The 60,948-nt window shown below is 38.5% G+C and overlaps 8 protein-coding genes and 1 long non-coding RNA gene across 27 annotated transcripts; 4 read left to right on the forward strand and 5 right to left on the reverse strand.

Moving 5' to 3' along the window:
- Nucleotides 1-269: 269 nt before the first annotated feature.
- Nucleotides 270-7,332, reverse strand: LOC135580969 (uncharacterized). Of its 4 annotated transcripts, XR_010488034.1 has the most exons (10): nt 7,074-7,332; nt 6,852-6,936; nt 6,586-6,627; nt 6,146-6,314; nt 4,428-4,480; nt 4,037-4,267; nt 3,429-3,475; nt 1,843-1,982; nt 1,449-1,523; nt 270-860 (listed from the first exon to the last, which is right to left on the reverse strand). XR_010488034.1 is itself a non-coding variant. In XM_065114102.1 (8 exons), exons 1-8 carry the CDS (start codon nt 7,313-7,315, stop codon nt 1,928-1,930), a joined length of 924 nt encoding a protein of 307 aa, XP_064970174.1. In that variant the 5' UTR covers nt 7,316-7,332; the 3' UTR covers nt 1,728-1,927. The 4 variants fall into 4 exon arrangements, 3 of the variants coding, with proteins under 3 accessions (XP_064970174.1, XP_064970175.1, XP_064970176.1); XM_065114102.1 differs by lacking the exons at nt 270-860; nt 1,449-1,523 and having other exon boundaries at nt 1,728-1,982; XM_065114103.1 differs by lacking the exons at nt 270-860; nt 1,449-1,523 and having other exon boundaries at nt 1,728-1,982; nt 3,391-3,475.
- Nucleotides 7,333-9,296: 1,964 nt separating this feature from the next.
- LOC103989240 (beta-glucosidase 6) lies at nt 9,297-14,891 on the forward strand. Its single transcript, XM_018826806.2, has 13 exons — nt 9,297-9,863; nt 10,387-10,453; nt 10,552-10,610; nt 10,707-10,782; nt 11,077-11,148; nt 11,235-11,322; nt 11,517-11,772; nt 11,900-12,015; nt 12,270-12,493; nt 12,801-12,832; nt 13,592-13,694; nt 13,785-13,893; nt 14,573-14,891. The coding sequence occupies exons 1-13, from the start codon at nt 9,720-9,722 to the stop codon at nt 14,745-14,747; spliced, it is 1,521 nt and encodes a 506-aa protein (XP_018682351.2). The 5' UTR covers nt 9,297-9,719; the 3' UTR covers nt 14,748-14,891.
- A 2,022-nt stretch (nt 14,892-16,913) lies between these two features.
- LOC135613654 (beta-glucosidase 6-like) lies at nt 16,914-20,599 on the forward strand. The gene is made up of 13 exons (XM_065110684.1): nt 16,914-17,054; nt 17,199-17,265; nt 17,339-17,397; nt 17,465-17,540; nt 17,618-17,689; nt 17,773-17,860; nt 17,954-18,209; nt 18,285-18,400; nt 18,480-18,703; nt 19,144-19,175; nt 19,767-19,869; nt 19,940-20,048; nt 20,373-20,599. The coding sequence occupies exons 1-13, from the start codon at nt 16,914-16,916 to the stop codon at nt 20,545-20,547; spliced, it is 1,518 nt and encodes a 505-aa protein (XP_064966756.1). The 3' UTR covers nt 20,548-20,599.
- A 441-nt stretch (nt 20,600-21,040) lies between these two features.
- On the reverse strand, nt 21,041-25,635 carry LOC135580973 (uncharacterized). 3 transcript variants are annotated; one of them, XM_065110686.1, is made up of 3 exons: nt 25,282-25,635; nt 22,716-22,874; nt 21,041-21,531 (listed from the first exon to the last, which is right to left on the reverse strand). In XM_065110686.1, exon 3 carries the CDS (start codon nt 21,460-21,462, stop codon nt 21,250-21,252), a length of 213 nt encoding a protein of 70 aa, XP_064966758.1. In that variant the 5' UTR covers nt 21,463-21,531; nt 22,716-22,874; nt 25,282-25,635; the 3' UTR covers nt 21,041-21,249. The 3 variants fall into 3 exon arrangements, with proteins under 3 accessions (XP_064966758.1, XP_064966759.1, XP_064966760.1); XM_065110687.1 differs by having other exon boundaries at nt 22,716-22,909; XM_065110688.1 differs by lacking the exon at nt 22,716-22,874.
- A 170-nt stretch (nt 25,636-25,805) lies between these two features.
- On the forward strand, nt 25,806-30,527 carry LOC103989243 (gamma carbonic anhydrase-like 2, mitochondrial). The gene is made up of 2 exons (XM_009408046.2): nt 25,806-26,272; nt 30,018-30,527. Exons 1-2 carry the CDS (start codon nt 25,888-25,890, stop codon nt 30,392-30,394), a joined length of 762 nt encoding a protein of 253 aa, XP_009406321.2. The 5' UTR covers nt 25,806-25,887; the 3' UTR covers nt 30,395-30,527.
- A 3,556-nt stretch (nt 30,528-34,083) lies between these two features.
- LOC135615502 (probable DNA primase large subunit) lies at nt 34,084-40,059 on the reverse strand. Its single transcript, XM_065114105.1, has 19 exons — nt 39,915-40,059; nt 39,728-39,789; nt 39,546-39,649; nt 39,377-39,458; nt 39,230-39,289; nt 38,995-39,049; nt 38,702-38,721; nt 38,531-38,614; nt 38,381-38,445; nt 37,707-37,755; nt 37,547-37,594; nt 37,378-37,467; nt 37,228-37,287; nt 36,546-36,605; nt 35,879-35,953; nt 35,715-35,800; nt 34,866-34,959; nt 34,658-34,765; nt 34,084-34,482 (listed from the first exon to the last, which is right to left on the reverse strand). The coding sequence occupies exons 1-19, from the start codon at nt 40,045-40,047 to the stop codon at nt 34,465-34,467; spliced, it is 1,353 nt and encodes a 450-aa protein (XP_064970177.1). The 5' UTR covers nt 40,048-40,059; the 3' UTR covers nt 34,084-34,464.
- A 1,318-nt stretch (nt 40,060-41,377) lies between these two features.
- Nucleotides 41,378-44,666, reverse strand: LOC135615503 (PLASMODESMATA CALLOSE-BINDING PROTEIN 3-like). The gene is made up of 3 exons (XM_065114112.1): nt 44,088-44,666; nt 43,703-43,736; nt 41,378-42,050 (listed from the first exon to the last, which is right to left on the reverse strand). The coding sequence occupies exons 1-3, from the start codon at nt 44,392-44,394 to the stop codon at nt 41,816-41,818; spliced, it is 576 nt and encodes a 191-aa protein (XP_064970184.1). The 5' UTR covers nt 44,395-44,666; the 3' UTR covers nt 41,378-41,815.
- Nucleotides 44,667-44,818: 152 nt separating this feature from the next.
- Nucleotides 44,819-52,942, reverse strand: LOC135580977 (zinc finger CCCH domain-containing protein ZFN-like). Of its 5 annotated transcripts, none has more exons than XM_065114107.1 (7): nt 52,626-52,942; nt 51,623-51,780; nt 50,634-50,696; nt 49,111-49,230; nt 48,637-48,933; nt 47,523-47,834; nt 44,819-45,383 (listed from the first exon to the last, which is right to left on the reverse strand). In XM_065114107.1, exons 2-7 carry the CDS (start codon nt 51,773-51,775, stop codon nt 45,099-45,101), a joined length of 1,230 nt encoding a protein of 409 aa, XP_064970179.1. In that variant the 5' UTR covers nt 51,776-51,780; nt 52,626-52,942; the 3' UTR covers nt 44,819-45,098. The 5 variants fall into 5 exon arrangements, with proteins under 5 accessions (XP_064970179.1, XP_064970178.1, XP_064970180.1 ...); XM_065114106.1 differs by having other exon boundaries at nt 47,523-47,840; nt 52,626-52,941; XM_065114108.1 differs by lacking the exon at nt 52,626-52,942 and having other exon boundaries at nt 47,523-47,840; nt 49,111-49,214; nt 50,634-50,713; nt 51,623-51,761.
- Nucleotides 52,943-54,843: 1,901 nt separating this feature from the next.
- Nucleotides 54,844-60,059, forward strand: LOC135615504 (uncharacterized). 10 transcript variants are annotated; one of them, XR_010488040.1, is made up of 4 exons: nt 54,846-55,295; nt 55,403-56,306; nt 59,248-59,585; nt 59,727-60,059. It is a non-coding gene; the product is annotated as an uncharacterized LOC135615504 (long non-coding RNA). The 10 variants fall into 10 exon arrangements; XR_010488041.1 differs by having other exon boundaries at nt 59,248-59,416; nt 59,487-60,059; XR_010488042.1 differs by having other exon boundaries at nt 59,248-59,392; nt 59,487-60,059.
- The last annotated feature ends 889 nt before the right edge of the window (nt 60,060-60,948 follow it).

A 60,948-nucleotide genomic window follows, 5' to 3' on the forward strand; every position in this document is an offset into this window, starting at 1 on the left:
TAATCAGGAGATTGGCGGGAAGGGATCCTTTCTCTCTTTTTTCGTATTTTGGTGCCGGCGGGAACGTAACGGACGTTACGGTAACTACCGCGCACGTTGGTTAGGGCCGGTAGGTATACTACAGACAAAAAAGTGTGTTCTTTTTTACGCAACAAGACGACAAAAGCATTTCCTTTTTTTCGGCTCTTGTTTAACTTTGAGGAAGATAGTGAAAGAGTAAAAGTAAAACTCAAATTTTCAGGTGAATTCCTACGATTAAGTTCGTGAGGTGCAGTTCTCTAGCATTATCTTTTGATCCAATATTTGAGTATAAGATTTTCTTACACAAACTATAATATAAGATCTATGCATTGACAGAAAAAAAAAAAGCCAAAATAATATTAAATTAAAAAAAGAGATCGAGAGAGAGTAAGTTTTTGAATCTTCTTGGAAATTATAGTAGCTAACAAGAGCTTGAAGTTGTCTTGATACTAAAGTGCTGCAACAACACAAAACATCAATCAAAACTTGCTCGTTGATTGGTGAGCTTCTGCAGCAGCAGAGAGGGCACAGTGTTCTATATATATATATATATATATATATATATATATATGCGTTTCCAGTTGCAGCTTCATGTGCCATGTTGCATTCCCCTGCTGACAAAGTTTGGCACATCAGTTATAAAGCTGCAACCTGACGAGGATTCGCAAGAAGACATGCCTCAAATACATGGCCACGGTGCCGGTGTTAAGGTTGCAGTGCTGCATGGGAACTGCTGCCAGATAGCAGACAAAAGGAAGCATTCGCCAAGAATCCTGCAGCCACGGCATGCATTGGCTCTGTTCGCATCACGTACCCTCCTGGGAATGTTCTTGGATTACCTTAAAAGAAGAGGACGGCGATTAGGAATGCTATGACCCTTGTATGGTGACAGTACGTTAAGAAAACCTTAGGGGGTACAGCAAAAATAACGTGGCATAGGATATCCGCTGACCCCATCTCCACTGTGTTGCAAGGGGAATGCCATGGACCACGAGTCACATGCCAAGAGATGATGAGGGGTGAGAGAAAGAGTAAGAGTACACTGCAAGAACACTGGAGACAGGAAAAATAGACCTTGAGACTTAAACAAATGATGACTGGACCATTTCCAACTCTACAATTCAAAGCTCTAAAAGTAAGTGAATCGACACAAATCAATTTCTTATAGAGTCGGCAGGCAATGATGAGGACTGAGAGGTTGACACAGTCACAAGAATGATGAGTGACGTTGATGGGGGCTGATAGAATTTTAATGAGGGCATAAAGTGAATCAAAGGGATTGGAAAGTGACTGACAAGTCCATGGAAAGGTAATGAAAGATACTATTCTGAGCTATTTTGTGGATGGGGCTTAAGTTGTGGAGCTCACAGAGTTTGATACCCTCATCTCCAAATTCCAACTATATAAAACTGAGATAAGAATATTACCTGTCATTGCCCCAAGTCTTTCTTGCTCTGGTTACTCTCTTTCCACTGCAAAGCTAAGAGCCACAATAAGTTCTCCTGCATAAATATGAATAATATAAATTTAATTAGAATATTAAGAATTAAAAAATGTTTATTAAAAATGTTTTGGTGCAGCAGCAGCCACCACACAGAAGCTGCAATACAAATTTTCTTTACCTTTGTTCATGCTGTCTGAGGATAGGCTTGTTTTACAACATAATGGGAAAAGCAATAATATTTTTCACAAGCAAACAGGTCTGGTTCGCTTTGGTATCAAGAACAGATAAGCAGTCAAAAGAATGTTGATACAAATTGTCTTAAACATATATCCAAATCTTGTGAATGTCGAAAATTTTCATGTTACAATCAGACTCACAGGTTTGCATACACTTCATATTTGCTTCCTCCCTGCAGTTCAAATGTTTCTTCATAACCTTTCATCACTCAGAACACTCAAAACATCACGACAGTTTGACCTGTGTTTCTTCTTCGACAATAGTAAATATGTCATTGATTCTGCAGGACACACAAAGGAAAAAACATAAGGCACTGTAGTATATGCAATTGTGACAAATTAAAAGATGCATGACATAGTCAAGCTGCAAAAGCCAAAACTATCCTGTATCTAAGTAAAAGAAGGGAGAGTCGCATGGGTTACATGTTTGTGAGCTTTATAGAAATATAGCAATGTCCATAGTGCAACAAAGTTCTTTTTCTTTGCAAATTCTTTAATTTATGCATGACAATTTTTAGTTTCTTTATATGACTTGTATTAAAGTGTCACCATATCGTGATAAAAAGATTTTGCTAAGAAAGATACTGCAGTTAAATAATATTTCACCTCATTCCGAATTCCCATCATAAGATAGCAATATACATTCAATAAACATTCAGGTTAGAGGATCACAACAAACGTGCAAGTCTTTAGACCTATAAGCAGAAATGGTGACCAAGAATTCTGAAGTCTCAGTTGTAATATGTGGCCCATGCTTAGCCATAAATGAATTCGAGAAATGGTCGGCCTTAGAGTTCAGACTAATCATCATCCAATTGCCATATAACTGATTTCTGTATCATAGTTAACTAGACATACATAGGATCTTAAAATTAATCCAGTCAGTAACAACTTATGATCACATCAAAACAATCAAGCTATTTTTTTATTGACTTTTAACTGTTTCATTTAACACAACAGAGATGACAAAAGTTATAAATATATACCTAAAAAATACCATATTCATGCCCATAATGTCTAATATTCAATATACATGTATGTCGTGAATAGTCAGATTCTTGAAATTATACCTTTCCAGGAACTTAAACCAAAAATTGTTGTATATATCACTGAAGAGAGAATTTTGCAGGTTACAACCTACTCTTTGACCTTTTCGTGCCGTTAATGTCACATGATACTGTAGCAATATCTGTTGCTTCCTATTCTTTTGAACCCTTTAAAAATATAGGAAAATTAAAGATTACTCCCTGGTTGCTTTAGCTTAATCAGCAATAAACTAACAGCCAACTAGTCTTAAGGCTTTATGATAATCTCTCACTAGCCAAAACTTATATTTGGAAAACTTGGTAGCATGACGGTCGTCATGGTTGGCAGTTTGTATTGAAGTTCTATTCAAACTTCCAATGAATATTTCTCATCCTTAAGTTGTACTCTATAGCTGAGTGGCTGAGACCATAATGATCACAAATGGTGATGATACTCAAAAGGAACACATGCACAAGAATCAAATATTTAACTAATAAGTAGACAGTTTTGACGCAGCCAACAATGAAGAGAGTGATATTGATTTTTGTCAAATTAAAAGATCCTGAAAACTCGCACCAATGGTCATCAAACAAGCTATTAAGGTCCAGTATGCATGACAATATTTTTGGGCTTAATTTAATTTCTAATAGAACAAACATTTACATATAACTGGGAAAGATATCAGCTTCAGTTTTCCAAACCTATTCGTGTCAATGTTTACATCAGCAAGCCATGTTGTTAGGTACACCTGCAATAAACCAAACTAACTGTGAGATAGAAAGAAAATTTTGTTGTCCATATACATAAAAATCACTTCCTGAAAGGGTCAAATTGTCAGTAAGATTCAACATAAACAACAGTAACTGAACTCTCCGAGTCACAATCTACTGTTTGAAACCTTAGTTCCTTTTTGTTACAATCATATATCCAGATACCAGATATTCAAACAAGTCATTCAGCTTCAAACAAAAATAGAGCAGAAAATAACATTTGACCCAATACAAATCAGTGAATCAAAAAATTGAGTATAATTGATGTAAATTTTACAAATCATAAAATCTAGTAAGTTACTGAATTTTAAAGAGAAACCTCAGAGCATCGTAAGCTGAAACAATCTGAAAATGCCACAATATGTTGTCATCAACTAAGATGAACTTAAGAAGGGCCAAAACACCACTCAGGCATCTAGTTTTTTTTTTTTCTTTCTTTTCACTTCCTATAGCAAGCAATGGACGGAAATGATACCAACTGTAAAAATATTAGGACAACTGGAAGAATGTTTAAGAGTAACTGTTATAAAACAACTGACCTGCAAAACATCACTGCTCAAAGGATGATCAACTTGTGTGGTCAGGGAAGCACAGGGTTGCTGACCTCTTAGCGATGGAAGTAAAGGCTCAACATTTTTCTCAGAGCACAGACCACTAATAGTTAGATCTTGAAATTCTCCAGAATATAGCTCATCTGACCATTTTAATCTATCAAATTGTCCTTTGCCTTCCTCATGTTTAATCGACAGTAACTCGACCACAAGGAACCTCTGTCCAAGTGAAATGAGAACTCAAGATACAGCCAGAGGGAATATCATGGAGGCACAAAGGAAAAGACAAGAGACATGCATCAGAAGTAAGTTACTACTAAAAGGAGATGCAAGCAACAGAAAAAGAACTGGCATGTAATTTAAGGAATATAATCAATACCTTCAAACTTAGCTCTGATAGAAACATCTTGACAAGCTCATGTGCAAGATTCTCTACAAGTATCCACATATGAGAAGATATCAAAAATATTGTTTAAGAGAAGCTTGAATCCAACAACATATACTGTGTTCATGTCTAAAAGATGAAGAAGATAATGATAAGCCATACTGATCATTAAGTAACTGTAAAGTAGCAAAATAAAGAGAGATTGAATACAAAAAACAAAATGATGTGTCACAAATACAAATCAACAATGAAAATTTCCTCTGAAGATGAGTCATCCAAAAGTTGAAAACACAAAAACGGGGATATTGTAACAATCCCAACAATCAAGGCATGATTCCTAAAAGATCAGTAGGGGCATTATTTGTTTGTTGACAAAATTTGAAAACTTTAAACATCGTGCCTAATTAGTGAACAACCAGGTGAATATATTTTCTTGATTTGCAATGAAAACATTGATAGAATTTCCAAAGAGGAGATTGAAATTTATTCCCACAACTAAAATATCCAAAAAAAAGGTAACAAACCTTTTATAGTTGGAAGAATTATGATTCACCAATCAAACAATTATAAATTCACAACATTAATCATTAGGAAATGTGAGAGGAATTAGTCTGACAAGGCTAACAAATAAGATTGGTTAGATACATCGGCAACAGGCACATAACTGAACTGCTTAAGTTTTTAAATTGTAACAATTTCCAGTTTATATAACAACCCCTAACTAATTTGGCACGCTCCTTGTGTGTTAATATCTCCCAGACAAGTTATATCGGAGGCCAAGGTATAAATTGGGCCTGACAGATATCAGAGGCCAAGGTACAAATTGGACCTGACAAAAAAGCAAACTCTGATGTATATTCTGGTTTAATATGGTTGAATCAAACATGCAATGGCTCCCTGACAAATGGGTGTTGCTATGCTGGATTCCCTGTAATGTAAAAGGCTAACTTAAGCTAATAAGGTATGTTCTTTATAATATGAACTCACATAAATGGCTAAACATGAGAATGGTTGTCTTCCAAGTTTGCATGAATGGTGTGCATGCATCAATAGCATGTAATCACATGGTTTTCTACTTGGAAAATGATTAAAGAGTACGACCAGATCTATTGTGTTGATCCACAACCTATAGTCGTAAGTTTTTTTGTTATAATGGTGTCCACTTACCAAATTGATACCTTGATCAGTTTGGCACACTCCCCATGTGACAATATATTCTCAACATAAGTATTTTTTGTCATCTATGTTAGTATTGCTAGATCATTGTCTCAGTTTTTCATTCTATGCAGTACAAAACTTGAATGCCAAATAAAGAAATTCAGTTAAATATGAACTGAGACGATCAATCTCTTCTCTCACCAAAATGTACACTTTTTAACAAAGAACTACACTAGGCATACCATAGAAGCATGTACTAGTTCTTTAGATTCTTTAGACTCCTTTATGGGCATTAAGTGATAAATTTAGGATGATTCTGCAATCTACCACAGCATAATTATATACAGGGGTTATAGATAAAAAAAAATTGGAACAAAATACACCAACTAACACCAGCCTCTAAAAAATGGAATTTTTCATCTGCTAACCGCAGCAATAATAGGAAACATAGAAGTAAATCATGGTCTTCAGTGACAAGCAACCTAAGATCCACCTCATAATAGCAATTTATTAGCCATTTAGCATTAAGATGTTGACAGGGACAAAAAACGTACCAAAGTATGTAATTGAAAAAGATGAAAAAACTGGAATTCCTCCACCATCTCCAGGATCATTCTCATGCTCTGGAATATCAGAAAATTGTGCCAGGGGGCTGGCAATAGGTCCTTTAAGGAAACAACGCATAGAGCGAGCTGACTTGACCAGTTCAGCAACAGCAAGTACCTAAAGTCATTTACACTACATTTAAGGTGAAGTAAATTTGATAATAAAAGGTTCTGTATTCTCTGTGTCTTAATATTGGTAGTAGGAAGAACAGGAGAGACAAACTGCATGCTAATTACAAATCAAAAGCAAAATGCACATGAAACCTATCAGACACAGTCTCTCCGTGAAGCTTGTTCCATAGCGTTCACAGAAAAAATCCAAACACCAACAAAGGTAATCTACTGATTGTCTTCTGCAGCAATGGTAAACAGTCTGCAAGCATACATACCATATCGTTGTAAGATGATAACAGCAATTTTCGATACGTTTCCTGTAACAATTGAAAAATACTAAAACTCTTCAACTTCAATTTTATGCAGTAATAACATCATCGGATATGAAAAAGAAATATCAGTAAAAAATGGAAATTTTGATTCTCATAACCTACTAGCTCATTCTAAAAAAAAAAATTTCGCAACTCGGAAAACAAAATCAAAATGTTGTCCTATCAACATCAATTCAGACAAAACGAAACAAATATTTTGGAAAGAGAACCTGCTTACGAGACAATTTGTCACAAGCCTTCTGCCGAATCCCAGGCATATCCTTCAGAACACCCAATTCCATCGCCGGCATGTACCTAACAATCATCCAATTGAAACAAAACCCTCAATAAACCCTACTATGAAAAGTCGATTCGTGCCCTAAAGCCAAATGCATAAGCAAATCCAACAGTAGCAAAACAATACAACAGCAGGACCACAATCTTCTCGTCACCTCTGATTAAGATAAGCATTGACGAGAGAGGTAGCCTGCGACCTCCCCTCCGACGCCGCGGAGGCCCACCGATCCTTGTTCGAGAGCAGCTTCGACCACTGGTTCCTTATATTCCTCTGCGCCGCCGGCCGCCATAGCCGCGTCGGCGACGCCGACGGGGACAGACCAGGATTATGGTTCCGAGAGCTCGAGACCTTCGAAAGGGGAAGAGGCGTGCCAGCGGCGTTGGCTTTGGCTTCCATGCCGCTTCGAGGGCAATACAAACGGGTCGGATCTTCAAACTCGCAAATAAATAGCTTCGACCCGCACGCACGAGGGAGGGAGAGTGGAAGGCGATTTAGACACGAAAAACACGTTACCCGCAAAACGGGGCTGGATGAATGGCCGGGTGTGCCCCACTTCACTGGCCAACCAGTACACGGGTAGAGTAAAGAGTAAACCTACAAAGAACAATGTTTAATATTATTATCATCTTCGTCTTCTTCATCTCGACCACCTCGAGGTCACCGCTACTTTTGCTTCTCATCGTCGAATCGTTTCACTTAATGCAGCTTCCTTAAGTTGGTGAGACGAATGAATCAATTCATGTTTTCACAAATATTGCTTGGTGTACCATTGCATAAAGCAATGGTAGCTTATTGGCTCTATCACATTGTTTATCCTTAGTCGATGAAGGTATATCCATGGATGGGCATGAATTCACCAAGATAAGAGAAGAATATATATATATATAATATCAACTATTATCTCATCTATGGTAAGAATGACAAAGTTTCCATTTCATTCGTTATAAAATGAAAAATAATTATAAACTTTCTTCTCTTTCTTTTATGATAAAATAATTAATCTTTATTTATGATAAGGAACACGATTTTAAATTTTATTCTCTTCATTTATTATATGAAAGGTTATCACAAACTTCCTTCTCTCATTTAATATATATAACACACTAAAAATGATAGAGTTTTTTTTTTCTTGAATTACTCAAACATAAATTTAGGAATTTCGGATTACTAACTTTAGTATCAGAGAGATCGAGAAACCTCCTCCGACCTTAGTCTTCATGCATGTGGCATCTCAAAAGCATAATACTTCCATCTCGGGAATATAATACCTCAATTTTAACGAAGCCACCTTGGATCTGAGGTAAGGAAGATAATCTTAAACTTCATTATTTCCTTTTATGACAAGAAACGTCATCATAAACTTTTTCTTCTCTTTCAAGGTATAAAAAATATATTCTAAATAGCGAAATGGAGCTCTTTTTTTTGTTTTTTGAACTACTCAAACTAATATTTAAAGATATCATATTACTAACTTGAGCATAAGAGGGATTGGATCGAAAAATCTCTTCCAACCTTAGTCTTCATGCAAATGACGTATATATCAAGAGCGTAATACTTTTATCTTAAGAGCATGATACTTTCATCTTGGATCTATCTCGGAGTCATTTCGAAGATATTTCAAACAATCCTATACAAACATATCTATATACACTCACATAACCATATAACCATAATGTCCGACAAAAAACGAGTTGTTAATAAGTTGCCTAATGATACATTAATCGAGTGATTATTTTATTGACATGATCTAAATGTATTATTGTTGAAGCGACTGTTTCCTGGACATGACTTTGCTTGACAGTAAAGATAAATATGCAAGTTGATTGCAGCTTGCACGATACAGACAAAAATTCTTGTGGCAACGACTTGAGGTCTTGTAGCAAGGAATAGTTTAGACATTGCGTTCAGCTGTTCACTGACGAAGGAAAACGATAACCGGTGGGTGAAGCTTCGAAGCACCGATGAGAAGATGTCACACGTCGATGTATATTTAAGTGTTATCCTGTGGGTTCATGAAACTTGCTTTCCTCCTCCAATGCCATGGCGTGCGGGCAAATGAGATCTGCGACTGAGAGGAGACCAGCTCCAGTCGCCCATCTACAGTGGTGGGGGCGTCGATAACGTTTAGTTCCCTCTTAAGGCTCGTATCGAGTATAAGAATAGATACGATAGAATCGATGTGACCAGAACACACAAACAATGGAGTCGAAGTGTTGACACCCATAGGAGGAGGTGGTAAGAGTTGACGATGGACATTATTATCCAGATCAACGTATCTTTTATTGCCAATCATGCAACGTCGACATTAATGCGTATTGTTTACAGCTTCATGAACATTAGCTACTGTCAACGTATGTCATCAAACTCTCTCATGCAGTTCGTACTGCGTGACTGCATCATCAGAATCGTGGTGTATCAAATGATAGGATGTCATTTCGAGGATTACAAGATCACAGATCCGTAGAAGCAGAAACGAGCATTGATTGCCAACTTAAATGCAGGCCAAATAGTACATACATACACAGGTGTTCCAGGCAAGAATGACGAGGAAGAGATGGCAAGGTAACAGTGTTGCATGGTGGGCTCCCGTACCATAGTCCGGTCCCGTGAACAATGGAGTTTTCCCATCCGATCCCCATTCCGCGCTTTAGTGCCTTTAACCACCATCCAACCATGGTGACAACCATCCCCCACCATTTCCTCTCAGTATATAAGCATATCCTGCCAGTTGCTCAGATTGCAATCTCATCCAAGATCTCGATCTCTCTCTCTCTCGCACTTTCTCTCTCTCTAGAGAACAATGGTGGTGCGGAAGAGGAGTCTTGTCTTTGTTGTTCTATTGGTGGTGTTTGGGGTAGGGAGGTGTTTGGCACAGAGTGGAGGACTCAGCAGGAGTAGTTTCCCCGAGGGGTTCGTCTTTGGAACAGCTTCATCATCCTACCAGGTGAATATTGTGGTATTATTTTCCTTAGATACGGTATCTAAACACTGCCTGATATATGGAAGATATCTATGTTCTTTTCCACCCATTTTTCTCTCTTCTTTTACTTGTGGGTACACAATCCTCATCTTTCTGTTCTTCTTTATCTTGATTCTAACAAGAACTATAGAGTCTAAGTATGAAGTAAACAACCAGAATTGAATTGACGGAGATCAGAAGCAATTCTGCTATACCATCAGATTGCATCTCCTCCTGCTATTTCTCCGCCAAGCAGAAGGGATCACCGGCCACGCGTGCGTCTCTCGAGGGGGAAAAGGACGCTTCCCGACCGACATGGTCGGGAACGAGACGCTGTTACCTGTGTCAGCGTTTGAACCATTCCATCCTTCTTCTTGGGTCCCACTGGGGGAACGGGCCCACCACCATGAGGCCCCACCTCCTGTTGTAGTTGTAGGCTTAGGTTCGGCATGTATCATCCCTTCTTCTTTTGCTTCGACGTAGTTAACTGCTCATACTCGCCTTTCAGTACGAAGGAGCGGTGGAGGAGGATGGAAAGGGGAGAACGGTGTGGGATGTCTTCGCTCATACCTTCGGTACGCCATTAGTTCTCAGTTTACTGTTTCGTAGAGCACATGAGATTTAGTGGGAGGGGAAAACTGCATGTTTGATTTGATCATCTTGAGTTCTGCAGGGAAGGTGATTGATTTCAGCAACGCTGATGTCGCCGTTGATCAGTACCATCGGTTTGATGTACTGTCTGTTGAATCCTCCTGCTAGTTCTGTAATGTTGATGAAGAACAAGGCTGAGGAACATGGCACTGAAATGCTTGTCGATTGCGATTGCAGGAAGACATACTCCTTATGAAAGACATGGGCATGGATGCTTACAGGTTCTCAATCGCATGGTCACGCATCTTCCCAAGTAACAAGTCACTCTCTTAATCATACCTTTAAAGATTTTACGCGTCATTTAGAAGCAGTAGTAGATTAAGATTCTACCATGAAGCTTTCGATAAGAGAATGAGGTGATATTGCTAATCTCATCTTAGAACCCTGGAAATCATCAAGCTCATACTTGTAGAGAGGCCTTTAAGAAAGTTCTAAATCCTTGTTCAGTTGTTCTTTGATCTCAATATGATGCAAAGATTCAGCATATAAGCATCTCAGAGACTGATTAATGCCACTAATGATTTGATGTATTGTTCCCAATTTGCAGATGGAACTGGTGAGGTCAATCAGGCAGGGATAGACCATTACAACAAGTTAATCAATGCTTTGCTAGCCAATGGTTAGATCCGCAGGACGAACTCTTTTATGAATCTGCAAGATGTTCTCGTTAGTATCATATCATCTCTAAGAATTGCCACTTTGCAGGGATCGAACCATACGTGACTCTTTATCACTGGGACCTTCCTCAAGCATTAGAAGACCGATACGACGGATGGATTGATCCACGAATTATGTAATGCCCATTCGACAACAGAACATATGCTCTGAGTTGTGGCAAACAGCTGAGAACTGCATGTTGACTACATTAATCTTTACATGCTTCTTCTTTCAGAATTCTATTTCAGTCCAGAGTAGAGACATCAAATACTTCTGATTTGTTTGGATGAATCATTCATATATGAATGTTGTCCTTCTTGTCATTCTCAGACAGGACTATGCGGACTATGCAGAGACATGCTTCAAGGCATTTGGGGACCGAGTCAAGCGCTGGATGACCTTCAATGAGCCCCACACCTTCGCGATCCAAGGCTATGACGTGGGACTCCAAGCCCCTGGGCGCTGCTCCGCTTTCCTTCGGCTGCTCTGCAGGGCAGGGAACTCAGCAACTGAGCCGTATATTGTTGCCCATAATGTTCTTCTATCGCATGCCACTGTCTCTGACATTTACAGGAGAAAGTATAAGGTATCAGAATCTCAGATATCACAATTCTTTTGCCTGCAATTTTAGGTGTCGGCTTGCCTTTAAGGTGTTAAGTGTGCTGTTTAAGTTTACATGTACGCTGAACAAAAACATCGGTGTCGATATGCAGCAAAAGCAACAAGGATCACTTGGCATAGCATTTGATGTTATGTGGTATGAGCCCATGACAAACTCCTCTGAAGACATCGATGCGACGCAACGAGCACAAGACTTCCAGTTCGGATGGTGAGGCCGCGCTTTCAACTAGTAATATGTTCCATTCCTGATCTTGTCTTTAAGTGACACAACAACTTCTGCAAAATGAATAAGCTTGGCAGTATCATCTGGATGTTAAAGCAGCTTCATAATGAATTAAACTAAGTTATGCATTCAGGGAGCTGAATGCTAAGTTGTATGACCAGAGATGATCCTAAACATGCTTTCCTTTCTGAACTATAAAGCTGCGTATGCATACTGAAGTTTATACAATGGAATCACAGGTTCATGGATCCACTGTTCTTTGGGGATTATCCAAGCTCAATGAGGAAGAGAGTTGGAAACAGGTTGCCAAGGTTTACAACAGCTGAGGCTGCTCTAGTTAAGGGGTCATTGGATTTTGTGGGAGTAAACCATTACACCACATATTATGCAAAGCACAACTCAACTAATATAATTGGAATACTCCTCAATGATACCCTTGCAGATTCTGGAGCTATGACTCTTCGTAAGCAGCTCACTCTTTGAAAGATTTGCTTCCAATGGTTATTTTAGCAATTGGAATTATGAATCAGTTCATGTCTCTTCCTCATGGTCAGATTTAACATGTAGATAATGCTCATAATATGATCAGATTTAATTGCCCATGGATAGCCAATTCCATGAATTTTAGAGCTGACTCCTCCTTGATGCTTGCTATACTTAAACAAAACAATTGAAAGATACAGAATCACTGTTGTATCTTTTGAAGTCTGAACCATATTTGATTCTATTGCACTTGTCTGACTGTCATCTTTTTTCTTCCCATTATGCAGCTTTCAAGAATGGAAAGGCAATTGGAGATCGGGTAAATTTTAATGAAGCTGAAATAGTCATTAGACCAATATATCATGTGGTTCTGATCTAGTAATTGTGATTCGCCGTAAACTTGTTTCATTCATGTGTTTTCTACTTATTTTTCATTTAATGATCAAACAACTATAATTATAAATTAGGGGAAGCTCTATAATTCGGAATAGTTTCTTGTAACTATGGATCATAACATTCTAAGATTAGCATCATAGATTTGTCAAAAATGAAAGAAAAGGGAAAGGCTAATGTCCTACATGCTTCAGGTTGAAGTGCAAGTGTTCTATCTACTTCCTACATATAATCCAGCAAATATCAGATGTATATCACAGTTAAATTTCTTGAAAAAAGAATTAGAAAAAAAATTTGACAAACTCTGTTTGCGAATTGAATTCCTAAATGATCCCTTGTTTTTTTCATATAAACACAGTTAGACCCATCACATTCTTTGTTATCTTTTAATAAACTTTCTATTGAAATGTCTGTTAATCTTGTTCTTCTTTGATCAGAAGCCCTGCTTCCATTTGTATAACCCAAACAACACTTCTAATCCATTTATCAAGCTATATGGAACCTAATTTGTTCCATTTTTGTGTCATGAAGGACTTTGCTGTATATATGTACATTGAATTGGAATGTGTAAAATATAATGTGAAAATAGCTTATAAGACTCCTTTTCTGTTCTGATGTATAATCCTTAAGGCTTGAACAGCATACTTATACTGTAGCTGAAACATATGATGCTTATGGAATGCAGGCTTCTTCAATATGGCTCTATATTGTACCTCAAGGGCTGAGAAGCCTGATGAATCACATCAAGCAGAAGTATGGGAATCCTGTGGTTATCATCACAGAGAATGGCAAGTAATCTTGCTTTTAAACGTGTTCAAGATTACATTTTACATGCAACTCTACCTTTAGAAGCTAATAATTCTATCGACCATATGAAGGGATGGATGATTTCAACAACCCATTTATCTCAATTAAGCATGCTCTGAACGACGATAAAAGAATCAGATACCACAATGACTATCTATTGAACTTGTTGGCCTCCATAAGGTAATTTTCTCACTGTAAATTTGTCGTTGAGTGCGCTTACAGATCTTAATGTGTCTCTTGCCTGATTGATAAAGTCACAGTGATATTAACTGTAGTATATGACGAGAAAAAAATATATATAAACAAAGGCAATTAAGAATTATGTACATTTAGTACGACATTTCTCCTTGATAATATGGAATAAGATCTACATACAGAATGATCTTCAAGGAATGGTGATAGAACTATACAAGTATCTCTTTGCAGATATTGGTCTTTTTCAGGTTAAACACTAAGAGACTTAGAATTAAAGATGACAATCATGTATTGATTAGCTAATTATGATGCTAATTATGTATTGATTTATCAATACATAATGATCTTCCAAAAATGGTGATAGAACTATACAAGCATCTCTTTGCAGATACTTGTCTTTTTCAGGTTAAACATTAAGAGACTTAGAATTAAAGATGCCAATTATGTATTGATTTATCAAACTCTAAGATGACTTAGAATTAAAGCTTAGCTTTTATAAACCTAAGAAGGTTTTATCATATAATGCTTTCTTGATGAGGCCAACAAGAATAATTCGGAATAAAATTATTTAGGATTTAGATGGAGCTTATGAGTGTATCAGGAATAACATCTGCTACACTGGAGCTAAACAATGTATTATTATTTATGGTCTTCTATCATGCAGGGAAGATGGATGTAATGTGCAGGGATACTTTGCTTGGTCTCTTCTCGACAACTGGGAGTGGGCTGCAGGGTATACTTCTAGATTTGGCCTGTACTTTGTTGATTACAAGGATAAACTCAAGAGATACCCAAAGAAATCAGTTACCTGGTTCAAGAACCTGTTGAAGTCTGCATAAACTGTTGCTAAGTCCCCCTAATAAACTATGGAAGAAGGAATGATGGAGATTAATTGTTGATGTGCTGTTTATTAGTAAGCTCTATTGTAGCTTCATATTCAACTGTGATTTCATTCTTGTGGTTCAATATAAAGGAATTGTTCATGCTTCAATGTCTTTACAATGTGAGAGTCCATGCATGGATTCTTACACATTCTATTCATTCAGTTAAAATAGCTGTGTTGTATATGTAAAAATCTTGGCAGAGTGCTATTAATTGTGTTGGACAGCTTTGGATGATCCAATTGTAGATCTGCACACATGGACTTGAACCAGCTTCAGTTTTCGGGTTTTTGGATTCCATTAACACAATGTTTTTTACACAAATTATCCCTGTTGCCACTTTGATTATGTATTATCTTTCTATTCATCTTTGCTTTCTCTCTTCACTCTTGAGCATCTCTGTCAAGCTGTCAGATTTGATGTCTGTCACCTCAGCAGTTTCATATATGGATAAGAACAATTATGCATTGTTGAACTGCTGCTGATGACTTCAGTGCAGACTTCTATGCTGTTCTTTGCTCTGTTACCTGAATTATTCTTCAAGCATGGCTACAATTTTTGGATCAGAATTGTGCAAATGATGAGAGTAAACCGAAGTATTGGAATAGGTGTAATTTTTCTGTAAGAACTGGTCTCTTATCTTAATGTTGGCTTCGACAAATCTCTTCAGATTTAGAGAACTGCAAAGTATTCATCTGTATCTTCATCTCTTCATCACCTTCCCCAAGTAACCAGACCCTAAACATGTCTTTCTAGGAAGCTAGCAATATCTACCAATCTATATTAATTGTGTTCTTTTTTCTGATCTTTTTCCATGTTTGTACTCATCCTGAAAATTAAAGCATGAAGATCTCTCAAACATAGTAACATCCAAATCTTTATAGTCTTTCTTAGATTGTACACAACATAATTCCTTACAGTCTTCCCCATGAAAATGATCACTTTCATGCCACCACCCTGTCTTCAAAATGTAGGAATTGGCACAGTATGCAGACTTGACTGATCAAAAACCTCTTCACAGCATGAGGAGGTTGTTCATTTGTGCTGGACAAGATATCATTTACAGCAAGAAGTTGATACTCATCTCCTTTTTTGCTTACAGGTAACCAATGGCATTACAGTTTTTACACATGAAGCCTCCTTTTTGGTGACAGAGTCTTATATTTTTCATATAGATTGCAAGATTACCAGAAAATAAACATTGTTACCTGGGGAAAGGATAGGAAAAAAAATGAAATTAATTGCTTGACTTATATCTATATTTTATGCTTCGATTTGCCTGAAACTGTATGTAAACTTTTTAAGCTGATCAATAAATTGTTCTTTACAAAATGTAGGAATTGGCACAGTATGCAGACTTCAAAATGTAGGAATTGGCACAGTATTCAGACTTGACTGATGCAGACTTCAAAATGTAGGAATTGGCAGTCTGTCTTCAAAATGAAGGAATCGGCACAGTATGCAGACTTGACTGATGCAGACTTCAAAATGTAGGAATTGGCACAGTATGCAGACTTGACTGACAAATGCAAACTTCAAAACGTAGGAATTGTCATAGCATGCAGACTTGACTGATCAAAAACCTCTTCACAGTATGAGGAGGTTCTTCATTTGTGCTGGACAAGATATCATTTACAACAAGAAGTTGATACTCATCTCCTTTTGTAACCAATGGCATTACAATTTTTACACATAAAGCCTCCTTTTGGTGACAGTCTTATATTTTTCATATAGATTGCAAGATTACAAGAAATAAACATTGTTACCTAGGGAAAGGATAGGAAAAAAAAATGAAATTAATTGCATGACTTATTATCTATATTGTATGCTTTGATTTACCTGAAATTGTATGTAAACTTTTTACGCTGATCAATAAATTGTTCTTTACTAAATGAGCAAGAATGTGAGAAGGAAATGGTTGCTAGTAATGGTGTGGGATGGTGATGGATGCCTCAAGAGGCAAATACCTGTGGCCATGAGGCACTCAGAGAATGCGTGTGGGCAGAACACAACACTGATCCAATTGTGGTGTTCACTGCACACAATTGCTATATATAATCTATCTGATGCAAATGTTGCATCATAGAAAGAGATCTCACGCTCCATATGCATTGAAGAACAATGATGTTGATGAACAGGCATTCGGTTGTTGTTGTCTTCCTGCTTGTGTTTGAGATGAAGAATTGTTTGACACAGGATGGAGGACTTAGCAGAGGGAGTTTTCCACAAGGGTTTGTCTTTGGAACTGCTTCCTCATCTTACCAGGTGACGATTTCCTTCTTGTCTGTTTCAATCCTTTGTATCTTGATTTCTTGATCATATTCTGCTTCTAATTAAAAGTTCGATGAAAAAGATCATTCAAATTCTCATTATTTTTCGTTGGAATGATTAGAAATTATTCTCTTTCAGTATGAAGGAGCAGTGGAAGAGGATGGAAGAGGGAAAACAGTTTGGGACACCTTTGCTCATTCCTTTGGTATGGCATCAAAATGATACCAAGCTAACAAAAACTAATGCGAACTCTTCTTGCCTGATCATAAATTTTGCAGGGAAGGTGATTGATTTCAGCAATGCCGACGTCGCAGTCGATCAATACCATAGATTTCATGCAAGTGTTTACAGAAAATTCTCCCAAAATTATGAACCATGAAGTGATAAGTTCATTACAACTGCAGGATGACATACAACTCATGGCAGACATGGGAATGGATGCTTACAGGTTCTCCATTGCATGGTCACGCATTCTGCCAAGTAAAACAGCTCATTCTCTGATCACACGTCCTTTGATGATGCAGTGATCTCATGGTTTGTTCTCCATGGCTGTGCAGATGGAGCAGGAGAGGTTAACCAAGCAGGGATCGACCATTACAATGAAGAGATCAACGCACTGCTCGCCAAAGGTTGGCTAACAGCAGCAGCAGCTGTTCATGCAAACCATTACAACCACACGTTAGAGATCAAACACTACATGAATAATGTGCAGGGATTCAGCCTTACGTGACTCTCTATCACTGGGATCTTCCTCAAGCACTCCAAGACAGATACAATGGATGGATCGATCGCCAGATCATGTAATGCTCTTCTTCTTCTTCTTCTTCTTCTTCTTCTTCTATCATTTCCAACAGACGAGTAAATGGCATAGAGATCCATTGCTCATTTTGCAGAGAGGACTTCGCAAACTACGCAGAGATATGCTTTAAAGCATTTGGGGACCGAGTCAAGCAATGGATCACCTTCAACGAGCCACACACCTTCGCAATCCAAGGCTACGACGTCGGCCTCCACGCGCCCGGGCGCTGCTCCACCCTCCTCCACTTGCTCTGCAGAGCAGGGAACTCTGCAACAGAGCCGTACACCGTTGCTCACCATGTTCTTCTCTCTCATGCCACCGTGTCCGACATTTACAGGAGAAAGTACAAGGTACCGAAGCAGAAGAACCAATCCTGCTATCTCATCGATTCAGATACCGCAACTCATTCGTGTTCTGACGCGCAGAAAACTCAGCAAGGATCCATCGGCATGGCGTTCGACGTAATGTGGTTCGAGCCGATGACGGACTCCCCTGAAGACATCGATGCGACACAGAGAGCGATGGATTTCCAACTTGGATGGTGACTCTTTCTTTCGCGCCTGACGATCGGTACGACGAGAGCAATCACAGAAAACCTCGTTGTTTCAATTCAATGGCAGGTTAATGGATCCATTGTTCGTCGGAGAGTATCCGAGGTCGATGAGGACGAGAGTGGGAGAGAGGCTGCCAAGGTTCTCAGCAGCTGAGGCTGCTCTCGTCAAGGGATCCTTGGACTTCGTTGGAGTGAACCATTACACCACCTATTACGCAAAGCACAATTCGACTAATATACTTGGGTTCTTGCTCAATGATACACTGGCAGATTCTGGTGCCATAACTCTGCGTGAGTCTCTTGCTTTTTCCTTTCTACTCCAAGTGTAGCTCAAGTTTCTGAGTTGCTCGTTCTTCAAGCAATCAAGCAAGTGGTAATGGATGAGATTATGCTCAGATAAAGAAAAGAATCCAAATGTAGATCTTGCTTGTAAGAGAAGATCTGAATTGAATTATAATTATTAATTTGATCTTAAACATTTTAGACGGATGACTAAAGCTCAACAAGTTAATGGGATGATGAGAAATATTATTAAAGTCAACCTAGTATCTGATTGATTCATTGAATGATTTGCTCTGTAGATTGGGTTAGAGATATATCGTTGTATCATCCCAAGTTTGATTATATATCAAGGGATGAACTGAGTTATAAAGGTTTGATCAGTATATTTGGAATATATTTGATGTTTTCACTTTGATTTACTGATGCACTTATTTGTTCATGACATGCAGCCTTCAAGGATGGAAAAGCAATTGGAGATAAGGCAAGGGTTTGTTTTTTAAACTAATTATAGATTATCTTCATAATTAGCTGTCTTTAGTATTTCGATTCTTATATTTTCAAAAGTTATATTTGAAATCTTATACTTATGAAAGTGAAATATTTAGTCATGTTTCTCCATACGTTATCGATTCTGCTGACGAAAATACTATATAATTTATTACTAAGTACATGTTGGTTCTGTCTTATTTCGATATATCACTGAGTATGTATGATATTTTCGTCAATAGAATCGATGACATAAGAGAAACGAGATTAAATATTTTACTTTGGTTAGTATAGGAATCTCAATATAATTTTTGAAAGTATAAGGAGCGAGATGATAAAAATTAGTTAATTACATGAGGAGGTAATATGTTATTAGCTCGTTATTATTATTATCTTTTTGATAGTTAGGCAACTTTAGATTATTTTGTATAAGATTGGATATCACTAATAGACATGGAATTAATTAACAGTATACTGATTCTTTGTTAACATGTACAATTTTTTGTCTCAATTTACACTGCTTGAAGGCATTAACAGCATTCTTGTAGTCAGAAGTCAAAATCATATGGTGTCTTTGGGAATGCAGGCTTCTTCCATATGGATTTATATAGTACCTCAGGGGATCAGAAGCCTGATGAACTACATCAAGGACAAGTATTACAATCCCTCAGTGATCATCACAGAGAATGGTATCTGTCTTTGGTCCCATTCAAATTCTGGGAGTTGAATTCTCATCCATCTTTTATTTCTGATGTGAAGGGATGGATGATTTCAACAACCCATTTATCTCCATTGAGCATGCTCTCAAGGATGATAAAAGAATCAAATACCATGGTGACTATCTCTCAAACTTGGCTGCCTCCATAAGGTATGATAATTCTTTGATATTACTAAACCTAAATCTTCACAATGAGATTTAGGTTTTGAAGACCATTTTTCTCATCATCAAGTCATTCTGGATAAGCTACAAATAGAGAATGATCATGTAAAGAAAGATACTGTAACCATATCAACATGCCTTCATAATATACAATTGCCTAATATCTTTCAGTGCATGGTTGAAAAGCACATGTTTGAGAAATTCCTATATGGTTCAAATAAACATTTATAGCTAACCTGCTGTTGCTGTTCAATTTATATTTTGTAGCAGGAAGGATTTTAATTGAGCTGATTCTTTGAACTTGTCTTGCAGGGAGGATGGCTGCAATGTGAAGGGATACTTTGTGTGGTCTCTTCTTGACAACTGGGAATGGGCTGCAGGGTATACTTCAAGGTTTGGCCTATACTTTGTGGATTACAAAGATAACCTCAAGAGGTACCCAAAGAACTCTGTTAACTGGTTCAAGAACCTGCTCAGATCTGCCTGATCCACTGCTGCTAAGGCCATTGAAAGATATGAACTTTGGCTGGAAAAATAACATGGACTATTTGATGATGATGCATATGTGTTGATGGATATACTTGAAGCACCAAATCCTTCTTGAAGGAACTTTTCTTACTGTAGATGTTCACTATGTTGTTTGTGAAATGAATTGCTATGAGTAGTGATATGGCCATTGAAATATGAAATACAGTTATGTTTACTAGGCTTCCGAATGCTAAACTGTTTATGAACATTTTTTTGTCCACGAACCGAGATTAACTTGACCGTCCGAGGAAACTCGTAAGAAATGCTGATCCAATAAAACCTTTTTCAGACGCAATAATTTCGTCATGTTCGATTGACGATCAAGATTGACCAAGTAGTAATATCATGAATCCAATATCAGAGGTCAAAAATGCTTGTTGAAAAAGAAGCATCATAAGAGAAGTTTAATTAAGGAATACCTTAAGTGAATTAATCATCCCAGAATAGATAAGCAAGGTAATAATTTCTTATTAGGACTTTCAAGGAACAATAGAAACGAAGTCGTTTCGAACAAAACTATCCAACTCTTCGTCAGATTTGAAACCATTTAAATGACTAGTGCTTGTTCTTGAGCTTTGCATTGTACAAACATCAGACAACCACTGTTAAATATACGACAAAACTAAGTTGAATGCGAACACTTACACCACCTGTGATCAGATCAGCCAACATGCAGATGAACACCTATGGCAATCACCAGGATGGTTAAGATTGCAAAGAAGAGAATGCCATGGACCAGAATTGAGATCCCACTAGTGTACATGTTGCCAAACTCAATCACCCTTGTCCTCGCCGGCAGCTGAAACAACAGCCCCGGCGATAGGAGGATGAAGAGTACCACCGCGGCAATCACCGGCCCCCAATCAGTAGTCATCTCTCTCTTGGTTCCAGGCCTTGCAGAATTTTGAATCTTTGTTCCTTCTTCTCAGCATAGGCTAATATACTAGTGGCAATCATAAAGGTTTCAGAAAGAGATGTAGAACTCAAGCAATAAGAAAGCAAACAGGGAGACCAAAGAATAAAAACAGAAAGGAATGATTGCTTTTTTCGGTTGAATGGAATGCATGCTTTAGACTAATTCAATGCCATTGGAGGCCTAAAAGCTTCTTTTCTCAGTGTAGCACAGTAAATTAAATGATCTTTTGCAAAAGCTATCTACATGCTTTCTTTGTCACTGATACTATGTGGGGATTGCTTAGATAAAGTAAAGTATCATTGCAAAATGACAAAAGAACTGGGTGTGCCAGATGCATGGAGCATCACCTGTGCCCTGGCACCAACTCATAGGGATTGTACCAAATCTTAGCCTGATGTTGAAACCATTATGAACTTTATGATTGTTGGATAAACTTTAATAATATATGAGAATGAGCAAAAATGAATCGCATAATAGGAAAACCTTCTGGGCAATATGAATGTTTCCACCTAATTCTCTGATTCATTGAGCAAAGCTTCATTTTGTGATTGTTGGATAAACTTTAATAATATATGAGAATGAGCAAAAATGAATCGCATAATAGGAAAACCTTCTGGGCAATATGAATGTTTCCACCTAATTCTCTGATTCATTGAGCAAAGCTTCATTTTGTTTCACTTTGTTAATGTGATCGATTCTGATTCCAAAAGAACTTCTAAATACCAATCAAAGCATTGCAAGTCTACAAACCCCATGTTTCTTTGATTTATTCACTTATATTTTACTAAAAGTAAAGTAGTAGTCTTGACATTTACATTTATTTATTGTTATTGTATGGCAAAGTCAACTTGTACTATTTGATTGTTTTGCTATAAAACTGTCGTGTTTACTTCAAGTCTAAAATGAACAATAATTTAGAACCATTTTAATGATTAGATATCTTATTAAAAGATAGTTTTAAATAGCCATTGATTACACTACAAACTTCCAAACTAGCAAGCAAGAGATAGCATTTAAGCATCACTATGGAGGTCATAATATTAATTTGAAACATAATACTACATTCATGGCAGTGTAATATAGCAGATTAGAATCATAATACTATATTAATTGGGTGTGTAAAATTTATGGAATATGTTATACCATGTTACAAGACAAAAAAATGAAACAACAAGTTTACAAGTCAAACATAGTAGATTAGAGGTCCAGACCTCATATTGAGTGGCACGAAGAACAGTTAAAATCCCAACTGTCTACAGACAACCAATACAAGACAGCCTGCATTCCCAGCAGAGATCTTCTAATCCGTTGGAAGTTTAGACAATAGTTGGTCTGCAATACCATGCTGTATTTGGAACTTGCCTCAGTTGCTAAAATAGACAAATTTAGAGCAAATGTGAATGATCTACAAACATGAAAGATGACTAATTAGAGAATTTTCATGGAACCCTATAGAACATTTGTTATCAAGCAGATACATTATAAGATTATAAGATAATTTGCTGATTATAAGATATATTATAAGACCAATCAGATTCAGAAGACCAAGCCACTAAAACGAGAACCGACATTTCACGATGTAATGTCGTTTCCAGAGAAGCTTCAGGCTATTACATTATAAATTTCTTTACGTACTACCATGATTTTGTGATTGAGTAAATTTCATCTTTGTACACAAGGGAAGAACAAAGTCAATCAATCAGCAATCTTTATTTAATACTTGTCATACAGGGCAAACAATTTCTTGTTGCTAAGTGGTGATCTTGATAATAGAACATTCACAATCAAATTAAATAAGTAATTATACATGATCTGCAATCACTTAAATCCTTAGAATGAAATCTTCCGAAGATTTCCGTGAAGACAGCTAACTGATCACCATTAAAAGTTCACTGAATCTGTTCCATCTACCATAAGAGCGTTTCGTATCCTTTTCTTTTTGACAAAGAAAAAATAATTAAAATTTTAAAGCTCCCTGATATCGTTGATCTTTTTAAATGTCATTCAAACTACTGTACTTTGGACTCTTGCATCATCTATATGTACTAATCATGCCAAACAGTAATCCACATGTTGACTATGCCAGAGATATCTCTTTGATTAATGTCATGGGAGAACTAAATCCTTTACTATGATTTATAAATCACCATGCGATACATTCATACATATATATATATATATATATATCAGTGACCCGGGCCTGATGGGCTAACTGGCCTATCAACTTCATTTGGTCTAAACAACTGACCAAAATGCTTAAGTTGGAGTTGATAGTAGTACACTCATCAGACCCTTATAAGCCAATCTTAATCTTGTCCACTTTCGATGTGAGACTAATTAGGGATGTTACATGCATTTCGTGATGAAGGTTCAATTAAAGACTTGCAAAAAGCTTGGCATGGAAATGACACGCCATGTCACTGGGAAAACGAAGTCAATGAAGAGTGACTTCTGATAAGGCATATTTTGCCCCCTGAACACGTCACAACCGATGCCACATGCCACGTCAGAATCCGTGCTCCCAAGACACTGTTCGACACGTCTAGTCCCGGTAATCTCGGGATGGCAACGCCCCGCACGTCGAGCCAGAATCCGTACTTATGCCGTGCTGTGCCCACCACGCTAACCCGCGTACAACCGACCCTCTTACGACAGTATAAAGACCTCGATCCTGGCCTCCAGTGATGCGGGGAAAAAAAGAGGGAGACTACTAACTTGTTCGTCGAAGGGGCCAAAGTCGAGGATCACCAGACGAAGGCCGTTTTTGTAGGAAAGTAGCCCAACCTCGGAAGTCGCGGACTGGCGTCCCTGCAGCGAGCCATCGACCAACCCCGACTCGAGGACCTAGTCGGCCTTGGCGGCTAGCTCAGCCGGCAGGAGGCTCCCGACATCGACCCGCGAACCAAGCCGTGCTGACTCATCAGCCACGGCACATTCGTTCACTAACAACTTCATCTGAAAGAAATCATAATCCAGCAAGAAAAAACCTAGCCTGTTTGTGATTGGTCATATACTAGATGGAAGTGATTAAAGATAAGGTAGGAAATATCCTAGGGACAATCTAGGGAGTTATGATGTGATTGACAACCAAAATAATGGCTTATTTTATAAGATTACATAGCTTTAGCAACAACCGATGAAAGGGACAGCACAAGAAAAAAGCACAGCAAGCAGGAAAAGAATTAAAATGCAGGGACCAACAAAGAGAGAAAGCTACAGATTCTCTCCTACTGTGCCTTTGGTTAGAACAATCCAATTCTATAGTATGGATGTGCAACCTATTGTATATGAAGGTTTATGATCTAATTAAGTACATATAAAGCAATGCGAAACGATGAAAAAATAATTGGATCTACAATATCAACTGAAGGACCTTAGGCTGAAATATTATAAAAACCCTATTGATTTGATCATAGTAGTCTTTTGTGGTAAGAAAAGATTTCATTTAGCCCACTAATTTCCTACTCAAAACCAAGGAGAAATCACCAATAAAGAAAAATTAAAAAAAGAAAAAAATTCCCAGACAAAGTGAACTGTAATTTTCATTAATGATGAAAAAAGGCATTTTGTTAAGATCTACGACTGATGAAAGACACTGATACATTGAGAGGAAAACGTGCAGCATGAAGTTCATACTATAAACTATGAACATCCAGAAACATGTATAAGAGAGGGTAGTCCAAAGAGGAGAATGAAAAGTTTCGAATTTTCGTGGAAGTGGTAACAATAAACAACTTCAACGATCAAAAAGACCAAACAACTGAGGAAAGATCTCACCTTTGACCACCATTGGGCCGAAGAGGCTGGATGGGAAAAGGATGGCTCGCCCCAAAACCGACAGATTCGAGACGATCCCGGCCAAGTAGAACACGGTCAGCATCCCCAGCACCCAGGGAATCAACATGAACCCGATGACGAACGTGACGGAACTAGCGAGAATCAGCGGCATCGACAATCTCAGCAGCATGAACGCGGAATCAGTGGAGTGCCATGGTACGGGAGCAGCTCCGAAGCGAAGGCCAAGAAGAAGGTGGTGGTGGGAATGGCGAGTTGGAGGGAGCGGAGGATGACGAAGACAATGGAGAAGACCTCGTAAAGGAGACTCGAGGTCTGACCCTCGCCTTCCATCACCGTGACACGGAGAGAATGTAGACGAAGGGGAAGAGACGAGAATAACTCAAAGGCCGACCCGACCGAACTCGGTCCGTCCCAATCCGATCCAACACGACCCGATCCGAACTGACCCGGTCCAATGAATCCATATCGATACAATTGTTGGATTGCACATTCATGTATTGTGAACCGCACGCGAATGCGATCCTTTTCGCGTTTCTCCGTCTCCGCGCCTGTCCTCTCTTCTCCTACAGGAAAAGAGCATCGGAAATGGCGGCGGCCCTCGCTCGTCTGTCACGAAGAACCCTAGCCGATCCATCCCGTCTCCTCCCCCTTCGCCGCCTCCTCTCCGCCGAGGCCGCCGCGCCGGCGGTGTCACCGGCTGCGGGGCCGCCGCTGACGCCGTCGGATCGCGTGAAGTGGGACTACCGGGGGCAGCGCCGGATCATCCCTCTGGGGCAGTGGGTGCCCAATATCGCTGTCGACGCCTACGTCGCCCCGAACGTCGTCCTTGCCGGGCAGGTGACGGTCTGCGACGGCGCCTCTGTCTGGAACGGCGCCGTCCTGCGCGGCGACCTCAACAAGATCACCGTCGGCTTCTGCTCCAACGTCCAGGAGCGCTGCGTTCTTCACGCCGCCTGGAAGTCACCCACAGGTCGCCCCCTTTCCCTGATCTAAATCTACTTGTCGACTAGGTTGCGTCTTTCGAGTGCGTTTAATTAGATCCAGAATCTTAAGTTTGAATAGTATCTGCTTTATGATTCTTCTTCTTTTGCAATTGGAGTTTCTTCCTCCGGCCAAAGACTTGCCTATCTGTGAGCAGTGTTATGATTTTTATTTGTGAGGTGTTTGAATGAATTCCTCACGAGTCTCCTTTTAGGGTTTTTTTTCCATGTATTTTGCACTAAGCTCTATTTTGCAATCACACTAAACTTAGATTAGGGGTAATTTTATTTATGGCACAACTGACTGGCGGAAATGAAGGCACTTGGAAATTTATCCATGAAACTGCTGCTGACAGGTGAAGAAGCAGATGTCCATGTCATATGCTCATTTGAGGCCATCAAAGGGAAATGAATATGACCTAGTTTATAAGTAAACGAACCAATGGCAAATCACTTAGTTTGATGAAGAATGAACTCAGTTAGCTGGATGGCTAGGTTGCTCTTCTCTCATATGAATTAAATGTTGATATTTTAGTTTGTGGGATTTTGATTGAGCAAGAAAAGTGTCAGTTGAGCAAAACTTGCTTATGGAGAATTTTGTTTTTGGATTGCAAGCAAAGCCAAAGTGTATACCATCAGAGTAGCAGCTGAAATTTGATGACTGTAAAATAATTTCTTCGTCTACTTGATTTATTGAATTATGAATCGGTGTTGCACATGAATATTCTGTTGAGTTGGGTAACCTACTTTATCTTTGTTTTATTTTAGCATCCCAAAGAATTTACAACCATGCATTGTATTGATGTAAAAATGCCTTTCCATGAAGGAACTACACTCTGTACATCTCTTTCAAGGGATTATGACGGTTTTTATTGTTACAGAAATAGTTTGGGAATTTCACTTTCTTAGGTGAGGCCAATCCTAGACATCTATGATGGTACTCTATATCATCTTATTGGACTGGTGCTCATGCATAAACTTCAAGAAAAATATTGGAATGGCAAATCTATCTACATGATATCATGGATACAACCATTCCCACTCTGTTCTACATGTTGGAACTTGGACGACCTGTTTGCCTAAGAATTTATTATATATTGTACTTATGAAAATGTCTCACATTTATAGGGCACTATAGACGTCATTTGTCCCTGAGACAACTGATTTCTGGCAATTTTAGGCCTTAAGTTAAACCCTTATCCTTAACCTTAATAAGCAGCACCCGATCAAGTTTGATATCCTTGATCAAAGTTTTATCTGCCTTTTTTGCTTCACTGGTCCAGGATGGTGGACATTAGTACCTGCAGTAATATACACATGGATCAATGCCATGGATAATTTTGCTTATATCTTAGAGATTGTGGATATTGGATTTGACGAAGATAATGGTTGGTGAATACTAATAATAGGTCGCATAAATACAAAATAGATTTATCCTATGAACAGTTATTATTGTTTTGGTTGTCTATCATTAGCAAAAATTGCATGAAGGAAAACAGTTTCACATCCTGTGAGTTGTTCCCTTTGAAGAAAATTGAAAGCTCAGATGCAGTCAGAAGAAAGTTCATCTGTACATTAAACCACAAAATGATTAAACAGGGTACATGTGGTCCTACTCAGCCTAATAAAAAATAACTAGTACTGTAAGTGAAATGCCAGATTTATGTCATCCAAATAAGATTTGCAGATGGAAGAGCCAGCTAATAATTACCTAAAGCCCCAATCTTGATGCTGTGAGGTGACCAAGAATAAGGTTTTTTGACAGTATGTTTTTTACATATACACAAAAATAAATTTTGTAGTTATGCATAACGTGCATGACATGGATTGATCATTAAAGGTTAAGAGAGAATTCATGTATTTATATGGTGGCAGAGACTGGCATGAATGGTGACCAAAGAATTTCACTCTGGGTAATTAGTATGATAGAAGATTTAAGGAGAAGCTGAAAGCCTGAAAGGATTGCAAATGTTTTTTTTTCTTCACAAATTTCTAGGATCATCATTGTTCTAGGGAGGAAAAGGCAAAGAGGTCAAATTATAAAGGGAGGTGCAGAGAAACAAGAATAGGAGGAGTGGAAGGAAAAGAAAAAGAGGAAGAGGGCAGGAAGAAGAAGATTAAGTGGGAGTGGAGGAGGAGGAGAAGTGGAGAGAGAAGAAGAGCAAATGAAGGAGAGGTAGAATGTGAGGGTGAAGAGGAAGTGGGAAAAGAATGACGAATAATAAAAGGAATGCAAAAACAAAAGTAAAGGAAATGGAAAGGAGAAAATAAAAAATAGAATAAATATGAAAATATTATATATATACATGTATATATTTTTATTGAATCTGCAATTCAACTAGTCGGTACATCAGTTTGACCAGTGCTCGATGAACTGGAGCTTGCCTGGTTCGATGACCCGTTTGATCTGATGATTGCACTTAATAGTATCAGATGTAGGAAAATAAAATTGAATGTTTGGTTGGTTCCTGCCTTGAGCTTTTATCCTTGAGTACTGCAAGCTAGCTCGAAGCGAGAAATGGCACTTTCATGACTATTCATGATACTTCAGATTGTTTGGTGTTTACTAGCCATCCATATATATTTTCTAAAAGATAATTTTCATATTTCTAGATAATATAGTTTGTATTGTTTTACGCTCATGCAATCATATTTGAACTTTCTATTTGGGCACAAGCCAGCTAGGACTTTGTCGATAGGATATGCTGATACCATTCTTCCACAAGTACCTCTTATATTTTTTGCTTATTATGTAACTTAAAATACACAATTCCATATAAAACAATGAAAAAGTAACTATATCAGAAAGAGTCACTGCTTTGACTCTTTAAATCCAAGTCTTCTGTTAGCTATCTACCCATGCCTCTTCTTGTTATATTACTTGCATTTGCAATTTTTCCTTCGTTTTGGGCAATAACATCTACTTTCTCTTTGACAGATATATTGTTTTTTATGTTTGCTCAGGCTCATGTTTAAATTACTGTTATAGATTAAGACTCTGTGCATTAGAAGCACAGGATAAATAATCAATTAAAAGCAGCCGCGTTCCGTATCTAAATTTCAACCTTTCATGTAACCTAACCATTTGTTGGTTGTGTTCGGTTAATGGTACCACAGTGTTGGAGACTGCTGTGATGTTCCGGACCATTATTGTTTCAGGGCACTTCTTCTGTATAGGGAAGTGCCATTTGCTTCCTTGGTACATCTCTCACTAATGCGAACAGGTGCTTTGATGTTAAAGATATTAACAGATGATTGGGGTCTAAATGCTGCTGATTGCTAACTCCCCAACATGGTGAAACATTGATCTTCCGTACTGTGTTGTTTTTAGGTACTTTTTTGTCTGACACTCTCTGTGTCTTCTCAATATCTCTTCACAGACTCTCTGCGTGTTTGTCTTCTATAGTGCAGTTGGCAATGGCCTGGATAATTGGGTTCAGCCTCCCTTATCATGTTCTGTGAGAAAAATTTTGGCACTTATCTTCTTATTTGTCTAAAGCATTTGGGGAGTTGTTCTGATGTGTTTAGTAATCTTTAGTTGACTTGCTGTGAAGGACACTTATGACGATATGTTAGCTCACCTTTTTGTTAACTTAAAAATATGTAGTAAATATTGTACAGAGTTTAATCTGTTGGCAAGGCTGCATTCTTCCTGGTTCTGCCTTGTCGGTGAATCGGTTAGCTATTTCCTTGAAAAAAAAAAAAACTCATCTCCAGCATGCTTCTATGTTGTAGGGCTTCCAGCTGAAACATTAGTGGAGCGATACGTTACTCTTGGTGCTTACAGTCTGCTTCGTTCATGCACAATCGAGCCAGAATGTATAATCGGTCAGCACTCTATTCTTATGGAAGGATCATTGGTGGAGACCAATTCCATCCTTGAATCTGGATCTGTGCTCCCCCCTGGTCGTAGGATTCCAACCGGTGAGCTATGGGCCGGCAATCCAGCTCGTTTTGTTCGAAAGCTTACCCACGAAGAAATCTTAGAGATTCCAAAACTAGCTGTGGCCATTAATGATCTTATGCAGAGCCATTTTTCTGAATTCCTTCCATATTCCACGGTTTACTTGGAGGTTGAGAAGATGAAGAAGGCCCTAAATATTTCTCTTTGAAGGAAGAGCATTTTGTTGGCACAGTTGGAGGAAATAAGCAGCGACCACTCGATGTGTATTTTTGGCATCTAAGACCAAATGTTTTCTGTTTGTTGGTGAATATATAACAATGAACGTCTGTGTTGTTTCCTTATGACTGAAATCTAACCATCCCTTCTATTGTTTGTTTCAGAAACCAAGTCATTTCACTGCTTTTATTAGTTAAAACAACCCTACAGGCAAAAAGCATGGTGATTAAGCCTTGAACATGTATTTTCATATTGTTTCTTGAGCAGCTTTCTTTCTTTTTCATCTTTCCACAGATTGTCCAATTTGTTGAGAGAGAATGTTGCTCCTCTACTTAAAAATTCTGGAGTGGGTGATTGTTTCAGATCTAATCAATGAAGTTTTTTTTTGTTTTCTTCTCCAGTTGCTGTTGCTTGTATACTTTCCAACTGAGAGACCAATAAGCTAGTCATCATTCATAGTATATTTTCTATCAAGATGGATGTGATAGAATGTCTCAAAATAATCCAGCAGTTCTGAATTAGATTCGCCTGGATATAGATGTGAATATTATTTAAGATGATAAAAATATCAATCATAAATCTTGAATATAAAAAGCTCTCTTAATCAGGAAAATAAAGAATATATAAATAGTAGACAGTAATTTAGTCAAATAACATTGGACATGTTAGATACTGCTTTCTTACTTACCAAGTTGAGGTGCACTCCATCTATTTTAGGACCTCCATCGTTTTGGGGCTAATTATAGAGAGTATTAGTTATCTTTATATCTCCATCATTATACCTTTAAATTTATACTTACGAAAGTAAAATATTATTTTTAAAAATTATATTAGAATATTTAATACTTACGGAGGTAAAATATTATTTTTTAAAAAATATATTAGAATATTTATACTTACGAAAGTAAAATATTATTTTTAAAAATTATATTAGGATATCTATACTTACGAAAGTAAAATATTTAATCTTGTTTCATCGACTTTATATAAATATAAATATTCAATTGTAGTTTTTTTAATGCTGCGTATCAAAAAAAATTACAGAGGTTTACTACCGCCAATAGAAGGGAAGAGATTGGGAGGCTCGTCCAAGGACTCCTCGCCCTCAACGAGAAACATGCATTGGAGATCGGCATCAGTATCAGAGACTACAACTCCGCCTACTCGGTCGTCCTCCATCCTCGAACAAGAGAACCCTGTCGACAGCACACCGCTCGAGGCTTGAGAACCAGAGAGAAGGGGCTGATCCATGGGATTCGTATCAGCAGGCAGCATTCGGCCAACGTTTGCGATCGAAGCTTGAGACGTCGATGACAGAAGAGAGAGAACACGATAGGAGTGCAGAACTCGGGTCGATCCACCGCATTGGTCCATTGTTGTGAGGCAGAAGGCAGCTTCGCCTTCTTCGTAGCCGTGGGAGAAGGATGGAGGGAAACGCTGTTCCCGTGCATCTTTCTCGGCACTAGCAGACTCCAAGAGCGACGTGAGAGGATACATAGAGAACCCGCTCGCTGCATGCAAAGTTCGAGCCATTAGAAGACTCCAAGAGCCTGTATGGAGCTCCATCACTGGTTGATGATGCTCTGTTTTATATGCTCAGTGAGGCATCAGCTTAGAAATAGTCATCACATGTGCGGTTGAAGGAAAGGGAGACGAGCGATGAAAAGATGAAACCTGGTGGAAGTGGAAGCAGGCAAGCAGAAGCAGTGGATGCTTCTTCTGATCGAGGCTTTCTCCTGCGCCGGTTGTGTCCGTCCAAGCGTTTCCGACAGCTTCGTTTCACCTCATCGAACTCCACCAGCGGGTGAAACCTGCAGGCATCATTCATCTCACCATTCACTATCATCAACAAGAGAGAGAGAGAGAGAAAGAGAGAGAGATTATATATTAGTTCTTATAATTAATTATTTTTAGTATTTTGATCCCTATATTTATAAAATAAAAAATAAAATAAAATAAAAATATTATTTAATAATATTTTAGTATATAAGTATTTAAGTATTAAATATTACAAAAATATAAGCATAAGCTGCTAACTAATCAGATTGACGAAGCAAATGCAGGGCCGCGTGGCGGAATGTCATTGGTCGCCGTGCCGCTTTACCTGCTGCACTGCTGACAGAAGCGCCGCTCCACGCCGCCCACCATCACCACCGGAGTCTTGGAGTGGAGCTCGCAGACCTTGTGGCGCCGGTGATACTCCCTGCAGTTGCTCAGATCGGACCTGCATCCGTCGACCAAGCACCAAACCCGGTTCCGGCTCGCCGTGCTCGGCGGTTGCGCCCTCTTCCGCGCCCCCGAGGACGAAACCTCCATTTTCGCTCTCTCCGACGCCACGTGCGCGGCCTCGTTCGTTAGTGCACCCACTTCCCAACAGGAAGCAAACAGCCTTTCGTTCCGCGAAGGAGACCAAAGCACGGGTCGGAGTTGCAGAAAGGCCTCGAACGTGTTGAGAGAAGCAGTGAGAGAGGGGAAGCCAAGCAAAAAGCTCATGAAGAGAAGCAGCTCGAAGAGGGCTTATGTAGCGCTTCCAAACATCCAACTGCTCACATCGAATCCGACAGGAACGGAGAAACTAATATCATATGATCTCGACGTTTCATCTAATCCAATTATTAAGTAAATAAATAACCTGATAATAAACGTGATAGAAAGATCAAAATCTATCTTCCTTTTGGAAAATACGATGCTTTCTTTCCCGGGAAGTAATGTCGAAAAGGACGGTTATGATTTGGTCTCGTTCGACAAAGATTGCTCCGAATTTATGATATCTATGTGGAAATGTAACACGGAACAGCTAGTGATTCTGTCGTGTTTAACAATCATCATTAAATTCTAATCATGGAATTAAAGTAGTAGTAGTAGTAGTATGCTGATCATATATCAAATCCATCCACTTGTAAAGCAAAAGACTGTTTCAATTTATCATTGATGATAAGATCTTGAGATTAAATATCATTTAGGTTAATTATAGATTACTCATATAATTAGTTATTTTTAATATTTTATTCTTTATATTTTTAAAAATTATATTGAGATCCTTGTACTTATTAAAATAAAATATTTAATCTTGTTTCTTCATATGTTGTTTTAATTTTATTAATGAAAATATCATATGATTTATCATTGATCACGTATTGATTTTATCTTACTATGATTTATCACTGATCAGTAAAATTAACAATGTAAGAAAAAAAAGGGAATACGAAGCCAAATGGAAACCACCACTTCCTTCTCCCCCAAAGGCATGGCATGAAACAAAGTGGTGACCTCCCCTCCCTTTCTGCGGAGGCGATGCCGGTGGTGAGAATGATGGGGAATGAACTGATATTGTTTCTTCACTTTTAGCAGCAGCATTTCATGTGGCCTTCGTGCACTTCTTCAACCGAGGCAATGCTGGTGGTGAGAATGAATGATGGGGAATGAACTGGTATTTTTGTCTTCTTCTTCACTTTTGGCAGCATTCTTTCATGTGGCACATTTTCAAGCACACTATTGTATCCCTTCATAACTTCTTTCTCGTACTTGCGGACATCAAAATTTAAGGTATTCATATGCAGTTTAAAGGATGGTAGATAGGAGAGATTTAAGGTACGGAAGAGGCCACAACAAGGGAACAAATCTAGCAAGGTCACTTTTAGGATTCACAGAAAATGTGATTGATAAGAGACCACACCCTGGAAGTGCATATTACAACAAAATGGCCAACATGTCATAAAATTTCAAAACCAAGAACTGCATGCCATATTAACATGGAGAAGTAACTTATATTTCATCATGAAACCACAAGGCCAGTCTAGCAGGACAGCGGAAATGACAAGCTCAATGTAGCACGGATTCATAAATCTCCATATTGTTCTGATCATCATCACAGATTGGTAGGAAGGGGGAGCCACCACCCATGTGATGGGAAGATTCATAAATCTTTCATAAACCTTTCACTGTGTCATGAAGGTTTGATATCTTGCATTATTAATGTTGAATCACTACATGGCATCAGAACTAATTAAAGTACATATGAAATATCAAAGCAGAACTAAAACCTGAAAAATTTTGGGTAAGTCAGCTCGTGGCTTGCCTCTGTAAAGCAAGAAATAAATCAAACTTAGGGTGTTGGTTCTGAAAACAAAAGGCTTATGTTCACTATTACGTAAGAAATTTCGTCATCTTGATCACAAAGGGAAAGTGCAATATTAGTTTCTGAAAGAAATGGCAGGCAGAGAAATATGACATCCCAAAGTTATTTTCAACTTACCGTGGTTTGTAAAGTCTTTTGGCTTGCTTCGAAGTACTGATTGGGGTGGTTTATCCCACTATCACATGAGGCAGCATGGACAGCCTCAAAGGTCAATGTACAAGCTACCTGATAATGTTCACATTATCAATTAAAGAAGTTTCAGGTGAACAGAACGTAAGAAATCAAGATATCACCAGATTGAGCTCACGATTTCCAATTTGAATACCTGATAATGCCGGCTCCGTACTTTATCCAATATATCATCTAATGAACGTCCACCAACCCCCATTTTACCAAGAGCAGCCCTCAAGTTTTCCTCGCTGTTAAAAAGAGAATGACAGTTACAGACAACTATGATGGAGAAACAAAAGATTTGCAACATATGCACAATACTCTTCTGTGCGGCTCGGATACTTTCACAGTGTATTGTGTGCATTACAGAGTTATAATAAATATACACCAAGAAGTAAAGCACATCAGACTTTTGATTAAACAAGTCAACCAACCTACACTCGTATGATTCACATGCTATTGCTGTTTCAAGTAGAGATATCAATATGTTGTGTTTTTAATAAGGTTCCTCTCCAGTTCACCATCTGAGAAGTCCAGCTACGAAAATATAGTTACATGGCAAAAGGTGTCGAATTATATTATTATGAGAACCTTCTATCCCTTGTATATATCTTTAATCAGGGGAACAGTATGCATAATATTCTTATTCTATACTAGCTAACTTTGTCAAACTATCGAGGACAATCGGCCAATATCCATATGATATTAGTTCTTTTCTCTTACCTTTGCCTTTTTCATGTGGGGGACCAAAATCATGCCATTACCTATTTAGGCATGCAGAAGATCTACTGTTTAGGTACTAATATTTAAAACAATCATAAACTTCTATTTTATCCATAAAGTAACCAAGCCATATCCATACAAAAGCTGCATCTAATAATACATATTATATACATCAAAGCGAGAACATTTTTGATGAAGCTATGATGCCATCTAAAGGACTTGGACAATAACAGCTAAATACTAGATGGTGCAGATCAAATAAGTCAAGCATGAAACTCACCTGAAATGCCGGTAAGGACAACCATGGTGATCACCAACACTAGGAGTTGAAGAAATAATTTTGTGACAGGCGTAAGGTGTATAATCCTGATAGAATTAGATAACATGAAAGCAAAATCAGCCATTTGCCAATTCTAAAGATATTTATTAAGCAGGGTAGCGTACTGTTCTTTTTCCTTCTTTTCCATAGTTGTGGCGTATGCTGTATGAATATTCCTTGTCAAATCGCTCAGCACCAACCTGTGTCAATATGTAACAACTAATGTCAGCAGAAGATATAAGAAATGAACCTACAAAGTGTGGTGCAACTTATCTAAATGCATAAATTTCAATTTTAATGTCTTCTTAGTGTTCAAAGCAGGAGATTTAAGCACTTATATGGCCAGAAAATCTTACTAAATGAATGATCTTTCAACAACAGAAAAGCACAAACTCAGCTAACCTAATTCTTTTCACTCAAAATAGGGGTTATCTTAAATAATGTTTAAACTCAGGCAAATCAAATTGCCTTTCCAAACAACCTAGACTATATAAAACCTATAAACAGCAAGAGTACAAGATAAATCAATTGCTATACAATTGAATTGATGCATCTCTACGATGTCCTACCTAATTTTCTAGCCGAAAAATACAAAAAGAGGGATCTTTCCCACATCAGAGTGCAACATGGTTTAATTTAGGGGAAAAAAAGGAGGGGGAAGTAGAAATCTCATAATTCAAGCATGCTCCATCGTATTTGAGAATACTTGTGATAGATTTATCCATCTAAACTGCGGAAGATAAAACCTAAAGTAAAATCACAAACTCAGAAAACAATTTAATGCAGAAAAACCTTCTGAGAAAACTCTGATTTCCAGAATGCAAGAGCATCTTCCAATTTTAAGCCTACAGCCTGCAAAGGGAAAAAAAAACAATTTGACATATTAGCAAGTTACCAGAAAACCTGAGAATTATCATTTCAACCTAAATCATAACAAGAAGGTCAACAAGAACTTATATGGCAAATCATGTACTTTTTTCTATAAGTACACAGATCTCATCTGATCAGTGAGATCAGAATCAATAAAAAACCAAAAAGAAAACAATGTAAAAGAGTAAATAAATAGAAACATATTAAATACAAAAATGAAATTTGAGAAAATAGTGATGCTATTATATGCTCAAATTTTATTAGATATTTCATAAAATATCTATTTTTCTAAAAGGAAACAAAATTCAAATGTAAAGAAGTATTAAAAAATAAAATAAAAATAAAAATAGAGAATATTTTAGTACAATATGGTTGCTATGCGCTTCTCAAAAGATGTAAATCATATCATAGAAAGATTTCAATAAAGTAAATGACGGTTATATATGTTTAGAAAATGAAAATTCATTTACATGTAGTTTCGAAAGTGATAAAACTTATTGTATCTCTGATGTTTCTCTAATCACCACATGTATTAACTGTCAGATAATGTAGAACATACCAGTGGACAAGTGAAATATGACAACATTATAGTAAAAAAGAATACCTTAAGGAAAAGGCCAAGTTGCATTCTTCCTCCATGTTTTAAATGGTGATTTTCTCTTAACTGCAGGCACAAAACCATATATAAGTCCAGCTGTTAAGATTATAATAGATATTCAATTAGTTAAGATTCATACATATAAAGATCTACTACCTTATCAAACAAATGGCGCATACAAAGAGGAAAAGAACTGCTAGCTAACTGGTCAATGTCCTTCAAAGATATCTCAGAAAATTCTTTTGGCTGTGATAAATACTCCAATAATCAGCTAAATCAAATTACTTTTGGATGACTAAACAAAATAGTAGAACGAAAGTCTAACCTGAGAGTAGTCAGGCCCTAGGTAACCTGTGCTGAGAGCTTCGACAATCTAACATCGGCAAAGATACTATTAAGCAATGGTGATCTTTGAAGTACAAGATTTTTGCTGAACCTGAAAAATAAGACATAAATGATAGCAGTTAAATTAAATATATACTCACAGGAGTCAACCTGTTCTTCTCTTTGTCTCTGATGGTAGAGGTCCATTTTCTGCTTGAAATCACATGATAGTTATGAAGGTTAGAAGTCACGACGTATCTTGACATTTGAAAAGAGCCAATGATGTAAAACTAATTCTATGCAGAAAAGAGAAATGATGTTACACAGAAATAAAATCGTATTCAAAAGTTGTTTATTGGGAATGTTTGAAGCCAAATCAATTAAAATGTGCAACACTATTCTTGCCATGCAATATATTGATGAAAAGCCACAAATGAAATTTAGTTCCTACAAGCTCTTAAAGCACTTCTGTACCATTTCATGTTCAATAAAATATTTACATTGACAAGTCCGTCTTTCATGTTGTATAAATATCAGAACTCAAACTTCCCTCTCTCAATGGTTATGTCTTTTTTTCCCTTATCTTGGAATATTCATGAAAAATGCAACCATCAGGGGCTGAATCCAATCTCTGATTTAATTACTGGTTTTGGATAAAGAAAACCAGTTCTATTGATAACATATTGGATCTACAAGCTTTTATAGAATAGAAGCAGTTCACTGTGGTTCTATAAGGAATAGCGGTATTGCTAAAAATAAACAATTATAAGTGTACCAGTTGCAGGACACCAAAATCATCAGAATACTTAAATCCGAAATCAAAGGACCATTTTACCTGTTGGTTAGGACAAGGGCCTTGGAGAGATTGCTCCGGAATTGAGTAGCAACAAGTGACACAACCTGAAGAAATGATTACAACCAATTTTAGGATAACAATCATAGGTTTTTGGAGTTCGAATTAGTTGATGTCGAATCCAATATGGACCTGATTCATGGCAACATAAGCAAAACCTTTAAGCATGAATACCCTACGACCAGCAACAAGTTCTGGAACTTCTTCAAACGGTACCTACATGTAGATTCGAGTTAGTGAAATCAAGGCTAGAATATACTTCCCGGAAAAGCTGATACTGAAAGAAATGTGGAGCTAGCGTACCTTGAAGAAGAGGGTTTCAGCTGCAAATCATAGAACAAGATGTCAGACTAGTTAACAGAACAAAGATAAACCTTTAAATGGCTAAGCTATTGTACATACGTGTTAGATCCAAAAGGGAAACATATAAACAGTTAATTAGTTTTTCTCTGAATTAATGATTGCAAATTCCATTGAGCAATTCAATTGCAACACAAGCATTTCAAAACAGGAGTCATCAAAGTCTAATATTATTCATCCATATGCACCTACTTAATTATAACATGCCAAATATCTGATCAGTAGCAGGCTTATACCATTTGAGGATGGACCAGTGGAACGTGCAACTTGATTTAACTTATCCTTCACAGTCTGCAAAGTTGAAAAAAACATTCTTTTTCAAATAAAGACCAACATTCTCTCTAGAAAAAAGTTTTCAGAAAATACATCCCAAATTGGATAGTTAACAATTGAAATTGGAGTACAACATTAATTTGTCTGCTTTGACAACATAAGAGCACAAACAATTTAGTATCACTGATGCAAACATACCTCAAATTCTGCATGACTTATTGCTTTATAGGGTAGCTGAAACTCAGACATGAGCAACCTCTACAAAGCAACAGAAGAAAATTTAGGCACAATGAAACAGATAATATTTTAAAGCTCTCAGTCTATTAAAAAAAATCTAGAGTCTACCTGCGATTCAGGGCTTTCAAGCCGGAAACGGTAACGAAAAAGAGAAGTCTCCATGGAAAGAAACCATTTCCTCAAATCCTCCCTAGATTTCAGAGAGGGGAAATGATGTAAACGCTATTCAGGAAGACTAAATCCACGAACAAACAAAATCATAGCAATTAGAACGTACGTTCTACAGTACACGAGACGAAGCACAAAGTGTGATATAATGTCTTTGTTCATCTCCTCCGATGTATCTTGAAGCCTCATATGTGCCCTCCAAAGTTCACTAACCTAGTTTTTTGTTGGAAAATATATTAAAATTTTGAAGAATAAATAGACAAATCACGTAAAAAGTCTCACAAAAGTTACCAATTTCTCCATCTCGTCGGGCTTTTTCCCACGGGACAAGCCATCCGAAATCCCCTGCAGGACTGCACCGAAACAATTCAAGAATATACAATCAGTTACCATCAAACCCAATGGATTCACAATATCCCCAGAAACTCCGCACACAAGAAAACCCTAGAAATGGGGAAAGGTGGGGTTTTGATGGTACCACGAAGTCGATCTATGGCGTAGAGCTCGAAATCTTCCAGCCGAACCTCGAGTGCCGGAGCGGAGCGGTAGAGAGAGAGGGCCGGCACAACGGCGACATCAGCCGGTTTCCTCTGGGATCGTACGATCTCCATCGCCTTGCAACTCTTCGAACCAAGAAAGAGAAGCGACGCATTTTATTTACTGAGGAAATATTTGGCGGGAAACGCTTCACGCCGGTCCGATTGGGCCGAGTGAACCCGGACCGGGAGGAACCGATTCAAACGCGTTCTCTTATCCATGTCCGGTTGGCCCGATTTCATTGATGGAGCGGGTCGGTTTATTATCCGGTTTTATCATTCTTGGCAACATCCGATTCTGTTTGTCCGGTTTTACGGTCCTCATGGTCAGCAAAGGAGACACAATCTTCGTTTGTCAACTACATCTATTGGGCCCCCAACAGTTAGAATATAACTTGATAAGTCATTAATATCGTTCATTAGTGAGTCGGACGGATTGATTCACTATCGAAGGTGCAAATCTCTTCTGATATCTCCTCCTTACTGATACATGGTACTAACGTGATGAGCCAACATGGGAGGCCTATCAACGAGATGGCTCATCGAAGGTGTCATGGCTTAGAAACGAAGAGGTCGGATAGAAGAATAGGGATATTCCCTGTTGCGGAGTCATCTCTTTGCGAACAGGTGATCCTCAGGCCACGAGGTCGCCTTTAGGCAGCATGATCATCTTTTGGTCGCTAGTGATCCTACACAATAGGTCTATGCCGGAGACTTCCCAACTCAACCCTTCAAATACTTAAGTTAGTGAAAGACGAAGGGGGAGGAAAAAACAGTATGAGCTGTGTAAATGAGAGAGTAGAAAGTAAAGAGGCTATTATCTACTCCCCCCCATGTAAGTTGTTAATTACTGTCGACATTTCAGGCGACTGGTTTATTTGCTCTAGATGACACAAGTCAACTCTTCTAATTTTGCACCACGCAGGGACACCTTTGTACAATCCCAAGTAGCATGATTATAATTATGCATCATTTCCAAGTTTGCTACATCGTCATGCACATATGTGTTATGTCATCTCTTAAGATGCCACTTTGATTCCGAGATGAGTGTTGTTGCGAGGGTGATACCAAAACATTCCCTATCATAATCAAAGGACTTCTAACATAAGTCAAACAACAAATAAGTCGAGCTAGATCTCTCCCTATCACTAATCAATTCGGTTAATTACCATTTAAAAAATTAATAAAAATTTGACCAGCATTTTATATGTAAAATTTATTATATGAGATTTTGAATTCTTAATTTGAAAATTCAATTGATATTTTTTCCTATTAATTTCCTCTTCCATAAAGAAAATTTTATACTTGATCAAAAAGGTATCATCCCATTCACAAATTACATGATGCTTACAATCAGCCTTTAAATTAAATGAAGATCACGATCAACCTTAATATCGTGTATGATTAAGATCGATGGTCATCATATGATCAACTTACATATTATAATGGACGGTGGAGACTGCTCCCATGACGGCATTAAACGGTCATGACTTTCACACATACATATACTGATGCTTCCATATACAGTACAAAATAAAAATATTTTGCATGAGCACCCATTCACAAGTAGCTAAGTGCATGCTTTAATCTTGCTATCACGACTAAAACCGACGAAATCGCAAGCAAAAAAGCAAAGGAAGCACAGTGAGATCCCTCTGTAGCCAAGAAGGACAAGATGCCACATTCAGTGCCTTCACCCACCATCTCTTTTTCTTCTTACAAGCCTTTGAAGGTTGCAAGACCAACTCGGTTTAATTTAAAACAGCCACACAGAGCCACCAATTCTCGAACAAAATTGTGGCCGATACAATAATATGAACCAGAATAAGCCTGAACTAATCGATCAGAAGAGCAGTGGTATGAAGCAAAGGCAGGTGGCAACCGACAAAATGGGGCGCAGAGGAGAAGCTGTAGATGTATCGATATTAGGCTCTGTTGAACCAAACCCCGGAGGACTCAGCCCACCAATACCACCACCTGTGCCGCTAAAGGTGGGTGCCGTCGGTGGGGTAAAGGTCGTGACTGGTGAATTAGAGGGAGTATTAGTGTTTGGTGTACTTGTTGAGCCTCCTGCTGTGCTGCAATCCAGAAACCCATAGTTGTAAGCCAATATGGTTATATCCTGATGATGCATCAAATGAAAGAGATAAGCATGCTTGGGCTTGTGAAACATTGATTAAAAGAAATTTTTTTGTTTTCTTTTGAAACCATGCATTCATGTAAATAATAAACATCAAGCACAGACTCCTAGTTCATATGACTTTCCCTTTCTTCCCCTAAACTGAAGTTAATTGATGGAGAATGCACTCAGAAGAAGTAGTGGCTCTGCCATTTGTGGATTTTACAACACGGAGAAATTACATTACTATTATGTTTTAGGTAGAAAGGATACAGATCTTACATGGAAAGAGTCCCTGATGTCCAATCTTAAGTAATAGTAAGTTCTTTGTTTTCTTTTGAAACCATAAATTCGTCTAAGGAACGAGCATGATCAGACTCCTGGATCACGACTTCCCTTTTCTCCTCCAAATTAAATCGACAAGAATGCACTCAAGTAGTGGTTGTCATTTGTTGACTTGACAGCACAGACATGTATTAGTTGTTTGGCATCCGAAATGGTTGTGTTAACTTCAAGATACAGAGGGAAAATGAAGAGGTCAAAGCACTATAAATTAGATTACTGACTTCTTGTCAAATTGTGATATTGCTCATTTCTAAGTTGTCGACTGATACTTGTGTTTGGACATAGCCTGACAATGCAGCGTTCTGATTTCATTAAAATGATTGATTTTCACATTTATGTTTTCTTAAATCAAATAGCATGTGATTCAATCCCTCTCCGATTTATCCTTCCCGGCTACTGCAAGAGGCTTCATAAGTCTAGAAGTTTTTCCTTTACACTACTCTTACACCTCCAGAAGTTACCCTGAAAATCTAAAAGATCATCCAATGATCTAAGGACCTTGAAATACAATTGAATCACAAATCCAGGCGTAACAGTAGGTGATGGACCTGACCCTGATCCTAGAACATCAATCAGACAATTATATCATGTCCTCCTATCATCCCAAGAACCTTGCAAAACTATTTTCAGCCGAAAACCCGCTATGCAGCTATGTCCAATAGGATTGGAACAGCAAGTGTTGTCCACTATAACATCAAAATGGGACTAGTAGCATTTTGTAACAAGGCAAAATTATTACTCTACATGACCAAATCCAAGTCTTTAACCATACGGTGCATCAAACAATGATTTTATCGCACATACATAACATTGGAGGTGTTATTACGTAGGGTTCGCTATGACGTGAATATGAATTTGACAAACTCATGGATAAAAAATGAGGATTCATATTCAAAGTTCCAGATTTAGTTCAGTTCAGATATTGGATTCTGTAAAAATTTGTTGACTATAGATCAAGGATGCATGGTTGAACTGATAAACATATTCGATCCTAAAATGATGCTCAAGCAATCTCATGACAAAAAGAAAATTAGACAATCATGAGAGGGTGTGAACATAAACATATGTCCAAATGTAATCTAAGAAGGTCCATATATATAAAGCTTAACATTCTCGAAACATGGATATGATTAGCAATCAGGCATAATAATGCTGTGTAAATTACAATGGTGTACACAAAAAAATAACATCAAATCTAAGATAATTCTTTATCTTCTTCCAACCAGAATTCAATTGCTTCAGGATAAAAAAACAAGCATCACGTACCTTGCAGATGAAGGATATGTGCAGGACCCGTAACCTGAAGCAAATTAAGAGATCAAACAAGTTAATCATCATCACCTAAATGTCCATATTGCTTTCAATTTACCTGAATGTCCATATTAACTATGCTCGATCACAGGAAATGAAAATATAATCCGTTTATATTTGGGGAGCGGGAACAAATCACCACAGCGTGCGGCCACACGCGAAACCGCCACAACTCAAGTTACCTAGACACTGCGTTCCAGCTGTGACACAGATCTGAATACCCCTCGGTCGTCAATGTTCGTGCAACCTCTGATCCGACGGTGCAAAACAAATTCCAAGCTACACGGAGGAACGAGAGAGGAGAGAGGAGAGAGGAGAGAAGAGAGAGGAGAGCACTGACTGGGGTCGGTGACGGTGACGGTGGCGGTGCCACTGAAGTCGCAGGCGCCGGGGGCGGCGTTGGAGCGCTGGTAGTAGCCGTTGAAGGCGTAGGAGGCGTGAGAGGGCAGCGTGTTGGGGAGGTAGCAGGTCCCGCTGGGCTGCACCGGCGCACAGTCCGCTAGCCCGGACCCACACGCGTAGTCCAGCGCCGCCTGCAGCGCCGTCGCGCCCGCCCCGTTCCGCGCTATGCACCACGTCGGCGCTCCCCTCGCCCCTCCTATCATCCCCACCACCGTCGCCGCCACCAATACCACCACCCCCGCCATTCTTATCCTCACCGCCCGTCCCTTCACCCCCTCCGTCAAAAAGAGAGAAGAGTATCACTGACGAAAGAAGTCGGCGAGAGAACGAGAGAGACAGAGCGTTTCACTTTGCGTTCTTTTTCTCGTGGTTCTTTTTCGAGATCGAAGATGCTCATGATGCCTCCCGATTCGTGCATTATAAATCAGACGGTGAACATCGCCTCTTCGCAGCTTTGAAGGGCGCGGTGGCAGTATACGTACGACAAATAGTTACGTCCCCAAGTTTTACCTGTTACGAAACCAGGATGGGTCAAAAGGTGGGCCCACGACGGCCACGTAGCGTTTGAAAGAAGCCAAAATTAAGAGGGGAATAAAGATTAAAGGAATTCAATGTCAATAAATTAAAAGAAGCCACTGTTTGAGAGAAACAACGGAAATAGAGATGCTCTGAACATGTAAAACTGGCAAGTGTCGATCATACCAAGAGGAAGCAAATGAACATCCAATGTAAGGGGCATTAAATGTTCCCCATCAGGATAGATAACCAAAAATTATTGGATGAAGCATATTTAAGTAGGCAATTCTTGTTTGCCACAAAATAGATGCATCTTCGGGTGGTAAAATATTACTGACAACAAAATGTACATCTCCAGGAATGGAAGCTGGATACCATGGAGAGCTTCCTCTTCCTGAGGGTAAAGAATCCTCCGATGCTTGAACAGTAATTGCTATGATTCTTCGTCATCATTTTCATCACCAGCAGTTGCATGCTGAGATTCTGACAGTGATATTCGTCTGGACACTCCTGAGCTGCCATTTGCAGCAGTTTCCAATGGCAATGTCAAAACAGAAGGCTCCGGCAAAATGCTCGATAGATGCCAAGCAGTTGGAACTTCGGCCATGGAGGATGCCGAAAGGCCATATGTGTAAGTCCTAATGGGATGGTCATATTTGCAGTTTGGACCAAATTTGCAGATTCCATAGCGAGAATAAAAATCACACAATGGCTCTCCCTGTTCGATATTATAAAGAAAAATCTTAGAATTCTTGGTTATTTCATAAAAAGGACAAAAATGAATAATATAACATGAAGCAAAACTGTCCTTCCAAGAAATAGGAAGTGGAACACTGAGTATTTACATAGAAATGATTTGTATTCTTCATATATGTATATTATTTCCTAAAATCCAATATTTAAGTTCATTGCTAACTAATACAACTACTACTCAGAAACTTGATCTTATACTCCACTGAGCCAGCTCGAAATCTCAAGAACTAAAAATTATGCCTTCCATCTCTCAATATAATATAATAGTGATAAATCAAGCGAAAAATTTAGCGAGAGATCCATAATTTCTTTTTAGCAGAAAGAGGGATGAAATCTCATTCCAAGTGAATGTTTTGGAGTTGAATTTCAAAAAATATAAAACAAAAAAGAGAGCATCAGTTCCTCCCCACTAATCTTAGGGAGCATGGTTGTAGGTGAGAAAGAAATATTAACAAACCTTGTTGTTAATGACTTAAGTTTGCTAAAGGAAAATACTTTGGCAATTATTTTTGTAGGGCTAATATATGTATATGAAGAAGGGATTAAAATGAAAACCGGTTAAGTATTTATCATGCATCTACAGATTGCATTCATCAAAAGTTCCCCCATCCATTAGTCGAAAGAAAAATATAAGGGTGAAAGCAACATTGACAGATGACAGGATAGTGAATTATTTATTGTTCATTTTACTTCACGTGTTAATTTTCCAAAGAATTCTAGATCCAATTATCGAAAGTTTAAACTCATCGTTGCATCTAAGATGAATGTTTCCAGAAAAAGGGAAAGAGGATTCTCGACGTAACTATGTTTTCCTTTGAACAAGTCTAGAGTTGCCTCTATGATCTCTAATTTAAGAATGATCTACCTGCAAAAGCATAAGTATCCAATTGCCAAGGTGATGGGATTTTGTTGTATGCATGTGTGTTTAAATCATGTAGTGTGCCAGGTAGAGTTCAGTTTAATCAAAACTAGTTATTGTATACATACAAAAAAAAGGTGAGATTTCTAGCAGGAACTCACATTTAAGTATCATGTTATAGAGTTCTCATCTTCTTCTAGGCCATAAAGAAATATTTGGTAGAAGCACAACCCTTGGTACAAATATTGACTAACTAACCTTGCAGACATAACATAATATATCATGTCTAAAATTAGTAGCAACTCCATAACATGTTTAATCTAGCTTCAAAAACCATGTTGTTGGTGTGCCTAAATATCTTTCTCCTGATAAAGTTAGCATCGTTTCTTTCTCTCTTTGTGACATGAAGTTTGTTCCCATGAGACTGTCTCCATATTGTCGAGGTACTTATATCAAATATTGTTACCATGAATCCAACCCTTGATACTGAGGTCATATTGGAGTGATCTTAACATGACATCAATTAGTTGCCTAAAAGATCCGTCAAATAGCATGCTACATCTAAATTAGAAAGCACAATTAATATACTCCTTAGTAGACTAGTCAGCATACGATCTCAAAACCTGTTAATAGTTGATCTGATGCATCTTAAAAAAGTAAATTAAGTTCTTCTATGGTGCAGAAGAGGTTATAACTTAGGAAGGCCAATGCATCCAAGAGATCGCAATAAAGTTTTAACAATTCATCTAGTTCACCAAAACCCTACTCTTTATCTTCTGATGAGCCCCTCAGAGCCATAAAAAATAATCCAAAATCAACTTGTTTTAGATGAATAATGTATTAGATTGTTTGTCATTGTGTTTTAGGTGGAAATTAGGTGTCTTCTTAGGAAGTGTTTTATCCAGGAATTCTCTCAAATATCCATAAGTACTCACAAAAGCTTCTGGTGATTGATGGATCACACATGATAATATGCTAAAAAGGTGATTTCTTAACATAATCATCCCCTTAGATATAATAAAAAAATGCTTTATCATTTACAGCTAGACGCTATATCCTTCAATACATAAAAAAACTAATAATTCCTACATATATGTTAATATCTCAAACAAAACCACTTATACCAGAAAACTAAATTCAATGGAAAGGGACTGCAAGCAGTGTAAGGTGCAAAACTGATCCTAAACATGATAGACTGTTCACTGAAGGAGTATGGAAAAAAGGTAGATTGGATGAATAACTTACTGGACGTAGTGGGAGGCCCAATGGACTTAGCACACAATTTGGAACTGGAACTAGTCTCTCCCTAGGATGATGAAACTTGCAGACTGCACCAAACTTACAGTCTCCAGTCTTCATGTAGAACTGGCATTCAGGTTGACCAGGCCTCTCAGGAAATATGTTCTCTCTGGGGACTGCATACATGCCCACAGGAACAGGACCTGGTCGATAAGACGGAAATTTCCCATGAGCTCCAGTACTTGTCTCACCTTGCTGCGGGGCACTATAAAACTGAGCAGTCCCTATTGTTTGCTGACTCTCTGGTGATGATCCCAGCTGTCCCTGCAAGTCTATCAATTAGTGATCATGATGGGAATGCAAAGTGCCAAATATACAGCTCTCTCATGCAAGATGCCAAATAAATCAGAATATCTAAGATGAATATGTGAGAATGCAAGTAAGTCCCACGTTCTGCCAAGCACAAGTAGCAATTATGACATATCCCAAACTAGTTAGAGCTAAAATCAGCAAAATGACTTAGTATGATAAACAATTTCTTCTATTAATTCCGTGTACCTCATCTCATAATCAATTTCTTCTACTAATTCCAAGTACCTCATTTTAAAGTAGTAGCAAAAGTATGCGAACTTGAATATTGTGTTCCAGGGGAACAGGACACAGAGAACCAAACAAGGATAGAGCTAGATGAAGTGGATATATCTTATCAGGAGACTGGTGTCTCAGATATGCTTAGCATTTATTGGTTTTATACTTCTCTTGCATAGTTCAAAGAAAAAGTCTTATGAAAAAGCTTAATGGTTGTAAATGATCCTACTTGAACACAAGAATAAGATGACATAAGTACAAATCTATTATAAAACTGCATAACTTTTGTACCCAAGAAAGAATTAACTACTAAAGTATGTTCAATGAGCTTCTCCATGTCTAGTTTCTTTACATACATGGGAAATTCATAAAAGAAAATTCAAAACCACAAAAAATTTGAAAGAAAACAAAGTGTTCAAGTTGCATATTAGAATCCACAGAAAATAATCAGAAAAAGATCTAATGCTTGAACTATTATGACTGAAAGTCAATAGAAGCAAAAAAGAAACATTTAACAATTAACATAACTTACAGAGTAAGAAGTCCAACCAGGAACTTGGACCACACCCTGAGGAAGAATTAACTGAGCATAACTTGAAGAAGCTTGCCATTGAGGGCTTGGAATGAAAGAAGACCTCGATAAGGTCCAGTTTGTCATCTCCGCTGGATAAGTTTGCTGACTGGGGGTTGTTGGAGAATGTGCAGAAGGATAAACAGGAGATCCATGTAGAGCAAGTACCGCATTAGATGGCTGTGGATGGTGAAATTTACATGTACTCCCGAACTTACACTCACCGGTTCTTAAATAATATGCACATTCCTTCTCATTCTATGATACAAAATTGTTAACTGTCAGGAATTTGTCCAATTAACAAAAAGGAAGTTGAAAAGGCAAAAATAGGCAAATATATGATGTATATTTAGTCATTTAATCATCAGTACTACTTGATACTAACAAATCCTGCCATATCAGAGAAAAAAAAAAACAAGCAGAGCAAGCACAAACCGGTCGTAGCGGGTAGCCTAAGATATTTAATTGAACTTGTTCAGAAATTCCAGCCTTCTCCCTAGGGTGGTGGAACTTGCATGTAGCTCCAAATTTGCATGTTCCTGTTTTCAAGTAGTACTGAAAATGTATAGAAAGTAAGTGTTATAGAGACACTAGGCTAGCAGATGATGGAACAACAAAAGAAACTAAAATTTCCTTCTTATTAAGACAGTAATTTTCCTTGTAAGAGAGAAGATTAGTTCATTAATCCATAACTTCATTCAAAAAGAAAATGAGAAAACCTTCTAAAAAAACAAATATAATAGCAGACAACAAAACAAGGATAGCAGAAGGTAAGACAACTAAAAAATCCAAACAAGAATAATTGTTTCCAGTGAAGAGATGATAAGATGCAGGCTGTTCACTTGTTTCTCAATATAATAAGTTTGTTAACTGTTGTTTCCTCAACACTGACCAGAACAAAATTACCTATGTTCCTTTTTATGTGACTTGCAGATATTTGCAATCCAAATCTATGCTTTAGGTGTTGGCATCGTCAAGTATTTTATTTAGAATCCTAGAGCTAGTGTCCCAGTGGGATAAGTAATCCTAATACAACAAGGAGTTCTCATGAGGGAAAGAAACATAATTATGATTTGGTTTTTCTATAAATATCTCATGTATCTCTAGATTTTTGTGCGGAAGAGCAAGATGTGAAGAATATTTTTGGTGCTCCTAGGTTTCTCTTTAGGGTATCTAGAGAGGATACTCCCTATGGTTTTTAGAGAAGGTGAGAAAATGGTGCAAATTCTTCACGGTTTATGTGAGAGGATCTACAAGGAAATCTATGCCTGGTTAGGGATAACTCAAGGTCTTGTGATTGATCTCACATAGTAAAGAATTTGGTTTTCTCTATGGATGTAGGCAGGGATTTGCTGAAACACGTTTATCTTACGCGTCGGCTTTTTTGTATGCTTTTGATTGTTGATCTTTGAATGTTTTCTTTTGGTTTTGAAATTCTTCTCTCCCTCCCCAACACAAAGTAGAGTTGGTCTGTATAGCAAGAAGATGCAAATGACCCTCATTACCTAAAGGTGTTGACCATAGAACTAACTGTCCGAAAAAAAGATACAAGTGACTGACTCCAAATGGCAACCAATAATAGGCAGTGAGATGAACATAAAGAAACTTTGTGGTGAATACCTCATAAGAAAAACAAGAAACAAGGTATCCAGATGAACATTTTAGAATTGAGCAGCTTTCAAGAACAAGACAATGCAAAAATATGTCAAGTACAGGTGAAAATGTACAGACATTTCAATATATTGTCCATAGTTATTTTCTTCGGAAATTAAATACATGAAACCCAATCAAAGTAGGAACCCGTTTCATATTAGTTGTCAAGATCAACAAAGAAAACAATACAACCTGACACCAATCATTGCTTTTTGGCATTACAACTTCACTTACACTGGATGCAGTAAAATGCATAAAGGTGCAAAAAGATATAAAATCTCTTAATGTGATAAACAAAGAATCACCTGACATTCAGGTTGGCCTACTCGTTCAGGATACCCTCCTCTGATACTTGTAGCAGCAACAGCCTGAGATTTGACATGACCTAATAAAAATCATCAAGTCTGCGAACTCTATTTAGGGGCATCCAGAAACATGTAAAAGCAGTTTTAGCAGAAAATGAAGCAACAAAATGGAGAAAATAAGTTTTTCAGGGAACTGTGATTAGCTAAAACAATAATTGCCTAATGCAAATCATGAAACACGCAGATGGATGCAGCAACTCTTCCACGAGTAAGAAGTCCAAGTTTCAAAGTAGACAAAAAAATAGGTAGAAGACAAACATGCATAGCTAGGTGCATCAAAAAGGAACTATTGTATCTTCTCAAAGTAAAAGTAAATATACCAAGGTAGTGCATCTAGGTTAAAGTTGAAAAAAGGAAAATCTTTCTAAAGACAGATTTATCTGGTCAGTAGATCTCATACAACAAGAAGGATCAAAAGCTAAACTGTATATATCATTACAACTAAACCGCTTAGAAAGTGCAGCAGATACCAAAGGAAATTAGGTATAAACTGGTATCAAAATCACATGAGCTAGCCTAAATTTTGTAACAACTCTTAAGCAAAGGAACTATTTTGAATAAATACAGCCTCACTTAAAATAGAATTTCTAAATAGAGTAGAAGTTATTTATATAGCATGCTTTATATAATAAGGGCATCTAATTACTAACAAAAAGTCATAGTTCTATTGGGGCATAAATGCCATTAAATGTAACCCAAAAGCACAAGCATCTTAAGAATTCAAAACTAGAAAACATCAGTGGTAAACAGAAGACATCAAATTACGTACAGCCTATCCCAATTTTTTACTTTAAAGTAATAAGTAAGTTTATCTATCAACTTAATGCTATTCTTGGGAAACGAACGAGCAGTTGAAATGGAAGAATAATTATGCTTCCATATCAAATTGCAGAATCCAATAGAGATCATCTCATGGGCACTTCCATTACCAGCATCCTGTTTGGAGGATGATTAAATTTGCAAGTCATCCCGAATCTACAAAGGCCGGTCCTGATGTAATAAGCACAATCTGGCTCCCCTGGCCGTTCAGGATAGGGACCAGATTCCATTGAGTCACTTCCTCTCCAGTTCCTTTTCCACATTGTTCCTGCCACGTTATAAAAGGTGCCAGATTTTAGAGCCTTCCAACGCTTGATAGCAGCTCAGAAGATAGGATGAGGAAAAAATTGCTGACAGTAGAAAGCTGCACAATGGACAAATATAGAGAAAAACAACAGAGCTGAAATCATTACGATTCCTACAATAGAACAGTTGTCAGAGATAAGACAAAAACAATAATACTCGAGGAAAAAAGTGTCACCTCGATGGCATAGATAAACCTGGCATTTCCAACTTTCATCAATTAATTGACTCCCAATACCATGGTCAAGCAATATGTACGCTATTAAAAAGAAAAGGCTAGTTTTTACGGATGTCATTACTCTGAGTCGCCAGATCGTCAACATAAAACAGGAACATAACAATAAGCTATAGATTTCAAATAAACGTCAGGATGATCCTATCGCATAAATTCAAAATCATATGCACATATATCTATATTTTAAATATAAAAGCCAAAATGGAAGCAGCATAAGTCATCAAATAGGAGTAGCCTCGATCAAACAGAGCAACTTCTCATTAGAAAAAGCTTTCCTATGTGGTGAAATCAAAATGTTCAAAATTTAAACCTAACAACGATTCACTTCACGAATCCTCTCGCGAAACGAAATTTCTAATGGGGAGAGCAAGAAACTCCAACGTTTCACTTCACCAACCCTCTCGCGAAACGAAATTTCTAAAGGGAAAAGCAAGAAACTCCAAAGGATCAGAACGGGATTTCCATATCCACGATTAAAATTCTAGCTTTCACATAGCTCTTTAAAACGACACAAACGTACGACTAGTGGCAGAATTGCTACAGTGACCCAAGAAGAAAGAAACCCTAGCCCAAACCTTCATCAATAGCCGGATGCGACGACAGCGACGATGGCCACTCTGTTACGACCCTGGCGGAGCTCCGCAACTTCGGCCCGGCCCCCCTCGTACTCCATCGGCCACCGTCATCATCGGACCTTCGCTGCCGGAGCTCTCATTCCCAACGCCGACACATCTCAAACTCCGGCACCGGCATCGGCGACTACAGAAATCGCCGAGGATGAGACCGAAAAGGGGGCTCCAAAGCGTAAGCAAATTCGAGAGGCCGAAGAGGTGAAGGAGGACAAGGGGGAGCGCTCTACACTCCACAGACGAGATGAATAAGAACCAGCCATCCGATTCCCCCCTTTCTTTCTCTTTTCACCCCCCGCGCGATCCAACGGGCGAAAGCAATCGACTTAACGGACCCGCGAAGTAAACCGTAACCACCGACGCTGCTCCCATCACAGCTCCTCCCATCGCATGTATCCATCTGTCCGTCTATTTTTCCCAGGCAAATGATCAGAACCGCTGAATCAATGCAGCGTGTGACTGCGAGCGGATGTACCTGCGCGCATGGTTACATGTGACAATTTAACAGTCAAATTAATTACAAGTAATTCCACCGGTCCCATAACGCGTCATTATGTGACGTAAGCTCCATTACAATGATCTGCGGAGAATTAATATCCTTGATAAGCAATGATACGATCCGTCCGATAAAACATATGACGGTAAGATGAGAATGTAGAGACGAGGACGATTTGGGTTAAGTACGGTCCGCGAGGGAGCGGAACAAAGCCGGGGAAGTGGGGTCGGTGGGGAGCGTGAGCAAGAGAACCGGGAGGGAAAGCGGGAGGAATGACCGGTGACCGGTCCGCAGCGCCACTAAAGGGTGACGGCCCACCGGTGCGCTCTTCGGCACGACTATTCCTGTGGTCATCGGCATAATCACCGTTCGCATTATCTTGATCCATATGAACGGTGAGATGGAGGATGCTCACAGGACTAATTCTGCGAGAGATCCACACGGGAAAGTGGGTCACGCAAAGCGGTCCCGCGGAGGGGAGGTATGGGTTCACAGCCGAAAGAACGGGCGTGGGAGCGCCACGTGTGGGTTCGGGCACGAGTCGGTGGACTCTTTGGCGCACTTTTTCTCCGCTGTTTTTACGGGATCCGTAACGCAGCCATCCACGTCGCCGCCAACCATGCGCGGCCCTTTATAGATGCAGAAACGGGACCCAGGGCTCGGGTCCCAGTGGCGTAAGGCCATAAGGGGCGGTGGGTGCCTCGGTGGGTGAACCAGCCGGTGCGCGATGGTTCGGGGGGACCTCAGTTGGATTCTCGATAGCGTTTTGTGTGTGATCTTTTTTGGGGTTTGGCTCGGTCCCGCCGTGTGGCTCGGGATTTGTCTATTGTGTGACGTTGATGGTCCGTAGTTGCGTAGCGATGGCTCCGAAGCGCAGGGACGTGTAAGCATGCTTTGTACTGAGAGATGGGCCGCGCTGTATACTGAATGGCTGCGTGACGATGGGTCTTGGAAGCCCAACAATATCGACAGGAGGGGGTTCACCCACAAAAGAAATCGTGTGACCTCACCCAGAAACGTTTCACGGATGATTCGGTCAACTTTAAGAGTGATTTAAGCCCATCTCGACTCCAACGTTTCCTTCGTGGGAGTTTGAAAGGGCAGCGTACGCTGCGTCATGATTTCCGATACGACTAAGGACGACACATGTCGCGTCGCTCCGACGAGAAAAAGGGGGAGGACAAAAATCCCAATCTGTTTCACCTGGCGAGGGTGGGAGTACATAGGGCGACGTGGTGGCGTTATCGCGAATTGCCAACATAAGCAGGGACATCACTGTCAAATGAGGACCCTTTGGTACACGTTTCGACAGCTGGTTGGCCAGGTACGGTGCCGCGTCCTAGACCCTCGACACCTCACCATCGGCGCGGGAGACCCAGATCCCAATCACGTGACTTCCGACTGCCCATTGTCGTACCCGCTCCTAAACGTCGCGGGGTCCACCTGTTAGCGAGGGGGTTTTTGAGGGAGCGAAGTCTCGGTGGTGTCGACGAAGAGGACGGTTTGGGGACAGGGGGGTGCGCGTACCGGCAATCAGGAATAGAACGGTTCCGCCGCTGTTGTATTGTCCTTTTCCCCTAAAACAGTCGTATATATCCACCTCAATTTTTCCCGCACAAATAATTTCGTTTTATTTCCCACAGCGGGCTTATTTATGCTCCGATGGGATCCTTTAGGATAAGACGTGGTCATGGGCAAATGGCTCAAAATCGTTCGCCACTGTTCTGTGCTTGTTCGCTTCCCGAAGCTTCGCCCCTCTCTGTCTCGATCGCCATATCAGGTCTCTCTCTTTAGCTTCGCTGTTGGTTTCGATCAAACCACCCATTCTTCGTTGGAATGGTTGAGATCTGGAAGTTTATTGGCTTCCGATCCAGTAAGTGTTTTGTTCTGTCAACTCGTTTGCTTGATCTCACCGTGTGTAGGAGTAGATCTTTGGGGAATTAGGATGTGGATCGAACACTCGTCTGTCGTTCTTAGTCTTTGATCTCAGATTTTTTCACCTCCTCTTCCTGTTTGGTTCTTCTGCTTTGGTTTTTGGTAGAATTGGTTCTTTATACGAATCTACCTGGTTGGAGGAGCTGATGGATCTCGGAGAAGTCTATGTCATCAAACCGCGGTTTGTAAGTTTTCTTTCTTCCTTTTTCTAAAGATTTACGGTGATCGCATCTAGAAGATGGAAAGCATGTGGATTCTGCTGATGTTTATGACGTTGGTATGGGCTTGGCAGGCATGGGATTGCTTGTTGGCGCTTTTGCATGAGCGCGACTGGTTGACAACGAGAGAGAGCACGCCGGTCCGCGGCCCATGCCGGCTTCCATGGTCCTGTACTAGCGTGCTCCTTCTTGTTGTCAACCTGGTTCGCATCAGCAGGCATCCTTCTCTTTTTCTTTGTCAGATGAAGTGTTGCATCTGATTGGGTACGTTTTGCTTGCCTCACGCTTCATTCGTTAATTCAGTTGTTCGCTTCAATCCATGATGTTTCTCCATTAATTTACTCATGTTAGAGTCTAAAGCTAAGGTATGCCTAAGCTAGCTAAATACTGCAAACTATTTGTGGTGATATCTCCTTGCTGATGTCTGATGAATCTTATGTTACTTTACATGCTGGTAATTTAGTGCTTATTTTTGTTTACCTCCTTCGACCTCAGTCATGTTAGTGATAGTACAGATATACAAGATCGTTGGAACTGAGAAATGATATCTTGTATTATATGTTGTGAAGGACACTCCTGTTCCATCTGAAGGATTTCTTGAAGAAAGAATTAACACTGTGTGTGCATAAATATACCTTTGTGAACTGGTGCCTGAATCTTTTCAGAAATTGGAGGGCCATGATGGGAATGTCCATTCTTCTCCAGAGTATAGGAACAGATCTTTTTTTCAATTACCTATGTTGATGCTAATTGTCGTAGGGACATATGATCCAGTTTCAAACTGTTCAAATCACAAGATTCCAGTCTTATCTTGAGTTATTTCATGAGGAAAACAAGATCCATCCATGTTTTTGTTCGCTTGTACGTATTCTCTTATAGGTCTGAAGATAAGTATCACAACATCTTTGTTGAACTTGAAGGGAAGCTGTTGAAGAACCAATCTTTCCAACCAGTGCAAAAGATCTACCTAGCATTGGTGTAGGTATTTTTTATCTGTCTTCATTTGTTTCATTACTTTTAGTCGAATTTCATCTTGGAAGTTTCCTAAGATTATGGATTGTTGGTTCTTGTCCATTTAATTTGACTAATACACTTTTCCACAGCATGTGTAGGAAACACGTTACGGAATGTTTCTTTTTACGTTTTTCGGTAAATATAGGTTCCAATTTCTAATATCAAGCACAGGAGCTTCAAATGCATGAGTTACCATTTTGACATTGTACTTCTTCTTGGTTTATCTATCTATATCGTGACTAAGGCTTGGTATATAAGAAACCTTTTATTGGTGAAAACATCAAAATGAGTCATTTGGTGGATGTTAGGAATTTGATTAACGAATTTTTGAGATGACATTCTTGTCTAGAAACTAATATAATAATGTTAATTGACTCTTAATACATGTTAGCAAGTGTACCTTGTAGCTTGCTTTTGTTAAGAAGAGAAAACAAATATATCTATTAAGAAAGATTAGGGTAAGAAGTTATGAGATAGCTACCTTGGTGTTCTTAAAGAACATATATGATTGTTAAGGATTCAAGCAATCAATCCACTGATTCTTTTGGTCTCTTTTAAAATCTGGGTGAGATTTGTTTTAATGCCTTTGACAATTATATTATAGAAAAGAAAGAAGACAATCTTGTCCCCTAGTTTCATTGAAGAATTTCACCCTTGGTATTTTTGCATTTTTCCTTATCTAAATGAAAGGAATGCTTTTTGGGCTTTCTTTTATTCTTTTATTAAGTTGTTGGTCAGTTTTGTTCAGGCCAATTCTCAGCACTTGGCGTAAGCCATATTACAAAACTCAGCTACAAAATAGAAGGAAAAACTATTAAATATGCATTTGTATTCTCAATTTTTGATCAAATTAAAATAGCTATTAGATAGATAATGTAAAAGGAGATATGTATGTGCATATGAAGTAAAAGATAGTAGTATACTGGATACTGAAATGGGTTGGTGAAAAAATAAATAAGAGCAGCATGGTTAGAATGAAGAGCAACAATTATGTTTTGTATGATTGTGAAGTATATCTCTATGGTAAAGGAAATGCTGTTAGATGGAGCGCTCATTTTATTTTCTGGAGATGTGATGGTAACTCTTACGAGGAATAAATTATTATATTACTGGTAGGATGAGATAAAATTTATCTAAGAAGATCAAAGTTATTTTAGTCTATTGATCTCAATTTGGAATGGCTGATCTTTGATTGATATCTTAGCATCGGAAAGCTATACTTGTGTAAATTGGTCCCATTTGGCTAGATATTGCTTTCTTGAGGGAAACTTGGACTTGTTTGGCAGAATCATAGTTGTCTTGCGTAAAAGCGCATAACAATCTTTATTGCGCAATACCATGGCATTCTTTGGTAAATTTTGAAGGGTTGTTCAAAACCACATGGTCATTACCTTGAAAAAAATGAACCATGGTTTAGAATGTATTCATCTACCAGTTAATTGTTTCCTAAAAAAGTTTTAGGATAGGCACCCACCGACTGTCCTGTCTTTCTGTATAGTCTACCCAGGTGGTCATCACCTGGGCCATTTGGCATCCACTGACAATGATACTAAGTTTTAATTGCAATGTCCCTGGCATAGATATCAGTTTTGTCCTCCTTAGCCCATTGGCATGAATCAGAAAGCACTGTGCTCAAGCGTCATATTGATCTGTGCCAAGGGTGTTGACATATAAATAAACTAATTATAGGGTGTGTCAATCGATACATTAGGGCATTGGGTCGTTATAGAACAATAATGGCACGCTGTTGTGCCAAGAAAACAACAATTTTTGCTCTCTGGTACTAAAATATTTTCACTGTTGACCCACTCTCTCTTTATGGTATCATCACATAACAATAATACTTTACAGTGCATATCTTTTGCAAAGTATGCATGCCTTAATTTTATACAATTGTCTCTAGACATCATCAATGAACTATGAACCACATAGTAAATCAAATGTCTACATGGACCAGACATTGAGTTTTTGATAATCAAGTAGCATCACTACTCAGAGGCTTGAAAGAGTTTCAGCAAAAAAAAAAGCCTTGCTATTTAATGTTCAATGTATCCAAAGTGTCTAAAATATTAGTTGGAAAATACTTCACATACTCATAGATCTTCCAGGTTATGGATCAATTTGTAAAGCAGATCCATAGTATTTTTAAAAACATAACTACAAAAAGAAACATAGGGTACCCTAGAAAAAAACTGCATTCCCTGGACTGGTTGGGGAGACAATTAATAGAAGAAGAATGTGCAAGAAGGAAGCCTATCTTGCCATACATCAATTATATTGATAATTTATTATGAGTTCATAGTTCCCTAGAGATCTATTTGTGGATGACCAAACACTTATAAATGACTTAAACTATTTGAGACAATAGTCTTTGTGCATCACTAGTCTGGACTCCTAATCAATTTACGACCACAATTAAACCTTGAAGATAATTTTGACTTTTTGCATCGCCATTTAACTAAAAAATAGAACTGCTAATCAATTTAGGACTTGAATAAAACCACAAATATAACTTTCTAAAGTAAACGTAATTTAGGAAATGAACATTATCTCCCCATATGATTTAAAAAATAAGGTCTAATCGAACTTCAAAATCTACCAAACCTCTTTGACCAATTATTGTGCTCATGTACATTGTTTTTTGTTGTAGGCTGTTAATACATCTTTTAGGATCTTTCCTATTTGTGCTCCATATAAGAAACCAATAATAATTATTGCAACTTTTTTGGAACTCGAGTAATAGATGTAGAAGGATTCATTTAAACATTCTTTGACATTTTCACAATCTATAATATTTTTTTTACTGGAGTCCGGTTAAGTTGCTGCCTGTAGCTCAAGATGTGTTTATTTTATGGTAACATGAAGCCAGAATAATAATTTGTTGTTTATTTCCACACTACTGCAGATATAAATCATGGATGTTCAAGGAGCATATTTAACTTGTAGCGTATGATTTCGGAGACAAGGTCCAAAAGGTCAAGGAATTCTTTGTAATGTTTTGTGGAATGTGATATTCGAATGTAGAAGCGGAGAAGGCATTAGAATTCCACGTCGGTTCCAGAAACTTCCTCAGAGTAAAAAAAAAAAAAAGTGCATTTGGTATTTAGCAGTTCGTTAAACTTCCGCTGACTGCAATCTTTGCAGGTTTCTTAGCAGTTAGCATTTGAATAGTAGGTGCTTCCTCTGATTGACCTACGCGGAGGAATATTTCAGTTCTCACCATTGCAACTCGTTCTTCTTATGGTAACAATTATTTCTCCTACCTTTTTGACTTCCAAATATCTCTTTTTATCAATTTCTCGTACTTTTCGTTCCAGATTTCTTTCCCCCCTAAGTATATTGATGTGTGATACTTGTCCTAAAAGTACATGGTTTGAACACCAGCTTGACTGAAAAATGGCAATGGAGCAAGGCAAGTACGCGAATTGGGGTACTATTTTCTGTTTCATGAGCATATTGGGTGCGCCAATATTTCTTGTGATATCACGTTCAAGCATCAACCATGTGTTGCTTGTGGAAACCCCTCTTTGGTTGCAGGAATCTGGTAATGATTCAAGCAATGTCATTACCTGATGGTCCTATGCAACCGCCAATATTTCTTTTGTGGTAAATAGCGGCTGCCTCAAGGAATGAGACTTATCACATGCCCTTGAGCGTATCTAATGACTGAAAATATAAAGGTATTAGTCAGTTTAGTTGACAATAGATTTTATTTGATGTTTGATTTTTATCATAACTTAGATAAGATGGTCAACAGTTAAATTTGTTCAAATTATTATTATTATTTTTCTTTATCTTTCTCGAAAACTTAAGCCGACCATCTTGGAGATGGCTGCCTTACACTTGCCCGCTGGCCATAGGAAGAAGACGTGTCATAATTGCAAAAATAGAAAATTTTAAACGTAATAGAAAGGAATTCACCCAAGTTGTGGATTCACAAGATGTTAATTCGCCGGTGGGGAATTCACACAAAAGGAAACTCACACGAGAGATTGAATAGATAGTGTCCATAAGTTGGTAATTCGCCGCTGAGGAATTCTTAACGTAAAAAAAATCCTCTCTGAACCGAATGTGAAAGTAGTTTTCCATCAGACGGCTGTTCACCTAACTCCACTCTCGGCGTCCCGTATCAAAGGCATGTGCCGGAATGTTAGGCACGCGACGTCACGTGGGCGATAGGACCCACGTGGAGGGTTGTTGTTATGCGCGTACTATTTAAAGCCGGGCTCAAGCGGGCGACGAGATGGTGAGGTGGAAACAGTGGCGCTCAGGTGTTGGCAACGGAGGTTTATCTTGATTATTAATTAAAAGGTGTAGGAATCAAATCCCTAAAATACAAAAATTGTTGAATCTCGTATTTTGATGATGAAACTACTTGATATATGTTTATGATTTAATCTGCGTTTTGAGTGACGCAGGATGCTTTGATCAGGATGAGACAATTAAAGTAGGAAAATCATGTTGTGCCGGAGGAACATGTCAGAAGATTGGACGTCGGGCCGGTGGATCGGTCGACGTATCGACAGAAGGCTTCGGGCCGTGGACTCGGGCATCGGGCCAAGTAGAGCGGGTATTGTGCCAAGGATATCGGAGTTGCGGAGTCAAC

The sequence above is a fragment of the Musa acuminata genome, chromosome BXJ2-6, assembly GCF_036884655.1.
Source record: "Musa acuminata AAA Group cultivar baxijiao chromosome BXJ2-6, Cavendish_Baxijiao_AAA, whole genome shotgun sequence".
Taxonomy (NCBI): domain Eukaryota; kingdom Viridiplantae; phylum Streptophyta; class Magnoliopsida; order Zingiberales; family Musaceae; genus Musa; species Musa acuminata.

Excerpts from the sequence above, each read along its gene's own strand:
- LOC135580973 (XM_065110688.1), bottom strand. The coding sequence starts at position 21,462 with ATGACTACTGATTGGGGGCCGGTGATTGCCGCGGTGGTACTCTTCATC.
- LOC135613654 (XM_065110684.1), top strand. The coding sequence starts at position 16,914 with ATGTTGATGAACAGGCATTCGGTTGTTGTTGTCTTCCTGCTTGTGTTT. Across the intron at positions 18,401-18,479 it reads ATGGATTTCCAACTTGGATG|GTTAATGGATCCATTGTTCG; the intron begins GTGACTCTTTCT and ends ATTCAATGGCAG. Across the intron at positions 19,176-19,766 it reads GAAAAGCAATTGGAGATAAG|GCTTCTTCCATATGGATTTA; the intron begins GCAAGGGTTTGT and ends TTGGGAATGCAG.
- LOC135615503 (XM_065114112.1), bottom strand. The coding sequence starts at position 44,394 with ATGGCGGGGGTGGTGGTATTGGTGGCGGCGACGGTGGTGGGGATGATA. Across the intron at positions 43,737-44,087 it reads CGTCACCGTCACCGACCCCA|GTTACGGGTCCTGCACATAT; the intron begins GTCAGTGCTCTC and ends AATTTGCTTCAG. Across the intron at positions 42,051-43,702 it reads ACATATCCTTCATCTGCAAG|CACAGCAGGAGGCTCAACAA; the intron begins GTACGTGATGCT and ends TCTGGATTGCAG.
- LOC135580969 (XM_065114102.1), bottom strand. The coding sequence starts at position 7,315 with ATGGAAGCCAAAGCCAACGCCGCTGGCACGCCTCTTCCCCTTTCGAAG. Across the intron at positions 6,937-7,073 it reads AATGCTTATCTTAATCAGAG|GTACATGCCGGCGATGGAAT; the intron begins GTGACGAGAAGA and ends GATGATTGTTAG. Across the intron at positions 1,983-3,428 it reads GTAAACATTGACACGAATAG|AATCAATGACATATTTACTA; the intron begins GTTTGGAAAACT and ends TGTGTCCTGCAG.
- LOC135580977 (XM_065114106.1), bottom strand. The coding sequence starts at position 51,775 with ATGTGGAAAAGGAACTGGAGAGGAAGTGACTCAATGGAATCTGGTCCC. Across the intron at positions 49,231-50,633 it reads TAGGCCAACCTGAATGTCAG|TACTACTTGAAAACAGGAAC; the intron begins GTGATTCTTTGT and ends ATACATTTTCAG. Across the intron at positions 45,384-47,522 it reads TGGGCCTCCCACTACGTCCA|GGAGAGCCATTGTGTGATTT; the intron begins GTAAGTTATTCA and ends AATATCGAACAG.
- LOC103989243 (XM_009408046.2), top strand. The coding sequence starts at position 25,888 with ATGGCGGCGGCCCTCGCTCGTCTGTCACGAAGAACCCTAGCCGATCCA. Across the intron at positions 26,273-30,017 it reads CGCCTGGAAGTCACCCACAG|GGCTTCCAGCTGAAACATTA; the intron begins GTCGCCCCCTTT and ends TCTATGTTGTAG.
- LOC103989240 (XM_018826806.2), top strand. The coding sequence starts at position 9,720 with ATGGTGGTGCGGAAGAGGAGTCTTGTCTTTGTTGTTCTATTGGTGGTG. Across the intron at positions 12,833-13,591 it reads GAAAGGCAATTGGAGATCGG|GCTTCTTCAATATGGCTCTA; the intron begins GTAAATTTTAAT and ends TATGGAATGCAG. Across the intron at positions 13,894-14,572 it reads AACTTGTTGGCCTCCATAAG|GGAAGATGGATGTAATGTGC; the intron begins GTAATTTTCTCA and ends TCTATCATGCAG.
- LOC135615502 (XM_065114105.1), bottom strand. The coding sequence starts at position 40,047 with ATGGAGATCGTACGATCCCAGAGGAAACCGGCTGATGTCGCCGTTGTG. Across the intron at positions 39,050-39,229 it reads TAAGTCATGCAGAATTTGAG|ACTGTGAAGGATAAGTTAAA; the intron begins GTATGTTTGCAT and ends TCAACTTTGCAG. Across the intron at positions 38,615-38,701 it reads CTGAAACCCTCTTCTTCAAG|GTACCGTTTGAAGAAGTTCC; the intron begins GTACGCTAGCTC and ends ATCTACATGTAG.